This window comes from Rattus rattus, chromosome 3 (assembly GCF_011064425.1).
Source record: "Rattus rattus isolate New Zealand chromosome 3, Rrattus_CSIRO_v1, whole genome shotgun sequence".
Lineage (NCBI taxonomy): Eukaryota > Metazoa > Chordata > Mammalia > Rodentia > Muridae > Rattus > Rattus rattus.
The window spans coordinates 100,007,463-100,079,551 of record NC_046156.1 but is presented as its reverse complement, the minus strand read 5'-3'; the positions used below and the strand labels follow the sequence as shown (position 1 = coordinate 100,079,551).

At 40.5% G+C, this 72,089-nt stretch overlaps 1 protein-coding gene across 4 annotated transcripts; it reads left to right on the top strand.

The window, feature by feature from the left end:
• Nucleotides 1-23,331: 23,331 nt before the first annotated feature.
• On the top strand, nucleotides 23,332-54,414 carry Postn (periostin). Of its 4 annotated transcripts, XM_032898416.1 has the most exons (23): nucleotides 23,332-23,483; nucleotides 24,838-24,936; nucleotides 28,233-28,297; nucleotides 29,579-29,736; nucleotides 32,316-32,480; nucleotides 33,352-33,498; nucleotides 33,994-34,135; nucleotides 35,360-35,572; nucleotides 36,159-36,293; nucleotides 37,076-37,224; nucleotides 38,442-38,578; nucleotides 39,681-39,811; nucleotides 40,210-40,340; nucleotides 40,431-40,533; nucleotides 40,637-40,704; nucleotides 41,035-41,080; nucleotides 43,928-44,008; nucleotides 46,928-47,017; nucleotides 47,967-48,056; nucleotides 48,638-48,715; nucleotides 49,083-49,166; nucleotides 52,760-52,801; nucleotides 53,650-54,414. In XM_032898416.1, the coding sequence occupies exons 1-23, from the start codon at nucleotides 23,359-23,361 to the stop codon at nucleotides 53,685-53,687; spliced, it is 2,517 nt and encodes an 838-aa protein (XP_032754307.1). In that variant the 5' UTR covers nucleotides 23,332-23,358; the 3' UTR covers nucleotides 53,688-54,414. The 4 variants fall into 4 exon arrangements, with proteins under 4 accessions (XP_032754307.1, XP_032754308.1, XP_032754309.1 ...); XM_032898417.1 differs by lacking the exon at nucleotides 43,928-44,008; XM_032898418.1 differs by lacking the exon at nucleotides 49,083-49,166.
• The last annotated feature ends 17,675 nt before the right edge of the window (nucleotides 54,415-72,089 follow it).

The following is a 72,089-nucleotide window of genomic DNA, read 5'->3' as shown; positions in this document are numbered from 1 at the left end:
ATTATCTAAGTCTAGTTACTTCTCTCACAGTTTAACTCATCAAGCGCAGGGGTGTCCTCAGGGTGTTGAGTCTGACTGGTGCTTGTGTGACAGCCATGAGCGTGAAAAGAGGAAGGAAGCAGCTTGATGGAGGATTCAAAACTTTTAAACTGGGCTAAGAGATCTGTGCAAGGATAGGATCATGGAGACAAGGTTGCATCGCAGAATCTTCATTGCATTAAGACCTATTTATCCAAGCAAGGCCAGACTGAAGATACGAATGAGAGAAAGCCAAGAATTAAGACTGAGGGGTATGTGAGCGCCCTCTCTTGAGCTTGAATAAAATGAAACTGTAATTCACCTTAGGGCAGCAGAAGGAGCCTGTAAAGTCTTACACATCATCAAGTGTCTTTACTCTCCAAATGCCAGTTGTCGTTGCCAAACCACGTTTTTCAAAGATAATTTCTTTCTTGATCATGTGTATCAGTGTTTGCCTGAGTGAAGTTTATGTGCACCACATGATAGCGCCCCTGGTGGTCAGAAGAGAACAATGAATACCCTGGTACAGGAGTTTGAGCCAGTGTGGGTGCAGAGTGCCACATTTGTGTCCCCTGCTAGAATAGTAAGGCTGTTAATTCCAAAGGCAACTTTCCAGCCCCTACCAAATCTCACACCTGCTTAAACTCACAAAAAGTCACAAAATACCATTTGCTTTGTCTCAGGCTGTCCTGAAATCTACAGAATTAGAACAGCATATATGCTAGTGAAACTTACAGCTAATGTTAAAGACCAACTCAAGAAGGTGGGTGGGAATAACAAGAGACTTCAAGGATTCCTAGATCTCTATCCTGACTGGATACGTGCACTGGAGGTGGGGTGGAAAAGCTGTATTTCAAAACTTACAAGGAAAATTGAACACACTTGCCTCAGAAATCCCTGCTCTTTGGTAGCCTAAAAAATAGGAAAAGAGGATTTTTTTAAATCAAATACACATCTGATAGAGGGCTAATATCCAAAAATATATAAAGAACTAAAAAAATAAACCTGAATATCAAGAAAAAGACAAATAACTCAATTTCAAAATCAGTTACAGATCTAAACGAGAATTCAAAAAGAGAAAGAAAGAAAGAAAGAAAGAAAGAAAGAAAGAAAGAAGAAAGAAGAAACTCAAATGGCTGAAAAGCACTTAAAAACATCCTTCATCCTTGATCATTAAGGAAATGCAAGTCAAACCTACTTTAAGATTTTGTCTTCATGGTATGCACTCATTGATAAGTGAATATTAGCCCAAATGCTTGAATTACCCTAGATGCCTAGAACAAATGAAACTCAAGACGGATGACCAAAATGTGAATGCTTCACTCCTTCTTTAAAAGGGGAACAAGAATACCCTTGGCAGGGAAGAGAGAGGCAAAGATTAAAACAGAGACTGAAGGAACACCCATTCAGAGCCTGCCCCACTTGTGGCCCATACATATACAGCCACCCAATTAGACAAGATGGATGAAGCAAAGAAGTGCAGGCCGACAGGAACCGGATGTAGATCTCTCCTGAGAGACACAGCCAGAATACAGCAAATACAGAGGTGAATGTCAGCAGCAAACCACTGAACTGAGAATAGGACCCCCGTTGAAGGAATCAGAGAAAGAACTGGAAGAGCTTGAAGGGGCTCAAGACCCCATATGTACAACAATGCCAAGCAACAGAGCTTCCAGGACTAAGCCACTACCTAAAGACTATACATGGACTGACCCTGGGCTCCAACCTCATAGGTAGCAATGAATATCCTAGTAAGAGCACCAGTGGAAGGGGGAAGCCCTTGGTCCTGCTAAGACTGAACCTCCCAGTGAATTGTTGGGGGAGGCGGTAATGGGGGAGGATGGGGAGGGAACACCCATAAAGAAGGGGAGGGGAAGGGGTTAGGGGGATGTTGGCCCGGAAACCGGGAAAGGGAATAACATTCCAAATGTAAATAAGAAATTTTCAAGTTAATAAAGAAAAAAAGGAAAAAGAAAAAGAAAATAAGATTTTGTCTTACACCAATCAGAATGGCTAAGATCAATAAAATAAGTGGTAGCTCCCAGTGGCAAGGATGTGGAGTAAGGGGAGAATTCCTCCATTGCTGGTGGGGGTGTAACTCATACAGCCTCTATGGAAATCAGAGTGGTGGTTACTCAGGAAGAAGGGAATCAATCTACCTCAAGATCTGACTTGATTATTCTTGGGAGTGCATCACAAAGATACCTCATTTGAACCCTGTTCATTGGTGCTCTATTCATAATAGCCAGGAACTGGAAACAGCATAGATTTCCTCCAAAAGATGAACGAATAAAGAAATTGTGGTGCATCTACACAATGGAAGATTACTCAGCCATTTAAAAAATTAAAATTGTGATAGTTGTAGGTAAATAGATGGAACTAAAGAAAAATCATCTCAAGTGAGTTAGTCCAGGCCCAGAAAGACAAATAGTACATGCATTTGTTTATTTATGGATGTTAACTGTTAAGTCAATGCCCACACTACAATCCAAAGAACCACAGAGGATCAGTATGGAGTAAGGGATTAGGTGGAGACATCTAGATCTCCCTAGGAAAGGAAAATAGAATATAGATAATTATAAATGGATAGGAGGGCAACTGGAATGGAAGGGTTAAGTAGAGAGGGAGAGGGAAGACAAGGGGAAGGGAAGAATGTTGGGAGGGACAGCTAAAATTACGGTCCATTTGAAGGGTAATATGAAAACATAATACATTAAACATTTCTACACACACACACACACACACACACACACACACACATACATACACATACATACATACACACATACAGACAGACAGACAGACACACACCAAGTTCATCTAAATGAAATCACCAAATAATCAGAGAGGCATAACCCAAACTGGACAACTCTTGTCACCAAATGAAGCTTCCTGTATCAGTATTGGGCTACATCCAATCCAGTTGTTGGCCAAGGGGTCTCATAGAAACCCCTAACCATGCTAACCCCCTAACCCATGCTGTTCCCAAGATTATAGGTAGCTCTCTGCAAACTGATGGCAAGGCCCCACGGATGAAAACAACACATTCAGAACTCATTGAATATAGAGAAGTCGAGCTGGAGCCTACCTAGTACCCTCACCCTTCCTCACTAGTGTTTTTGGTACAGGGAGGTACTCTGCACACCACCAACGGAGAAACATAAACGACAACCCAGGGACAAATCCTTTGATCTACAATGCTGTCCCCCCTGCAAATTATGCTAGGGCATTGGGGGCACAAAGCTTGTGGGAGTGACCAATCAGCTTCTGATTTGACTGTCACCGTCTCCATGAGAGGAAACCCATATCTGACACTGCTTGAGTGACCAGGTACCTACTGTTCTAAAATACACAAACAAAAATGCTGTAGCAATAAAATAATTCCCAATGACTATACTCATAAACCAGGGGTTTGCTCAGCCATCATCAGAGAAGCTTCCTTCTGAAGCAGATGGGGACAAACACGGAGACCCACAGGCAGACATTATGTAAAAAGTGAGAGAGATGGATGAAGCAAAGAAATGCAGGCCGACAGGAGCCGGATGTAGATCGTTCCTGAGAGACACAGCCAGAATACAGCAAACACAGAGGCGAATGCCAGCAGCAAACCACTGAACTGAGAATAGGACCCCAGTTGAAGGAATCAGAGAGAGGACTGGAAGAGATTGAAGGGGCTCGAGACCCCATATGAACAACAATGCCAAGCAACCAGAGTTTCCAGGGACTAAGCCACTACCCCAAAGACTATACATGGACTGACCCTGGACTCTGACCTCATAGGTAGCAATGAATATCCTAGTAAGAGCACCAGTGGAAGGGGAAGCCCTGGGTCCCTAAGACTGAACCCTCAGTGAACTAGATTGTTGGGGGAGGTGCAATGGGGGAGGATGGGAGGGAACACCCATAAAGAAGGGAGGGAAGGGGTTAGGGGATGTTTGCCCGGAAACCAGGAAAGGGAATAACACTCGAAATGTATATAAGAAATACTCAAGTTAATAAAAAAAAAAAAAAGTGAGAGAGACCTTGGAACACTCTGCCCTAAAGAGGATGTCTCTTTCAAACCATTCTCCTTGAGGTTCAGGGAACCCTGAAGAAGAGGAGGCAGAGAAAAAGTGTAAGAACCAGAGAGGATAGAGGACACCAAGCAAGCAAGGCCCAACATAAACAAAGCTCATATAAACTCTCAGAGACTGGGCAGCATGCACAGGGCCTGCACAGGCCTACAGCAGGTCTTCCGCATAGGTATTATGGCTTCCAGCTTAGGGTTTCTATAGGACTCCCAAGTGTACAAATGATGGGTGTCTGCATCTGCATTTGTTACTTGTGCATTTTTCTGGGCATGTTTCGTTCTGTTCGGCAATTCCAATATGCTAGGTTTCTTTTTTATCTTATTCTCTTATTTTCTGTTCTGTTCTATCCTATTTGATTCCTACCCCTTAGAAGCCTGTTTGTTTTCTAGTGAGGGGCAGAAAGAGTGTGGATCTAAGTGGCTTGGGAGCTGGGAAGGAACTGGGAGGTATAGAGAGAGGAAATTGTAATCAGGATAAGTTATATGAGTAAAAAATGGCTGTTTTCAACAAAATGGGGGAAAAGTACAAAATAAAATGAGATATAAAAATACCATCTGTTCCATGTTTAATAATAATAATTTTAGAAATCCCTGCTTTTGAGTTCTGTGCCCGTGGAGAATAGACAACAAGGGACAGAGAAATGAAAATGGGGAATTGTCGGTGTTATTCTGGAAGTGGAGAGTGTTTTCCTTTTTAACCTTATCTGAATGAGCATTTTATCCACATGTATGTAAAGCACATGTATGCAGTACCTAGAGAAGCCAAGCCACCAGATTCCCTGGAGTTACAGATGGTTGTGAGCCATCATACAAGCTCTGGGACTTGAACCCAGGTCCTCTGAAAGAGTAGCCAATGCTCTTAAGGACTGAACCCAAGGTTAGTTTTTTTAAACAAAAAAAAGAATTGTTTACAAAAAAAGCAAGAAAGTAATTGTCTGAGATTTCAAAATGAGTGCATTTATGGAAGAAATCTGAGGGAAAAAAATCTCAGGACTGTGGTGTAGGGAGATGGTGCTGAGGGCTGTGCTTGCTATGCCAGCATGGCCACCTGAGTAGGAAATGGAGACAGGCAGATGTCAGGGTCTCACTAATCAGCTGCTTTAGCCAAATCTGAAAACCTCCAGGTTCACTGCAAACCTGGGTCAAAAAAATAAGATGATGATGTCATCAAGGAAGACATCGTTAAGCCATCCTTTGACTTCTCCATGTACCTGCTCAGGCATGCATTTCTATGAGTAAGCACGCATGCATGTGTACACACATACATACACACATACACACACACACATACACACACACCACATGCATATATACACACACATACACATACACACACACCACATGCATACATACACACACACATACACACACACACCACATGCATACATATACACACATACACACACACCACATGCATACATACACACACATACACACACACACACACACACACACACACACACACACACACACACTAGATGACTACAAAAATAACATTGGATGCAATTATATAGCAAAAATACAAAACAGATTAGATCTGGTACGGCACAAGACATCCTAAGATAATTACTTTCCCAAATTCCGTGTGGACCTTTCTGGGCACTGAAGCATTTGTTTTACTTTCCTGTCTGACAAAAAGAATCAGCCTCATTCTTAATTAACCATGTATCTGAGGGAATCCTTGCCCAGGTGGGAAGGCATGGTGTAGGTTAATTACAGAGTGTCATTCTAAGTCCGAGACACCCTAGACTGCAGCAGATTGGAGTTTTTCTTTTAAATTGGAAGTGAAATCTAAAATCAATGGTTTCTAGAGAACTATTGCTGAGTATAAGGAAAGAGAGAATAAATAACATTTATTACTAAAATACTTATAATTTTGTTTAATCGGGGGATAGAGAGGCTTGGGTTATCACATAGCAACAGACCCCTTGCCTGCCACAGCCAAAGCACTGGGCTCTGACACCATCACACAATATTTTTTAATTAAAAACCAAGAGGAATAAACACTGCCACCACAGCAATACAGGACGTGCAGTGAAAAACTGACCAGGCTGAATTTTTATAGCCATTTGGATGAGTTAATTTCATTTCTAGCTCACAATGTTTAGAATGGCTTCCACAGATCATAACTGTCCGAAAGCTTCCCCCATTGCTTTCACTCACGTTTCTGCAGTGTCTCCTCCTCACTGCTGTGGTATTTCCAGAAACCAGGAGGACTCTTGGGCTTGGGGTAATGTCTGATAAGCCCCGGAGATGCATGTTCATCCTACTTCTCACACGCCTTCATTAGAGCTCCTCAAACCAACCAAAACAACAGGACCAGTGGGATGAGTACAGCTCAGCTTCTAGAGCGCGTGTATTTCACTCAGTGCAATCCATGGTCAGTGGAGAGGGACAGAGCTGAGGAAAGTTTCAGTGTACTCAATGTCCATTGGCGTGTTTATGGGATAAGGCATGTTTTAAAACATGCACCATACTTCAAAGAACCCTAAGGAAGGACAGAATAGGACAAAGGGGTAAGGGAGGAAGATAACAGCAGGAAAAAGAAAGCAGGAGTTGCTGTTTTCATTTATATACTGCTATCATAATAAGATACAGTTGTAAGGAAGTTGTGAGCATGAAGCTATCATCATACAATATACGACTTCGGTTAACTATTTCCCCTCACATCTGGGAGCCTGTCAAAAGTTCACACTATAAACACAAGTTAAAAGGAACTCTCTGGCCTTTTGTTTTTTGATCTCCACAGAACACTTCAATGTAGAATCGCCATTAAGCCCTAAAGAAAATCGCCCTGCACAGCCCAAGAGTAATCTGTGCCATAAAAACAAGTACAGCATGACAGTGCATGCAGTTTTCATTAACGATTCATTTGAATTCTTGTATTTTAACTTAATTATAGAGAAATGATTTTAGCAGGCTGGGCCTACGGAAACTGTTCTCATCTGCGACCCCCTTGATTCCTGTCACTACCATCAGTAATCACTACAGACAAGGATAAAGATTTCAATCATCTGATTATTGGGTTAGTGGTGCATGTAATTGGAGCAAATGAAAAGCCAAAAGCTACAGCAACCCAAGTTAGTTTTCTGTGCAGAATGACAGAGAGAGCAGGAGAGAAGAGAGAGAGTTGGAGAGAGAAGGTGAGAAAGAGGGACACGACGTGGGGGTTGGGAGCGAGATTGCAGCAATGAAGAAAGCCAAGGCATTCTCTGTTGTCATAGCCTGAGATTTTTCAAAGGTTAATTGAATATATTTAATCTGAGAATAAATCTTTTTAGAGTATCACATTTTAGAGAATTTCTGTTGTGAATTTTTTCTCTGCAATTTTTCCCTGTCTGATATACACTGATGGTTTTGCTCTTGTCATATCAGTTATTGAACAGAATTGGTTAATCAGAGCAGAAACAGAAGAAGGACACACAAATTCTTTGACAATTTCCCTTTTGTTAATGTCCTCTTCCTACCTTTCCATTTAGGTCAGCAGTTCTATGAAGTGATGGCAGCATTTTCTTCTTGCCAGAAGGCTGTTTGATTACTTAACTCCAACAGAAATATAAAGGCAACTTGCATCAACACTCACAATTCCAGCAAAAACTATGTGCCTGGCCATGCCTTCCAATCTCTCACTTTCTGTGAAGTGGCGACTGGCATCTGTGTGGAAATTGTCCTAAGATGAGACCGGGAGCCTTGAGGAAATATGACAAGACTAACCTCTCAAGCCCTTTGCTTATGAGGAAGGGAGGGACGGTTATGAGCTTCAGTCAGAGACAGAAAGCCCTGGGGACATCTTCACACTGACTTTGACCTTTGAAAACATCTCTCCGCAGAGTCTGTGCACAGGTTCATGCATGTGCACGTCACAGCTGGGAGAAAACACAGCTGCTTTACAGACACCTGTCACATCCACGTTAATTCTCCCCAGGTAGTTCTTCCCACTGGAGAAAACTCATTAACGGTGATAAACTTAGTTGATTACATGAAGATACTATAGTGGAATTAAGAATTTTCTCTGATTCCTGTTTATCCCAACTAGAGAATTCCCTAGGGAACTCATACTAGTTATAATGAGAAAATGGACAGCATAGAAAATAAATAGACTATTGAATACCTGGAACATCACATCCTCATACATGAATAATGAACACTGCCACTTCTTTACCAGACTGCATGCTTTCTCATGTTTATTCTTGCCCTCTGCTCTCCATGTTTGCACATAGGAATCTTGAGTTTAAATGGGACAATAATCCCAGCACAATGAATTGCAATCCATAAAGGACTTTGCACATGATTCCCCTTCCTTTGCCGGTAAGAAGAGACCTTCCTGGGTCCTCAAACTTTCTCAAGAATATCACTCAACATTTGTCAGCAAAGTCAGTATTAATCATCCCCGACCCTCTCTATCCTGGAGACTTTTTTTATAAGGGAGTAGAGTTACTTATATTCTGTCTTTTATAATGCAAAATAGTCACTGCCCATGCAATTTTTATCAGTTCTTTGAGAACTTTGTATGTGTTTTGATCATGTCCATCTTTCCTGCAGCTCCTTCCATAGCCAACCCTCTTCCCTCTTCACCCAACTTTGTGTCCTTAAAACAAAAACCACAAAGTTTACTTGTGCTGCCCATATATTCTTAGAGATGTGGTCTCCAACTGGAGTATGGTTGGCTTACCAGGGTATATACTGTTAGAAGAAATTGACTCTCCCTCTCCCAGCATCTAGGGGTGTCCATAGCACCTCAGCTAGGGGTGGTCCTTCATGCTGGGATCGAAAGTGACCTGAGCATTTGACAGGCCTTTTCATGCTGTACCAAATGAGAGTATGTGTCTGAAAGACAGTTCCATCTACCACTCCTGGATCTTACAATCTTTCCAACCCCGCCTCCACAATGACCCCCAAACCTTGGGAGGAACAGATATGATGAAGAAGTCACACGAAAAGTTGAACATTTGATGTCACATACTCTCCTCATCTTAACTAGTTGTGTTTGCCATTCAGTGATCACTGGAAAATGTTTCAACTGATGAAGGGAATCTATTACCTCTGAAGTCTTACCTAGTACTGTACATATTGCTAATACGGATTGTACGATGATACTTTAATTGATATAAATCAATACAAAGGCATATTTATAAACATTATTTACCAAAGCATTAGGTACCAAATAGATAATAATCATTGCTACTTCTGACTTGTACCAATGTAAATGAAGATACAGACTATTTTAAATCTTAGTTATTTGAAAGTTATTATCCCATACAAATTACCAGCATGCTATAGTTAGAGAATTTCAGACTGGAAGGAATCTCAAAATCATCTATTCCAATGCTTTAAATTCAACTCTGAGTTAGTAAGATAAAGTTACATATGTAAAGTTATCCATCAAATTAAAAACAGAAGGAACACAGGAATAGAAGTTTCTTGATTTCTACATGGCATCACAAGTCCCATCTTAGATCAGTCTTAAGCAATTATCATAATGAATGCTGTATTTCTAAGATTTACTATCATTTTACAGGTGATCTACTTGTGATTGCTCAGACCTGATCCGTGCTGTACTGAAATGTGGAGACTTGTTGAGGACAGACAGCACCAGTATTTGCACCAAGTCAAATTCAGGTCTATGCTGCAACAATGGATGATTCTGTCTTCAACTGCCACTGGGTCTAGCTAATACTAAGCTCCACTAATTACACTTAAATCTGCCACAGTTCTTTGCTAATTTATAACAACTTTTGATGGAACTTTACTTTAATCCAGGTCAGTGTAAACATTCATAAAAACCAGTATTATTCTATAATCTACTAGTTGAGATTTATTCTAATTTACTTTTACCAAGATTTCAATCACTAAGCCAGATAAGGAAGGCAATCATATCTGGGCTCACTGAATTGGGAGATTAGACTGCAATTAGTATTCAGAAGGACTTTGAAAAGCAAATAATATGTTGACTAGACATGCCATAAGCTGTCTTTAACTTATAGTTGTACACATAGACATATAAGACCTTACCTTAACCCAAGGGTTTGGGAATACAATGGTAGCCCAGAACATCTATGATGGTCAAACTTGATTGCCAACTTGAATCTGAAATCAACAAACAGATAAGTCTCTCGTGTACCAGTAAGTGTTTTTTTTTTTAATATAGTTATTTATAGAGGGATATCCTGCCCTTGCTATGGACTGAATCTTCTAGAGGCAACCAAATCACAAGCCAAACTTAAGTGAGAGAACATCACTGTTCACTTCATTGCCTTTGTGTTGTCTTCCTCTAACACTGCCTAGCTCATCCAGGCAGTTGCCTACTTTCTGATGCCAGGATCACTGTCAATCTCCCTTTTCCCCAATAATTAATTAATTATACCTTATATCTGGATTGTAGACCCTCCATCCTCTCTTTCCACTAACACCTTCACAAACTCGTTGCCCCATTACCCCTCCTCTTCTCAGAACAGGGGAAGTCCCCTGTGGGTGCCAACCCACCTTGTCACATCAAGTCCCAGTAGTACATCCTCTCCCACTGAGACCCGACAAGGCCATCAATCCAGCTAGGGGAAGGGGATCCAAAGGGAGGCAACAGAGTCAGAGAAATCCCTCACTCCAATTGTTAAGGGACTCTCATGAAGATCAAACTGCACCTTTGCTACAAATGTGTAGGGGGCCTCGGTCCTGCCCCTGCCTGCTTTTTGGTCCATGGTTTAGTCTCTGTGAGCCCCTATGGGTCCAGGATAGTTAACTCTGTGGATCTTCTTGTGGTGTCCCTGACCCCTCCAGCTCCCTCAATCCTTCCCCTGACCCTTCCATAAGACTCCCCAAGCTACACTGAACGTTTGGATGTGGATCTCCAAATCTGTTTCCATCAGCTGCTGGATGAAACCTCTCAGGACACAGTTATGCTAGGCTTTTGTCGACGTGTACAGCAAAGTATCTATCATTAATAGTCCCCAAGGTTGGCTTTCTCCCATGGGATAGGTCTCAAGTTGGAACAGTCATTGGTTGGTCATTCCCTCAACTATTACCCCATCTTTATCCTTGATTAATTTTTATGCAGGATAACTTTTGGGTTGAAAGTTTTGTGAGTACATTGTCCCCCTCCCTCCACTGGAAGTCCCTCCTGGTTACAGGAAGTGGCCACTTTAGTCTCCATATTTCCAGCTGCTAGGAGTCTCAGCTAGGGTCACTCCCATAAACTTCTGGGAGCCTTCTCCGTCCTAGGCATCCTGCTGGTCCCAGAGATTCCCCATTGATGTGAGACTGCAGCTCCTCAGCCTCCCACTGTGAACTGAAGCCCAGTGTCTCTCCAGGAATCCTCCGGGTGTTCTGCTCAAGTAATCAGGCTTGGGGACTGAACAGGCACTGGGTTCTCAACTTCTCCATTATGACGGCAGTCATTGTTGAACTATCCAGATATTATGCTGTAAGCCAATCTAACCTCCCCAGTAAGATATATTCATCATAGATATTCTCCTCTATAAAACACTGACTGATATGTCTGATAAGAAAGTAGAGCCAAAAGAAATCCCTAGCCTCTTACATTCTGTGCACTTGTAATTGACTGATAATGAGTGCTTAGAAATAATTGATAGTGATTGATAGCTACTTGGATAATACTGATATTGACCATGTGTGTGCACTGATACTAAAATGCTACATGTGTAATCCCATAATGTGCTTACACTGAAGCAAGGAATGGTGTGCTTTCAGCTACGTACATTCCACTTACAGTCAAATGAGTTTTCATGGGAAGAAGAGGATGGCTATGTTAGGTGAGTGTTAAAAATAGAAATTAACAACAGCACAGGACAAGGAAGGACCTTTAACCTTCCCTTTGTTGCTTGTCCTGTAGGCTAGGGAGTGTCATTACCCCTAGTCCACAAGTCCACAAGTCCCATGGAGGAAAATATAAAATGGAAGGCAGAACAGGGAAACAAAAAAGGTAGAAAATGAGGAAATGCTTCTCAATCAGGTTTTCTATTCTTCAGTGGGCTTAAGAGTATTGTTCTGCCACTGCATGGTAACCATCCCAGTAATTCAGTCATCAGCAGCCAAAAAAAAAATGTCATTTTATTTGATTGATGGAGGTATGCATATATAGCATATTTATCACAAATAATAATAGACATAATTTTATTTCACATATTTATAGTCTCTGCTTACATGAGAAAAATATGATCAGAAAACACAACTAACACAGTTTGACCTGTCATTGACAATATCACTAACAGATGCAAGCCTCATTACATGACTCCTATTGCTTCACATCTGGACCTGCCAATCAGAAAGCTCATAGGCTTCAAACCAAGCCTACTCACGCCTCCTATGAGAGCATATGCTGTGACCCAGAACTCTCCAATAAAAGCCTAGTTAGTCCTTATCTTCCCACTCTCCTGAGCTCCTATTGACGCTCCCTGGAAGCCTCCTTGGCTTCGCAAAGAAGCCATGGTGTGTCTGTCATAGAGGTCTATCCTTCCTGAGGTGTATGTGTGGCTTCATATGATTTGACATCAAACATTGATGGGTGGAGTTTTTCAGCTCCCCCACACCCATATAACCACAGATGGGAAATAAAAACAGACACAAATACTTATTTGCTCCCTTGGCCATTCCAACAACACCGTGATCTCTACGAACCAGAGCACGGAAGTAATGCTAAAAGCCAACATGCATTGCTTACCTCAGCCTTTCTGCCTGACACGGTCATTACATCTGTAAACACTGTACTTTTATTCTCAGCTTCATTTTGAAATAAATAAAAATAGCACTTGAGCAAAAGAAGGCTTTTCTAAACCACAAGGGATGTATTACTATGGCAACATGCTCAGCCAAAATAGCAACACTGATTTTGACCCAGGATTTTTTCTTGATAAGCCAACATGGCATATGACAAGACCTGCAAAAACTTTAAGAGAAAAAAAAACCTCACTATAATTTAGCACAAATGCATCGTGAGGCTGCGTGAAGCTTGACCTGGACAGTCACCAAGCAAAGAGATGACTCTACTCTTTGACTCTGTTCAACTCATTGATAAGGAACAGCTACCCTTAGGGACACCCTGAAGAGCAGACTGTTGGGTCCTTTTTCTTTTCAGGTGAGAAGCATATGTCTAACTCCCTTGGCAGCCAAACCAAAATATCAAAACTAACTAGCTAAATAAAGACACACAAGCAATAAAACATCTATTTCTAATACCTTATGGAGAAAATACTAAAAAGGAACTTTAAAATTGTACAGTTTCGTGTGTGTGTGTGTGTGTGTGTGTGTGTGTGTGTGTGTGTGTGTGTGTGTGTGTGTGAATGCCACAGAAGCTAGAAAGGGGGATTAGATTCCCCATCTGCAGCTGTGAGACACCTCGTGTGTGTACTGGGATCCAGATTCAGATTCTCTGCAAGAAATAACCAGTGCTCTTAACCACTGAGCTATCTCTCTAGCCCCTAAATTTTAATTTCCATGTATTTATAAACCAACTGGGAAAATCCCTGCTCAGCATCTTGACGCACTTTCATAATAATCATATTGGCATCAAGGTCTTTTTCTCTTAAATCAGATACATTAAAATAGTGTGTCAATCTTTTTTTGAGCAAAATTACTCAGTGTGCATTTTGTCTCCTCTCCCATTCAACCTGCCTTTTCTCCCCCACAGCTCTGAGTTTTCAGAACTGCTCTAGAACTGCACTCTTGGAGAGCTTTAGCAGCACCTCTCTGCTTTCCTCTTCACATAGCTGTTCTACCCCAACAGCTAAATCGTTGTCCATCTGCGTTTACCTACCTGCTTCCCATTTTAAGACCAACATTTTATTCACGGTTCACTCCATCTTTAACAAGAAAGAATGAGAGACATTTTGACTATTATTTTTTATTTTATTTTATTTTGGTGCTTTTGAGCGATGGCTGCTTCAGGCCAACCATGATGCCTGAGTAAGCTGAAAAGCAGACATTGTCCAGTTGCCCCTGAGCGTTCACCTGCTGGGATTCATGGTTGACAGTTTGAGAACGATGACTTCTTCTGTCAGATTCAACAACACACAAGAATTATTCGTAAATTTACTCAAACCCTGCCTCCGACTTCAGAAACAACTCAAAGCATCTTTAAAGCGTTGAAAGAGCAGATATTGTTAGCTGATAATTTAGCTTAGGAAGTTGAGCCACAGAGACAAGTTATTGTCCTAATGAGCTTGCAGCTAATGGCTGGAAAATTGAGGGGTCAATCCAGGTCACCAATGTCCAGAATCACAGATTCTTTCAAGTAAACAGTGCTGTCTTTCTTGGCCCTAAGCTCTTAGTTTCAATTTGTTTGTTCTAAAGCATTTAGTTTCCATTTAGTATTCAGAAAGTTCCTTCAGTCTTAAAGTGATGCTTATGTAGGAAAGAAGGGAGATAGAAAGAATTGATCCTTGTTTGGGGAAAGAGGGAGTGCTAATCTTTTTGTGATGAGATTTTCTTAGGATTTACCCTTAGCTGTGCTAGCAGACTCTGATCTGGATAAAAAAAAAGATCACCTTGAAATTCTACAAAGCCCTGGATTTAATCTTCATCAGCATGGAAGAAAACAGAAAAAAAAAATCTATGGGAAAAGTTTCAAGTGTTACCCATGATAGTCCAGAAGGTCACGTGTGTTAAACCAGCTTCCCATAACTGTAACAAAGCCAGGAGATAAATAACAGTTTGCTTTTGCCTCAGTGCTTAAGAGGTGTCATCCCATGGGGAGGCAAGCTTGACCCTGAGAACCCTCCAGCAGGTATGCCAGAGGGCACCACTGGGAAACACGAGCTCGCAGACAACTCATCTGATGGCCAGGAACCAAAGACAAGAGAGGTCAAAGACATCCCATCAGATTCATTCTCACAGGTGTCTCATTAGTGCTACAACAGCCAGTGGGGGACAATCTATATTCTGGAAATGTCCACTGCTCTACATAATAGAATTCCAGTCATCAAAAAGTTGGTAACCAAAGGTTTGTCAGATAACCCTGATAAACAGAGACTGACAGTCCGTTTCCACAAAATAGAACAATTCCACATTTTCAGAAGGCTCAAATACTGAGGTGTTGTGAGTAAGATGGTTACTTTTCCTAGGTGGTTGTCAACTGTGCAGAAGGGGCTGTTGTAATCAAAAGCAACTTGGAGGAGGGCAGGGTTTCCTTGGCTTACAATCCCAGGTTACAGTGCATCAAAGTCAAGGCGGGACTCAGACAGCTTATTCACATAAGGCCTACAGACAGGGGCCGAGAGAAACACATGTACTCAAGTTTCAAGGCTGCATATACTCCGCTAGCTTTCCTTATTCATTCCAGGGCTACCTGCCCAGGGAATGGTGCCTCCCACGGTGGGTTTGCTATTCCCTCATCACCAACAATCAAGACCATCTCCCACAGACATACAGGCCAGGCTGATCTAGACAATTCCTCTATTAAGACCCTTCTTCCAGCTGATTTTAGGTCATGAGCAATTATCACTTAAGCTACAATTTGCTATTCTCCCTGTTTGGAGGAGAGATGTCTATGGTTAGAGACCTTCCTGATAAGAAGCCTATTATTGAAGACTGAGCCATTCTGGAAACCCAAAACACAGAATAATCATAAGCCAGAGAGTGTGGGTAATTTGTCATCGCTCCATTTCTGTTATGTCTCCCTTTTCATTTCTGATTTTGTTAATATGGATACTTCCTCTGGGACCTTCAATTAGTTTGGCTAGGGGTTTATCTATCTTGTTGATTCTCTCAAACAACCAGCCTTTGGTTTTGCTGATTCTCTGTGTTGTTCTCTTTGTTTCTATTTGGTTGATTTCAGTCCTGACTATTTCCTGCCTCCTACTCCTCTTGGGTGAGTTTGCTTCCTTTTTTCTAGAGCTCTCGGGTGTGGTGTTAAGTTGCTAGTGTATGATCTCTCCAGAGGTTTTTTTTTTTAAACCAGGGCACTTAGTGCAATGTAGTTTCCTCTTAGCACTGCTTTCATTGAGTCCCCTAAGTCTGGGTATGATGTGTCAACGTTTTCATTAAATTCCAGGAAGTCCTTAATTTCTTTCTTTATTTCATCCCTGACCAGATTATCATTGCGTAGAGAGTTGTTCAGTTTCCGCGTGTATGTGGGTTTTCTGTTGCTTTTGCTGTTATTAAAGACCAGCTTTAGGCCATGGCGGTCTGATAGGATGCATGGGATTATCTCAATCTTCTTGTATTGGTTGAGGGTTGTTTTGTGACCAATTATGTGGTCGATTTTGGAGAAGGTACCATGAGATGCTAAAAAAGTATTCTTTTGTTTTAGGTTAAAATGTTCTGTAGATATCTGTTAAATCCAAATAAGCCTCTATTAGTTCCACTGTGTCTGTTTAGTTTCTGTTTCAATGACCTGTCAATTGGTGAGAGTGGGGTGTTGAAGTCTCCCACTATACTTGTGTGGGGTTCAATGTGTATTTTGAGCTTTAGTAAAGTTTCATAAATAAATAAATAAATAAATAAATAAATAAATAAATAAATAAATAAATAAATAAAATATTTTTTTAAAAGGGAAAAAAGTTCTCAAACATGGGAAGTCTTGGGAAGCTGGAGGAAACCGTTCTAGCCCATAGACTGCAGAGCCGATTGTGGCCAGCAGATGGTGCTGGCATGAAAGGAAAGAAAGACCCAGAAATGATGGTTCTGTTTGACCTGATGGTACACTGCTCTATTTCAACAGTAGTTGAAAAGGCAAGAAAGAAAAGATACAGGATCCCACTGAACATCCCTCCCCATTCTGAAATTGGTCACCCAGCTTCACGAAAGAATTACTACAGTACATAAAAGGGCAAAAAGGTCGACGATAATAGTTTTGTGTGACTTTAGTATCCACTCTCATCTGCATATAAATCCCCCCAACAGAAACCAACAGTGAAATTTCAGAGTTAAACTGGACCAGAGATATCCAGAGTGTATCCCACCAAACACCAAAAACAGATGGGCTTCTTGGAAACTTATGGAACCATCTCTAAAATACTTTGTGCCATTAGTAACAAGCAAAACAAAACAAAAACCTTACGGTTTGTCGGATGAAAGTGGAATGGACATAAAGACAATAACTGAAGAAATATGAGATGCTCTATAAATCCATGGATCTGAACAATGTGCCCTTGACTGACCTGCGGGTCACTGAAGGAACAAAGGAGGAGAAAAAAATGGTTTTGGAGTCAAATGAGAATATAAATGGAACCTCCCCGAACCCTTGGGACCCAACAAAGTTAGTGTTGAGCTTGCGAGCTATATGTGTTGAATGCTTGTTAAAAAAAAAAATCAAAAAGGTGTGAAATGATTTAAATTCACATATCTCTTAAAATTCATAGGAAGAACAGAGCAAACCAACCGCAGAAACAGCCAACAGGATAAGATTCCAAGAGAAAAGATAGAAATGAGTGAACTACAGACTAACTAATGAGGAACACAAGGAGGAATGAAGCGAAGGTAAGTGTGTGAAAGACAGAACAGGGTCAGCAAATCCTTAGCTGAACTAATCAGAGAGATAGATGGAGACGGAGATGGAGATGGAGGGGAATATGGAGGGGGATATGGAGGGGGAGGGGGAGAGGGAGAGGGAGATGGAGGGGAATATGGAGGGGGAGAGGCATAGAATATGAACTATGGATCTGAGACCGCTGACAGATCTATAACAAGATGTACATTCATCACAGCATGCCTCAATATAATGCTCTGTCTTAGAACAATAATCTGTGAGGAAGAAATAAAAGAGGTAGAAAAAGAAGTTAAATTGTCCCTAGTACTAGGAGATATCGTATTTAAATAAGTATAAAGACGGATAAATAAATCATGGGACTTGGGAATATAAAAAGTGAAAGTTTAAGCATAAGAAAACCAAAATTACATAATTCATGGGAAAATGAATGGGAGTGGAGATTGTGGTGTTAAACACAAAAATCCAGATTCGGGCAGCTTAAAAATCACACATTTTTCTATCTTGGAACTATGTGTCACATATACACGTGTGGAAGGTGTCACAAATATATGATTGGCATTAATTTTGAACAGATAAACAGAGAAAAGGCATGTGTACAGAAGTGCGAGATGGGACCCTAGAACATAACTTTGTGAGAGAAAACGCTCCCAAGGGAAGAGGAATGATAACCACTGTGGGTTTGTCCTAATTCTGATCTAGATTTGAGCAGGCTAAGGGTGCCAGAGAGCACTGTTCTAGTCATTTCATTTTATTATAGCAACCCTTCTTTCTCTATCTTAGTACCTGGCCGGAGGAATACCAGAAGTCTCTGGAAGGGAGCAGATGGTCAGTCTCTCGTCTTTGAATACAGGAGGCTTGATGTAGACAATATCAAGAGTGCCAAAGAGGACAAGGAATGTGAAAGTGGGAAACAAGCAATGTCGGAATCGTCTGTTTAATAAAACACGAGGTGGGGCCTGGAAAGAAGTTCAGTTGGTAAAGTGTAAGTTGTCTTCTAAGTGTGAGAACCTGACTTTGAGCTCCAGTACAATGTAAATGGCCTGGCATGGTAGCACACATCTATAAGGTTAGTTAGCACACCATTCACCGAACCTGCTGGTGTCCAGAATAGCTAAGCAAAGTGCTCTGGGCTCAGGGAAAAATCCCCACCCCCTGGAAACTAAGATAGGTGAAACTAGAAATAGTTATACCGAACAAAGTAGCCCAGAGCCAGAAAGACAAACACCGAATTTCTCTCTCTTGTGTGCAAATATTAAAAGGGGGAAAGAGAATAATGAGCAAATAGGTTCAAAGGATGGGGAATAGAAAAGGGCTTGAAAAAGATAAACAATACAAAGGATGTCTGAAAAAACCATATAGACACCTACTATTGTATAAGTGTGTGCATGTGCATATATGTATATATACATGTATGTTAGACTATTGTCTATATATAGTATAGACTATTGTGTAAGTGTCATAATATTATACACACATATATGTATGTTTATATGCACACATACATACACAGAGAGAGGGTGGGGAGGAGTGCAGTTAACATACAGGCTTCTCTCAGAAGTCACAGCTCACCAAACAAAATGCCCAACAGCAGATGTGGGATACATCCCTTCAAGTTGGTGGTCAGGGGTTCCGCCCACCCCGAACAATATAGGCTTTTGGAACCTAATATGGGAACCTCATGTAGGCTGCTGGGGGAGAGAAGCCACCAAAAGGTTTACCCAGGGATGGACCCTATGAGCTACACTAATGACTGGCTTGGCAAGATGTGCTCATGGGGGCAATTGCTGACCATGCTCCAGGGGATGGTCACACACGTGTACACTTAGCACTAACTTGGGACTCGATGGTTTTTAGATAGATAAATGATAGATAGATAGATAGATAGATAGATAGATAGATAGATAGATAGATAGATGAATAAACAGTAGAACATGAAGTTGAGAGCAGGCATGGGGGAGTCTGGGAAGAGTTAGAAGACAGTAGGGTATATGACCAAAATGCACCATAGATATTTTGGGAAATTCTTAAAGAATAAAATAATGTGGAAAGAGAGGAAGACACACAGTGTCCGCCTTTGGCTTCCATGCATAGGCACACACATGTGTATCAGCATGTATGTGTGCACACGCATAGTCATGCTTCCTTTTCATGTGTCAGTCAGTGGAGAAAAAAAACCCACTCAGAAAGTGAGTCGATCTATTTCCAGCCATTTCCCACACCGTTACTCTTCATCCAGATTTGGCATCACTCATCAGTCCCTTCTGCATGAGCCTGGAGAGATTTCTTGCACGAGATTATTAATTCCTACTTGGTTGGCATTTTGAAATTGTTTTCTATGAATTTCAATTCACCAGTTTAATCAAAATGTAAGAGACATTACCAGTGTTTCTAAACACTGTATACCGTACTTTCTCCACTAGATGTCTCCAGAGAAATAAAAAGTAGATAGCACTAATGCAAAATTCATTCTGTTTTAAATGTGCAAATGCACTCAGTTCAGTGAGGGGGAAGCTTCGGTGACTGACTATTCAATAGAGGAATTGATCCGCTGCAAAGAAGGCTTTTGAAGGCAGAGTCCAAGGAGGGGCAGAAAATACCACCCTACCCTCCATTACCCCACAGGCTTCTGCCCTGCATCTGTCATGGTTAACAGCTAAGAGATCATGGTTCTTACTCTGGTGTGCAGTGAACCCCACCTTTCCCTGAGTATTGCTCCATTGTCTTTCCTATGTCACAACAGACTATGTTGGGGGCACTGGGAAAGCCAAGAAATACCATACTGAGCAGAAGGCTTCAGAAGCCCCACTTCCCATAAGTAGCCTTTACAATGTGTCAGTCTGAATTTCTAAGCCTATAGCTTGCCTCCTTGACCTCTTTAAGGCTGGCTGATGATACTCGGTTTTATTTCATTTATACACATCATTTTAAAGATGGAAAACCAATACATGATTCTTGGTTTAAATTCTTTCAATCTAATAATCTTTTTAAAAAGCAGCCTCAGTCAAAGAAACTAAAGATCTCCGAGTCTTGCCTAGAATTTCCATTTGCAGGACTAGAGAAGGCTTGTAGTCCCCATGGACCAGGTGTGGAGGTTTGGAGGAGTACTTTTCCTAAGAAGGTACAGGGTTACCCTCAAGGCTTGACTGGGCTGTAAGAGTGGGTTTGTGTTATGTGATCTATATGTAAACGACTTTTGAGCTCATGGGCCATGACAACTCATGAACCACATATTAACATAGAAGCATTTTAAGATTCATGACACAATCAAGACCAAGGGCATACTGCTCAAGGCTTATGTGCACAGGCTTACGGAGCACATAGTCCATGAGGAGTCCCGGGGACTGCGGGAGTTTGAGGTTGGTTTCACAGTGGTGAGTAAGTGTGGCAGTGCAGTGACCTCATGGTCTCTGGGGGCTCGATAACAGAGAACTGCCTATAAATCAGCATCCCATGCCTAGAGACAAGCAGCCCTGTCTCCCAGTCACACTCTCTCTCTTGAGTTACATAATGAACCATTTCTTTCTCCTTAATGACTTACATCTCTGGGTCAGACTTTGCAGCCCTGGAAAGTCGGACTTAATTTTCATGATTTCCGTCACCTTCCCAACTGGTAGGAAAAGTGCAGGGGTTAGTAGGGTCAGGATAGTTTCACAGAGCAGAAGAGAAAGGGCCCTGTGTGGAGAGTGACTTTTGATGAGAACCCCGGAAGAGAGTGTGCCCTTCTGTGGATTTTTTCCCACTCTCTTCTACAACTTGGGCTAAGATTCCCTTCTTAGCTTCATAATTGCCTTCCTTTTCTCAGCCGTTCCCAAACTGGCTCAGAGCCTCTCTCTAGCTTTGGACTTTCTCCCAACAATTACCGTGCAGTATCTCTCGTCTCACCTGGCCTCTGTCTCTTCAAGTATCCTGATTTATCCATCTTTACCTAAAATTTCTGCTCTTCTCTGGATTACGGGTGGTCTATGTGTCTCTGGCTCTTGTTCAGAAGACCCTCCCTGATGTCATTACTGACCCCAATAAGTTAATAATTTTGAAGGGTTGGCATGAGTTGACTTCCATGGGAGTTTGGTAAGTCTCAAACATGATGCTTGGAGTAGAAAGATTTCAGATTTCTATTATTGGAAACTATAAAAGGGGGCTTCAGAATGCCTTTCTGTCATATGACAATACGCTTTGCCTTGTGCAAAACGGTAAATACATGTTGCTTGTCAGAATAGCACAGTAACCTCGTCAATAAATGATGTTCCCCGAACATTCTAACAGCCAGTTGATTGATATCAGATAGGATATCTATGATATCCTATATGCATGATAGGACTGCCCTTTCATTGAGCAGTTACCGACAGCCCACCATTTGTACAACCTAAGAGTAGCAAAAGCTATTTATAAAGCAAACAAGAGAAAAGGCAGTTAAAGTAAGAATGGCTTCATTTAGATAAATATAAATAAGAGATTAGTGTCTCTGTCACACGAGTACCCTGGAAAGAACATAGTTTACTTTCCATGATATCTCCTCTCCCCGTTCCCCAGAGATAACTTGGTAATTCTCAATCCTTTAATACCAAAATTTCAGAAGTGACAGAGGCTTCTGACTCATCTTCAAACTGTGATGTTTGGCTGTGTACTTAATAAATTAGCTGTTGGCTGCACGATTATTTTAACACTGAAAGGCAGTTCCCACAGAAAGCTCACACATCTCTCCAGATAAGGAACTCTCTCTGGCCTCCCCCTTAAACTTTTCCAACTGTAAAACATAAAGCATCCAGCCATGGTGTCTTTGCCTGTCAGTGAGAAAACAATACTGATGCTCAAAACAGAGGGGGGACTTCACAGCACAGCACAGAAACACACTCCCCCCCTCTCTAGGGATGCTTTAAAATCTGTGCATCCAGAGACAGATGGCTGTTCCCATTCCCTCCTTCTGAACCTTCTAATCGTTGAAGCTTCTTCATCCAAAGGATTCTCCACATGTGTGAAGACCTAAAAAATCTGTGTCTTCCCTCAGCTGGGGATGCTGAAATTCAACACCGAGAGAGTGCAGTTGTTCTTTTAAAAATCAGAAGGATATTCTTGGCAGCAGCCCTGTTTCTTAATATGCATTTAATTGCCACATTACTTCTAGATTAGTAATACCTGTTTCCAGGTCTTATCAGAGTATGCAGTGTGTGTGGAATGAAAAGCAATAAAAAGTAAAATTGTGTGTGTGTGTGTGTGTGTGTGTGTGTGTGTGTGAGAGAGAGAGAAAAGTTAGAGAAATTCTCCCGAAGTAGGTCTTTGTAACTTAACTCTCTATACTCATTAAGAGTTGGAAAGTCAGGACCCAAGTTTCACAGGACTTCAAGGAACATGTGCCTCCACATTAGCTGTGGAAATCGTACTTTGTATGCATTGTAAATCTATCCAGGATTTGTGTTAAATTCCCTTTGTGATTTCTTTTCTGTCGAAAAATAACCTCAGTGTTCTGTTGTGGGACGATTTAAGTGTGATGAGATCAAACTAAGAAAGTCACGGAGCTCGGAGACACAGAGAGTGGCAGAGGCACATGGCAGAGAGGTCCCTGAACTCAGATCCAGCTGTTTTCACAGAGTAAACCTATAGAAGTGAAAAAAAAGGCCACACTATGATTAAAAACAAATAGAGGGAAGAGTTCAGACTGCTCAGAACCCAGGGGACAGCACAGGGCTGCTGGTGCTTCTGCAAGGCAGTTGCAAGTTTCAGGTTGGCCCAGCGCCCCCTCCCACAGCCGTGCTCCCTCCCACAGCCCAGAGCTCTATAAATTCAGCTCTCCAGAACACAGGCCAGATCTCTTCCTGGACGGAGCTCAGGGCTGAAGATGGTTCCTCTCCTGCCCTTATCTGCTCTGCTGCTGCTGTTCCTGTGTGATGTTGACCCCGCAAATGCCAACAGTTACTATGACAAGGTCCTAGCTCACAGCCGCATCAGGGGTCGGGATCAGGGGTAAGTCCCTGGCTTGTTTCCTTTTGGCTTGTTCCACTTAGCTTGTTCTAGAAATATGTAGAAGTTCCTTGTGAATGCACAGGGTAGCTGTAGTTCTACTTACTGCAAGGTAATAAATAGGAAAAGGAACAATTCTGAATATTCTGTAAATAGACATATATAGATAGAGATAGACAGTTACTATGGCATATATGTGCCTTAAACTCCTAAGTATTCCTATCAACATAGCAAGTATTATTACTTGATGTGGATTATTAATTTTAATGTAATTAACAAAATATAGTTGGGTAACCCTTAGTAATTCTGTTTACTTGGGTTTTTATTTCTCTCCATTACTGCAGAGTATGGTTTTCAAAATCAAAGTGTCTGGTCTCTGTTGGTATCATGTCAAAGGCTTTGAGATGTCTTTCGGGATATCGGTGCAAATTTCCTTTGTTCTGTATATGAAAATTAAACTCTGGGCTGAATAGCTGCTCCTCTGGATCCCTTGAAATGTTTTATCTTTTCAGATAAATGTAGGATTTTAAAAGGTTATTAGAAACATCTTAGTAGCCCAAGCGGACATCTGCACTGTTTGCATGGGACTCTTGGCATTTTCCCCTAAGCCTTGGGGGGTGGGGGGCTCATTTTCTGAGTTCTCAGAGCAGTCTTCTTAACAGTGGAGTAGAATTTCCATCCTTTTAAGAGAAAGCAAGCTTAAAATTGCAATAGAGAAGGATACTCTTATTTGTTCTCTTTAAAGAATCAAATTTCCTTTGTGTAAAGGCATTGTTCAAAAGTTCCTTTGAACACTAATCTACTTCTGCAGGTCCCTAGGGAACCACACAGCAGAGTGTGAAGTAAGACCTGTGTCCCTTGCCATTAATCTCCCGCGCTTCAGCAAAATCCTAAAGCTGCCCATCCTCCAAATAAATACATGCTTAGTTTTAAAACAGTGGCTTTTTTCCCACTTTAACAGTAGTTTGTCTGTTAAGTCTAACTCTGTTTAAATATTTCTGCCAGGCTAACTTTTTGAAATACTGATATTAGTCTCAAACATACAGTGGCTTTTCCTACATCCCCTTCTTCTCCCTTCCCTTCCCCTCCTCCTCACCCCTCCTCTCTCTACATCCTCTCCTCCCTCCTATACCCCCTCCCTTTTCCCCTCTTCTCCCTCCTCCCGCTATCTCCCTTAGACTTCTGCTTTTTCTAGTAACTCAGTAGAACTGGGGCAGGAGTTGGCTTTGTACAAAGTTAAAATCCCATCTTAGAATGTCAGGACTCCATCCAAACATCTCTCTCAGCCACCTGACCTGTAACTGGGAAGAGGCAAGAACCACAGCAATTAACTCTTTCCCCTCCCCTCTGTCTCCAGCCCAAACGTCTGTGCCCTCCAGCAGATTCTGGGCACCAAAAAGAAATACTTCAGCTCCTGTAAGAACTGGTATCAAGGTGCTATCTGCGGGAAGAAAACGTGAGTCTCACCCTTTTCTCTGTTGACGGTTTGAAGATCCTACAGGACGGTACTCGCCTTTTCTTGGACACATGCCCCAGTCTGAAGAGACTGTCCAAACTCCTGTGCTTTTAAAGAGAGGTTCATACACAGGCAGAGAGGCTCCCTCTCAACACCAGTTAGAAGAGTCGATTTCTCGCTAAGCCCATAAGCTGGAGAAGCCAAAGCAGGCCCCGTGTGGTGTGTCCTGAATCCATGTGAAAAATGTGGTCTCTATTCACTGCACCCTCTTCACACACACACACACACACACACAATCAAGGAGAACAAATTGATCAGAAATGGTCATTTGTAAAAGCCCAAATCAATGCTTCTCTGGTCATTTAGACATCGTGATAAAGACTCCACCTCACCCCTTATGGCTTTGCTGTATATTTCACTGATCAACTCAAAGCTGGAAAACATTATTGCCTATGCAGTAGACATTTTTATTAATTTATTACACTATAGCTATTGGTAGGAAAGTTAAAAACCCTGAATCTATAAAGGTTAAGAATCACTTATCCAATCCATCATTTTACGAGGGGGCTGTCTCAAAGACAGGGTAGCTCAGTAAATCAGAAAGGGCTCCCATGTCATCCCAGCAATGAAAATCATGGAAGGGCCCCTCGCTGCCCTCAACCTGAACTGTAGCCTCTATGAGGTAGCTTTGAGGACCGAAGAATCTGAATATCCACTTAATACACCATGGTGAGCTTCAGGTACCCTCCAAAGAGGCTGAAGTAAGGAGACTGCCCCAACTTCTCTAGGTTACCTTGAGCTCCAAAGTGAGACACCCTAACAAAATTAAACAAATGCATAGATATATTGATAGATGCACATAGATAGATAGATAGATAGATAGATAGATAGATAGATAGATAGACAGACAGACAGACAGACAGACAGACAGACAGACAGTTGGGTGGGCAGGCAGATGGACAGACAGACAGACAGACAGATAGTTTTTAATCCATGTGCTATTGGAACAAACACTCAACAAAGAACTATTTAACTTTGGGAAGTCAATGACCTTCCCATGTTGTGCATTTAAGGAAAGAATTTTCCTGTTCTTTCTGGAAGTTAAAGACATCTTGTTTTCACAATATAATTATATTAGAGGTGCCAAAGTTGTCACACAACCAGTCGAGTCTCTTGTTTTCCATTAAACAAAAGTTGTGCTTGTAGCCAGAACTACAAAGCTTTAACAAATGTCCCAAAACTTTTTTACCAAAACTTTAACAATGTCCCCTTAGCAAAATTTCCTTCAGTGGCTTCCATGTCAGATCACATTTACATCTCTTCTCTGAGACAAGTGTAAATGCTAATCTCAACTAAGCAGAGAAACCAATGGCACAGACAGGGAGGAAGCCTGGCTCGCTTTCCACTCCCTTCTGCCCAAGTTGCCAGCAACATCTTCTGTGTCATTCAGTTTTTCAAGTTGGCTTCTACCTTGAGAATTTACTAGAAACAGGCCAGGTCTCAAGAAAGCATTAGCATCCCTAGGCTTAAGCTTTAGGTACTGTCTACAATATGTAGAAAACCTCCCACAGAGCAGTGTGCAGGCTCCCTGTTGGTGCAAGTTACATCTTCAGTTGGTTTCCTATGACATTTTTTACTACTCAGATAGTGAGGACAAATTCCCCATTCTCCAAGCAGGCAGAGCAATTATTCTGCCTTCTTCTTGCTCTATTTGACTTCCTGGCCATATAGGAAAATGGATTTGTGTGTAGCATCCATGCTTTCTGGGAACAAAACCAAAACGGTTTTGTTGTATTTGAAACCTTTCCACGGATAAACACATTGTCCACTTAGCAGTTGAGATTTCAGGCCACTGTTCTACAAGCTCACCTCTTCTGCAGTGTGACTTTTCTGCTTCAGAGCTGTTATCAGATTGTATCAGTGTTTGGTTTAGACGTTTGCCTCATAATGCCAGTGTCCTGTTTTCATCCCATCGATCTGCCTCTCACTATAGACATATCTCAGTTTTGTTTATGATGTGCATAAATCAAATTCACAAGAACATTCAACTAATGTCTACATAGTCTACTTATTCCTGTGGAGATCTGTAGAAGTATAATTGTCACAAGGGGGCAAATGAAGATTTGCATCAGGGCCCATACAGTTCCCTTGTTTCAGGTTCAGACAACTCTTAAAACTACAAACAAGGGTGGGGGATTTAGCTCAGTGGTAGAGCACTTGCCTAGCAAGCGCAAGGCCCTGGGTTCGGTCCCCAGCCCCGAAAAGAAAAACAAAGTTAAAATAAAATAGGAAAATTCAAATTCGTATAGCACAATTAAATTGATAATCATAACTGATAAATCAATAATAAATACTGGTAATTTTTAAAAGTAACTCTGAATCTTGGTTATAAAAGCAGCTTACGGGGTTGGGGATTTAGCTCAGTGGTAGAGCGCTTGCCTAGGAAGCGCAAGGCCCTGGGTTCGGTCCCCAGCTCCGAAAAAAAGAACCAAAAAATAAATAAATAAATAAAAGCAGCTTACTTGGTTAACTTCTTTCCTCAACTGCCCAAAACCCTGGGTTCGATCCCCAACACCACACAAAATCACTATGATGGCTTTCAGCATAGAGAGTCAGAAGTTCAAGGTCATCCTCAACTTCATATGGCGCTCAGGGCCAGTCTGGTCTCATGAGACACTATCTCATGGGGAAAAATGAAATTAAGCAGAAGAGGGTAAAAATGAGTAAAAGTGATCAAAGTATACATGTATATACATGAAAACACTGAAGAAATCTTTTATCTTGTATAATTCATACTAACAATCTTACATGAGATAGGATTTCATACAGTAGGGTGGTTAATGTATTTCTATTGTTTCAAGGTAGCATATAACTTAACAAAATAATGAGCATTTTGCTGGTACTTAGAGCTAACATGGTTATCCTAAAAACATTCTTTTAGTATTCACTACTATTTGTATTTTGATATTGTCACTGCTCTTCCCTTGTTACCCTGTTTGGAAGACTGAATTCTGCCATATCAAGTACCTTCTTTAAGAGCATATGTCTAGTGCCCAGAGAAAATGTTCAACGAACTCCATCCTTCAGTATCGAGATCCAGGACTTTTGCAACACTGCCTGGAGGCTACAGAGACAAATCAAACTTGCATAAATACCTGGTATCCAAAGGGTAGAGACAAAAGCTGGCTTCCACAGTCTTAGCACATCGTAGGAATAATGAACACTGTTTGTTTTATGTAAGAGCACATTGTTTGCAGGTCTCTCTTTTAATACTGAGATTTCCCCTCTCTGTGCAGCACTGTGCTATACGAATGCTGCCCCGGCTATATGAGAATGGAAGGGATGAAAGGCTGCCCAGCAGGTAAAATCTACATTTCTGGATTATACGTGGGAGCTTCTCCTCTGTGAGGAACGAATGTGAGGCCAACAGTGTGTGCGTGTGCATGAATGTGACAGTGTGTGCATGTGCATGAGCGTACAGGTGTGTGTGTATGCACATGCTTGGAACAATCAACATCTAAGCAAATTCCCCATGTTTTTGTGTTAATCACATGGTGACATATTAGACCACTCTTCTCATACACTGGAAGCTGATGGTGCTAGACACTAACGTGAAGCCTAATTGGGATTAGCTCAGATTGTCTTCCTTGAAAGTCCCTTTTTGCACTCGTTTAGAAGCATGACATCTACAACATCTCTAGCTGACCAGCTATGAGTTTGTAATAGCCCTCACTTTGAAATGTGGTTGCCCATAATTGTGCCAATAAGAGAAGTTGCTTTTCATTCCTCTGGGATATAGAATGTCAATCGGCACCCTCCCCCAGGCTCCCGTTCCCCAACAGAAGGGTCCCCCGGGCCTTGAATTGCACATAAACTCCAAAGCACCGACCATCATGAACACCAAACCATAAACAGTCCCTGGCACAGTTCGCAGCTGAGAGACTATGGAGTTCCTCACTCCTGAGACCCAATGCTTGGTCAATGCTGTCAAGATGAGGTGATGTTTTGCAGGCTTTCTCCCACGGAAACTGTTGAGCTCTGTTTGCTCTAGGATGTGTTTTGTTCAATCTAGGCATGGACTTCGCCATGAAACCTTATTAAATTTTACCTTATTGGTCTGGGTTTTTTTTTGGGGGGGGGAGACTTTATGATTTAGTTTAATAGTTGTCTCAGGGAATTCACTAAGCTAGTCATTTACTTTATGACTATTTCCATATGACACTAATTTTCAAATCAACGGGGTCAGAAAAACAGGCTGCCTGCCGAGTGCTAGCTCTATCTTTTCGGTTTGGCATCAGAAGGTTCCAGAAGAATCTTCTAAAAGTAGTTGATACATTTTCCTTAAATATCCTTAAATAGTTATATTCTCAAAAAGTCCTGACTAAACCCTTAGTGATGTGGCAGGATTTAGTAAATGTTACTTCCGTTTGAAATTTTAAAACTCACTTTCTTAATATCAGAACACAAGAAATCCTGGTGTGAGTGGTACTTCGTGACGTAATGCTCAAAATGCACATTTGTGTAAAGCGGGTGATTCCTGGGATTTTATTGCTTAAATCGACCAGTTCAATACTTTGGGGAATAGGTAAGGTTTGAATGATGGTGCAGCCTCTAAGCACTTGCTTGTTTCCGGCTATTTCAGTGATGCCCATTGACCATGTTTATGGCACGCTGGGCATCGTGGGAGCCACGACCACTCAACACTATTCCGATGTCTCGAAGCTGAGGGAAGAGATTGAAGGAAAAGGGTCCTACACATACTTCGCGCCGAGTAACGAGGCTTGGGACAACCTGGATTCTGTAATTCAGCCTTTTCATTTCCTGATATATTGTCTGTGTGACACTGCCATTTTCATTTTAATTGACCAACTTATATATAACCTAAGAACATTTAATAATCCTCTATTGTACACTTCAAAGTAGTTAAAATGAGTCATTGGGACAGTGACATGTGTTCACCTTGTCATAGTGAAACTCCCCAGGAAACAATCTCCAATCTCCTTAATGGGAAGATGAATGAACTGAAAGAATATTTAGTAGTAGTAGCAGCAGCAGCAGCAGTAGTAGTAACAGTAGTGTATTTTATTCCTGTCCTCTTGTCTTCTTCTTTGTTGTAAGAAAACACAGGCAATTTCAGATAACCTATCTATTAGAAAGGTAAGTTAAAATGCCCATCTATATTTAAAAGTCTATTAGGAGCTATATTACACAGTTGTATTTTATTGTAGTTTATAAATAGCATAGCTACAGTTGCATTGGATGAGAAGCTGTAATAAATAGTTTATACTTATTTATGTAGCATTGACTGCATGCCACATAGATTGCTGTTCCAAGATTGTCAGAATAGTAAATGTGCATGGATATTTAAACCAGGTGTTTATAAACAATATTTGATTTTATGAACAGTCTAATTCATGACAGACTCACTCATAAAAGATTCCTTAATTTCCAGTTTTATATAACTAGTAGAGAAGTGGGTTTCTACATTCTGCTTATGTGGAGATGAGCTCACAATTTCTAGGGTGGTTCAACGCAGCCTCACAAGCAGTGTCCTGTAGCTCTGCTGTGTTAATGCTGATTCGTAGACCCCTGTCTTTTCTGCATCTCAGCCCCTCCGGGCTCCTTCAGATCACACCTGAGCATCCTTACCCTAGTGATAAAAGTTAGATGTCTCCTCCCCGAACTGCAGCCTGCCCTTTGCCTACTCCTTGACAACTTTGGCTCTTGCCTTAGTGTGTGCAGCTATGAAATCTGTGGGATTTGAAAACTGTGGGATTTCCCGAGGAAGCCCAGTGATTCTAATCTTCCCACTAATATTTCTTCCACATATGATATGGCTACATAAATGAGGGATACTGGAAATATAAAGCATTTCTTATATCTATAAATAATTGCTTTCCTTCAATCCATTCCCCCATAATAGGCAGAATCCATACCAACATTCAGACTTAAACACAGTGAGTGGCCCTGGCTCCCACATCTCAGTTCCTTAAAAATTAGCTAGTCAGTCTACTACCATGTTCATCTGTGGAAATCCTCCTTGTGCTATCATTTCTGAATAATTTTACCCCTGACTGACTTTCTAAAGCCATGCGCTATCACAGAGTCCCAGCCCCGCACACTCTTCAGTGTTATTGCTGGTTTAACTTCATTTTCACAGCATTGGACCTTTCAGAATACATTACTGAGAAACAGAAAAACACACGGTAATGGAATGGATATGAGTCGTTCACCCAACAGCCAGCCACTCTGTATTAGGATCCAGAACGACATCACACTAGTCCCACCCATTTTAGTCTTATCTGCTCCCTTACGTGTACCTCCAAACCACTCTAGTAAAAATAGCTGCATTCCTCATTGGACCCCTTAAAGCATGCTGTCCTTCCATCCTCCTCCTCTCTGGACTTTATCTACTGAGATATGCCAAGCACCGTGAAGTTCTCCTTGTTTGTCTTTATATTCTCCTCGTTTGTCTTTGTATACACTGTAGCACCGAGTACAGAAAGACGTGAAGCACAGCCCCCAGGAAGGTATAAGATGACCAACGCTTAGACTAGTTTAGGAATAAGTATAAAATCCTTGATAAATCTCAAGTGTTAGCCAAGGGTGTTGGTAATTAATTCTAGCATTCATGAAGCTGAGTCAGGAACATGGCTGTGAGTTTAAGACCAGGCTGGGCTACATGATCATACACTGCCTCCAGAAAAACGAGCATAGAAAACACAAAAACTCTCATGTGCTGTATGCAAATGTGATAGCATATTGAGTACCTGACATCACAACTTACTTGTCATAGTGTGTCTGATGATGTCACAAGCCTGGTTAGGGACCTACATAAAGATTGTCTCTTCATAAATATATTTAAAATGTATTTAGCCCCAAAAGTTTCTAAGCATTCTATCAGATTTGGAACCCTTCACTAACAACTTGGAATTCCAAAATTCCTCAATCAGGTGAAATAATATAATTCTCTTATTTCTGTCAGTTTTCTATGATCAATTGATAATGTTGATAAAGAAGGTCACAAAAGAGTAGAGATGGGTTTGCAAAGATGACTCCACAGTTAGGAATGTTTGCAAGAGTCAAGTTTGGTTCCCAGCACCCACATCGGCAGCTCACAACCACCTGTAACAGATACCAACATCTCCAGGCACTCTCATACACGTGGTGCACACGGACATGTACACGCTTGCATGTGCTCATGCACACGCGCACACACACACACACACACACACACACACACACACACGCGCGCGCGCGGGCGCACACACACAAATGAAAATAGATATTTTCAAAGGGTTGGAGAGAGAACGGACAGGGTGCATAAGAGAACTTCAATAGCAAACCACAGCAAATTGACTTTGTTTAATTCTTCCTAGGACATCCGCAGAGGACTAGAGAACAATGTCAATGTTGAGTTACTGAACGCTTTACACAGCCACATGGTTAATAAGAGAATGCTAACCAAGGACCTGAAACACGGCATGGTTATTCCTTCAATGTACAACAATCTGGGGCTTTTTATCAATCATTATCCCAATGGGGTAAGTTTAATTTAGTGAAGACTTATTTATTTATTCATTCATTCATTTATAACACTTGTATTTCTAAGTCATGTTTTTTTTTTTTAATTTTTATCTGTTCCCTTGATAGGATGTTCAGAGCAAGGATAAAATGTCAGTGTGATGTCAATGCTTGTATTATGATTAAGAAGAAAAAAAAACCTGGCCATGTAAAATTTCAATCCAACTGATTACTCTTAAAGGCACACTGATTGGCAGTTAGAGGCAATGTGTATCGAGCAGTTTCTTATCGACAATGAAGGGCACAATCAAGAGGGTGATGACTGCCCTCTAGTCACTCTTTTGAGTCATCATATCAGTTAGACAAGTTGCCAGCAGGGCCTTAGGGTTTTTTTTTTAACATTAAAATTTCCAGAGACGGAAAAAGTCTTCCAGAGAGGAGGCAGTACTATTTATTGTTCAATAGACCTCATGACTGTTTTGCAATGGTGACTTTTATTCCTCGCTCAGAATTCATTTCAAAGCTAATTTGAATTCTTTACACAATACTCTGATCTACATCCGAAATAGTTTGTATCTGTTTATATTGAAGAATAAAAGTAAAAATAAATAACTCAAATGAGGAGGGTTATTTGCCTTGGATCTCCAGACATGCTTTGGATTGACTGGGCTTCTAGACAGTTCTGCCTTCTCTTTGACAATATTCAAGCCTTAATCCACAGCATCAGCACTCAGCACATAGATTTCTTACATTATACCTAGTAGATCACCAGCATAGGCACTCGGCATGTAGTGCCTTACATCATACCTAATAGTACAAATGGGAAGGTGGAAATGACCTGACTGCCTTAGCAGTCAATGACTAGATGTGACTTCTTTCAAATGACTGCAGGTTGTCACTGTGAACTGTGCTCGAGTAATCCACGGGAACCAGATTGCCACAAATGGTGTTGTCCATGTCATCGACCGTGTCCTGACACAAATTGGCACCTCCATCCAAGACTTCATTGAAGCAGAAGATGAGCTTTCATCATTCAGAGTAAGAACCTAGGCAGAATCCTCTGAGTCACTGAAACCCTTCTCTCCCCTGATGAGATTTGTAGACTGTCAAAAAGTGCTAGTCAGTAAGTCTGGCAAACTACACAGATAGATTCAATTAAATGGTCATTTCTATTTCACAAAGGAGAGACCATCCCATATATAGTAACACACATTTGAACATGATTCGTAAAGAAAGACTTTTTGTGTGACTATACTATGATTGGGATCTTTAGAACATGTTGACTCACTGACTGTACATGTTGGATTTTGCTATACTCAGGTAAACACCGGCAGACTTTCCACTCTAACCAATGGTTTGAGGAAAATTTGGAAAGACTGAATTAGTTGTGCCAAAAAGTATTATTTTAACTATCTAACATGAGCAGATGTCTCTGGTGGAGCTGTGAACTCCCTCCCGACACACTGGGCCAAGTGTGTTACAAGTTTCCTCAGGATTTGTCATTGCATCCTATGAAAGTCCTTTGTGTTTCAGGCGGCTGCCATCACCTCTGACCTTTTGGAGTCCCTTGGAAGAGACGGTCACTTCACACTCTTTGCTCCCACCAATGAGGCTTTCGAGAAACTCCCACGAGGAGTCCTAGAAAGGATCATGGGAGACAAAGTGGCTTCTGAAGGTAAGAAAATGTCTTCCTCTCATGGAATTCTTCCGAGACCTAGACTGAAGGCAATGGAAAAAGATCAACCATTGCCAATGATGAGAGCTGTGGTAGGAAAGACCAAAATCATTTAATGTGAGACGCTCTAGAAAACTTCATGAAGGAATAGGCGAGTATCACTGTTAATTAAAACAGCTGTGAGGTTGCAGCCAGTTGTGTTGTTTCCAAGGAAATAAGTAACAGATGTTCGGAAAGACTGATAAGAAGCCAGAGGGATGGCTCAGCAGTTAAGAGTGTGGGCTGCTCCTGCAGAGGACCTGCGATCAATTCCCAGCACGCCACGGGATTCCAGGAAATAGGATTACCTCTTCTAGCGTCTGTAGGCACCAGGCATGCATGCGGTGCATGACCACAATTCAAGCAAATGCTCACACTTATAAAACAAAATAAATAAATGTTTTTTAAAAGAAAAAAGAAAAATCAATGTAGTGTGAGAGAGTAATTTTAGGAATGATTTCACTATGGAATGCATATTATACAATACTTCCAACTCTAAATTTATGCTGGACGGAGAAAGTCATATGGTTCTTTTAGCCACGACATCATTTTGATTCTCAAATGTACTTGGATCCTTTCCGGCCTCCCTTTCAACAGCCAAATAGTCTTTTCCTTGTGCTAACAAATTTTATACACCCAGTCTCTAATGAAGCTGACAAACGTTGAAGATGTAAGTCTCGATATAACATTAAGGGTCAGATAGATCCCCAGATGCTTCATGAAACTCTCTGCATGTTCTAAGAGTTGTCTGGGGAAAATGACTTGCCTTGCCCTCAGGTTCTAGAACTACATTACCAGTCATGAACAGTCTTTTGGAAGTGGTTAATGCGACATTCTGTTTGAATATTTTATAACAGTCATAGCTAACAGGTAATTTCATAAACTGCCTAAAGGCTTTTTTCTTTTTCTCTTTTCATTCTTTTTTTTTTCTCCTGGTGTTGCAAAAAGAGTAATTTGGAGAGTTAATATTCTCTTTCCTTTTTTTTTCTACGAACCTAAACTGTTTCTATTGAAGTATTGATTTAAAGCACCCACTTTCCTAGATCATGTATATTAAGGTTTTAATATCTCAATGCTTACATCCGTGTCATAGTTCCTTGTTGAGTTCAGTTCTACAGTGAAATGCATAATTTAGGTGATTTCCCTTGAACTGAAGTTTGATTTCCTGCCCATGTCTTTCCTCAGCTCTCATGAAGTACCACATCCTGAATACCCTCCAGTGCTCTGAGGCTATCACAGGAGGAGCCGTGTTTGAGACCATGGAAGGAAACACTATTGAAATAGGGTGTGAGGGAGACAGCATCTCCATTAACGGAATCAAGATGGTGAACAAGAAAGACATTGTGACGAAGAATGGTGTCATCCATCTGATTGATGAAGTCCTCATTCCTGATTCTGGTGAGCCCCACCACCATCTCCCTTACCAGTTAAGGTGCCTGGAGAGCAAGTCCATGAACAGCTAATGTGTGGCACAAAGAAGAACAAACAGCGAACTGCTCTGTGCTCACTGAGTGTTGACTCCAAAGCCTGTGCACAGCCCATGTAGGCCCTTGGTTCAGCATCTGGTACTTATGAAGGGTTTTCATGTGCTAGTGTGTTACTTGGCAACACAAAGATACATACTGATGGTCAATATGCAGTAAAAGAAAGGGCTTGTCACTCATAGTGTAGAACAGGCTGAAAGTTGAGTAATGTTCAAGAAAACTACGCTAGGACAACAAAGAGAGAGAGAGAGAGAGAGAGAGAGAGAGAGAGAGAGAGAGAGAGAGAGAGAGAGAGAGCTTCTGAAATGAGTTATACTAATCAAACCCCTCATGTGGAAACTAGAACTTTCATACTAAGGAAGGGTGGTGGGATGTTTTATCGGGTTGACTCAAGTAAAGAGCTTACAAGAGTAGATAGGAGACAGGCACTGATTTCGAACCCTGGGATAGGGATCATAACAATGAGGACATTGTTGAGATGGAAATGGTTTATTTTACAGCTAAACAAGTTATTGAGCTGGCTGGAAAACAGCAAACCACTTTCACGGACCTGGTAGCCCAGTTAGGGTTGGCTTCTTCTCTGAAGCCGGATGGAGAGTACACGCTGTTAGCACCTGTGAACAATGCGTTCTCTGGTACGTGCCGGGTCCTGTTTCCACTCCCTTCTCCCTTCTTCCCTGTGATCATTCTCAATAAGACATAATAGATATTTTAGAAAATATTGATTAGATTTGGCAATCCATAAGATATCGGTGTCAAGTCATAAGTGTATTAAATCAAGAGAGGATCAAATCGGATCATGACATGAAATGTATCTGTATCATCTCCTCACTGACAATAGTTAGGATATATATACTGAGATCTGGCTCTAAAAACCTATCTCAAGGAAGATATGTAAATGGTGAGGAAAACTCAAACTTTTTAATGTTTTTAAATACGAAGTGTTAATATATAAAGTTATTAATTAAAGAAATTAGAACTTCTAGAAATACAGTATCTCTTTTAGAACAATATTGAGCATATACTCTGGCACTATGCCACATCTTGGAGTTTGTGTGCTTTGATCCCTTAACCAGTAGTAAGCATGAACTTACAAATGACTCATCCATGTGACTAATGGACACCTAATTGTCAGAAAAAAAAAATTGCTCCATTATAAAGGTTTAGATTTTGCCAAGGACTATCATGAAAGTAAACGGTCCCTATGTGGATGAAGTTATTATTTGCCCAATAAGAACTTCATGGGCATAGCTTGGGGTGATAGGTCAGTTTGAATTGGCAGATGGCCTTGCTGGCCTTGGGCATTTAACTGACTCTTATATGATGTGAGTGAGGGGCGCACTTGAACGGCCTTAGAGACATCCAGGCTTTTGTGTTCGTAGGCGATAATGTTCCCCCCTAATGAACTTATTCACAGATGACACTCTGAGCATGGACCAGCGCCTCCTTAAGCTAATTCTGCAAAATCACATATTGAAAGTAAAAGTCGGCCTTAGTGATCTCTACAATGGACAGATCCTGGAGACCATTGGAGGCAAACAACTCCGTGTCTTCGTGTATCGGACGGTAGGTGAATCAGACTGGAATCTAGCACCTAGCTACCTGGCCTGAATGTCACACGGCATATGATGGTCAAAGAATTGTCACTGTGAATGTTCCTCACACATATGCAAATGCAATTGTAAAATTAACTGTCCATATAATCAGAGATAAAGACAGCTTAGCGAAAGAAACTTAGGAGAGGGTACCAACGTGCTGTGGATCACACATAACTGGCATTTGTTCCAGTTAACAAGTAACTATGTTTTGAAATACTCATTTACACTCCAGAAGATTCCCCATAATGTAAGCGTTTGCCTTGTAGAATACAATTGAATACAGGGTAGATTTTATGTTGAGTCAAACATGCAGGGATTTTTTTTTTTTTACTGTGGTATCCACATTCTGCAATGGAATTTCTTTTGAGTGATTTTCAAGATAAATTTGTAAAGGCCCATACAGATTTCTGGATCCTGTGAAATGAACCTAAAGTATTTCCTACAGGAAATTTCCTAGAAACATTGTCTTAATTCCCATGCAGCTATAAGGCTTCGTGTGGAGGAAGCATTTCCTACAAATGGAAGTGGCATATGGGGCTCTATACTAAGGCTCCATGATGGCATGGCACACATTTCAAATAACTCAGAAAGTTAGCTTCACGCTCAGTTACACATGTACATATATTAAATTATACATGTATACATATTAAACCACACATGTACACACATTGAATTATACATATGGATACAGTAATGTATACATGCAGTTTATTACACATTTTATTATACATCTGAATCCATTAAATTATTCATGTGCACATATTAAATAAAGCATATCATACATAAATTTTTAAAGTAGAATTAAATTAAGGATTTGACATGTAAAAGACTGGTCTTACCGTCATGAAAATTTAATCAATGTGAGTATTACATGATTCACTGAATTCTGGAATATTTATAGTTAATATTAACACGAAGAATAGCTAGGCATGAAAAAGGATGATGGGGGGAAACAGAACTAGAATTCTATGCAAAGCCTGCAGTCTGCTGACAGAATGCAGAAGCCTGATGCATGACATGGCCAGACCAGTGGCAGGACCGGATGAGAAATGCACGGTCAAATGTACAAGATTTTACAAAGAGAGAAGCTGCCTTCTCAGGCCCCATCACTCTAGTGACCTCCTGGAAGGGCTCCCACCCATCAAACATACAAGGGGCATCATGGGTCTTCCCTCCCACTGCTAGGCTATCTGCATAGAAAACTCATGCATGGTGAGAGGAAGCAAGCAGGGGAGGAACGGTGCCATTCACATATTCCGAGAGATCATCCAACCGGCGGAGAAGTCCCTGCACGAAAAACTGCGCCAAGATAAGCGCTTCAGGTAAGTCGGCCACCCGTGCCTGCACGAGAGAAGGAGCACCACCGGGAGATATCCTATCCCAGGAAAGCATCCAGGGCTTAGTACTGCTAACTCCAATGATATACCCACAACACAACCCTGACGCCTAAGACACAGAGTACATCATGGAAGGATGAAGGGAAGACTGTGAGAGGCAGACCAGGATGTTGGCTGTGAAACAATGTCTCCTATATATGATAGGGAAGCACATCCATCATATCAATGTGGTCCCCTAAATAAGGCCGTCACAGTGACAACAACGGGCCACAAGTCAGTGTGAATGAGAAAGAATTCCCAAGGCAGCATTCTCAGATTGGGAACTACAGGCAATTAATGGCCGTTGAGAGAGGAAGAATCAGATCCCTCCAGTGAGGAGCCTCTAAAAGGATACCTAAGTCAATGCCAGTCCTAAACACACGCACACATCAGCAACAGCAAATTGCACTCATCAAGCTGTGTGTGTGTGTGTGTGTGTGTGTGTGTGTGTGTGTGTGTGTTTCACAGTAATCAAAGAACAGGAGGTCATGAATTTTAAGAGTGGGGATGGCAACACAGGAAGAGTTAGAGGAGTAATGGAGGGTTGAAAATTATGTAAGTACAGTACTTATTAATGTAATTCTAAATAAATATTTAAAAAATTAAATTGAAAAAATCATACAAATATTTTTAAATTAACACATTTCCAGTATTATGTGATTTGTTCATGGGGTATTATAGTATGATTTGGTAGGTGGAAAAAGAACTTAATAGTCTGATTTACTCTTTGAGAATTTTCTTATAATTGTGTGAATGGTAATATAAAAAAGACTTGTCAGTAAAATATAAAATGAAACAAAGGGTTTGTGTCACATTAAAATATGACTTTGATGTTTTTATAAGAAAAACAAAGTTGGAGAAGTCTATAAATTATATATTTCAGTCCGTTCCCATTATAAATCTTTCTTAACAGGGAAATTGCACTTACATAAAAATGTGTCAGGTGATTTCTCACTATTTCAATAATACATGGATTCCACCCTGCTCTGTGCGTGGTTAAGTGAATCTAACTCTCATGTCCAACTCAATGCGTGTCCTCTGTGCTTAGCATCTTCCTCAGCCTCCTCGAAGCTGCAGATCTGAAAGATCTTCTGACACAGCCTGGAGATTGGACCTTGTTTGCACCAACCAATGATGCCTTCAAGGGAATGACTAACGAAGAAAGGGAGATTCTGATTGGTGAGTGACAGTGAATGGCAGATTCTGATTGGTGCATGACAGTGAATGACAAAGTGGTTTCCTTAACAGGCTTTGGTTTCCTTTATCTTACTTGAGATGTGAGGAGAGCCGTTCGTTAATATTTATTCACAAACTGCTCATGGTCATACTAACTTCTTGAAAACACACAATTGTATAGCATAAAAGGGGGACTGTCATAATTTCAAGACTAATTGGCATAGTTTGAACTGATTGAAATGACTATTGTTTGATAAAGCATTGGCATCGGTGAGAAATTGTTGACCTTGTGAAAAAGCAGAAGAGGAAAACGAGGTGGTGTAATGTTTTATTCCTTAGATCTTGTATCAAAATATTAGAGAAGCAACGTATTATTAAACCAATATCTGTCTTTCCTGCAGGGGATAAAAATGCTCTCCAAAACATCATTCTTTACCACCTGACCCCAGGGGTTTATATTGGAAAGGGATTTGAACCCGGAGTCACCAACATCCTGAAGACCACACAGGGAAGCAAAATCTATGTGAAAGGAGTAAGTTGATAGAAGGAATTTATAAAGTACTTACGGTTGATAAATGGCCTTCATACAGTCTCTCCTGACCATCACCCCTTATTTTGAAAGGTCAATGAGACGCTTCTGGTGAATGAGTTGAAGTCCAAAGAATCTGACATCATGACAACAAATGGCGTCATTCACGTTGTGGACAAACTCCTCTATCCAGCAGGTCTGTAACGATTAAACACATGATGTACTAAGACTGCTCAAAATGAGCTTGTTTTTTTAATCACCCTTTTCTTACCATATTCACTGAATATTTATCTCCATAGACATTCCGGTTGGAAATGATCAGCTCTTGGAATTACTGAACAAACTGATAAAATATATCCAAATTAAGGTATGAAATGCTATCAGATTTTACTACTAGTATGTCCAGAAGGTATTGTACAGTTAATATAAAAGACTAGAAATTAGTATAGTGTATTACTAGCATACCATTGGTATAATGTTGAAAACTGGAAAAATATAGGATATTATATATACGTAAAAGTGGGTTAATTATTTTATAATCTTAAAACTCTTAGCAATAGACCTGGTGGTTTTTAATGAACCCTGATCTGACTGCATTTCTATTGAGTCACCTTAACTATTATTATTTTAGTTAGAATTACAGTGTTCTTGGTGTATAATACCCTTTGCATTACTAAACATAAACATTTATTTTCAGTTCGTTCGTGGCAGCACCTTCAAAGAAATCCCCATGACTGTCTATAGTAAGTATATGAAGAGTTTTGGCTAGATATAAAGATGATATGCAAGTAACTTCTCTTTGCATTTAAGAAGTCTGCTGATAATCTGGTATTTAGAATTCCAAATTCTCTGAAGCTCATTGTCCTCCAAACAGGGACTGAGATCTGGAAGGCTTAGCCACACCTTCCAAGTCCACTGAACCACTTCTCTTCTCATTGGAAACAAGAGTGACACATTATCAGAGAGTAATGCACCAGAGTGAGTGGAAATCACATAGCAGGGCATACAAAAGGGCAGGATACTAGAAGACACCCCAGAGCTTTCTAGAAATGTTAATGAGTGGGCACAAGACAGCAGCACAGCAGAGGGCTGTCACTCATCCTGCCCTGGATCTGAGCTGTGCATGTAAGATGGGCAGAAGAGTTCTAATTCTTTTCTCCATTAATTACTTTATTTACTCTACATCCCCATTGCAGCCCACCAACTCCTCCCAGTCCCTGCCTCACGTGGCCCCTCTCCCCTTCACCTCTGAGACCTGGGAGATCCCTCCTGGGGAACCAACCCACCCTGACACCTCAATCTACTGCAGGACTAGGCACATCCCCTCCTAACTCTTATGAGATGCTGGTTCAAAAATTACCACATCCAAAACTGGGCAAAAGAACCCCAAATCTGCTAAGTGATTCTTTTAAGCCCCCACGTTACCAGATTATCAAGATCAAAGTTTGACTACTTAACCATGGCAAACAACATTTCTCTCTCATCGTAAATGCTGTCAATCATCAAATAGCTTCCTCCTTATGTTTTTTCATTCCTACCTCTCCCCCCACCTCGCTTCTTTTCCTGTAGCTTTTAAAACTGAAGTTCTTCTCATTTTGTTTTGTCTCTACCACAAAAGTCCAATATGCTAAAACATTCCATTACTCCCCTTTATTCTGACTAGAAAATTGTTCCTTTCAATATCAGGAACATCCAGTTATCTAATTATGAGCATTTTCCCTCAAGTTAATTCTGGACATGAAAAAGAGAAAAGTCAATGTATGGAGCAAAACAAAATGTCTGCTTCTCTACTTGACATAACCTGTGCAATCCGGGGGCCAGGCCTTCAGAGCTGACTTAGGGATTCCACTGGAATCATGATGATTTAGCATTTTCTAAATTCCAGCCATGGAAAAACATCGTACAATAAATAAAGGAGTCCTCATGACCTCCATTCATCAGATAACGTATAACACCATCCTTCTCCCCTGTGCCATAATCTTTATGAAAATATTATTTATCTTTCTCATTTTATTTACATCAGTTCGACTATTGGCTGTACATGGCAACACTGCTTATAAAGAACCAAAATACTATTATAGTATTTTGCATAAATTATGTTTGCAAAATTATGCAAATCTAATAACTTGCCAGCCCACTCAGGGGCCTTAGTGTGCTCTGGCGTTTATATCCTTGTGCTGGCTTTTTCAAATAGAGCTGCAGGCCGAATAGAGCAGAGTTCCATTTTCAGAATCATTTGTTAAAATTGTCTCTAACATTTCTTCTGTTTTGTTGGTGCTTATTTTTCTTGTCCCCCCCCCCACACACACACAAAATACCATACATCTTAAATTTTTATTGGGAGCACACTTTGTTATAAATTATCAAATACAAAGTATTTTACATAGAGGACAAGGGATCAGGAAATCTTTAGAGCTGTCCCAATGACTTAAGCCTTCACAAAATCAAAACTGCCAATCAAGACCCCCCGGAAGTTCAAATCCCCCAGCATGGAAAACCTTAAAAGGGATTAATCATTCCACTTGAACATTAGCAACAGGCCTTTGTGTTGCTCCGGGGGCACAGTCGTCTGTGGTAGAAGCACTTGTGAGATCAAGCATTGAAAGTGCAGAGTTGACACGTTTTAGACCTTTATAGTCTGAGTTTTCAAGAGATGACCGGTGGTTGAAAAGCAGTCCCCACAGAGGTGTAGTCCACACCCATTCAAAAGGTTGATGTAGCTTAGCTTGTAAGAGCAGGGGCTGAGACAGGCAGAAAGCTAGTGTGCTACTGACTCTCTGTCACAGGTGTGACCAAAGTTGACACCTCTTCTACTGGAATCATCTTTTAATGCTTCTACTTAGGAGTAAGGAGGCCTAAGTAGAGCTGGAGACCTGGCTCTTTCAATCAATCAGTCAATCAATAAATACAACAAAATCACAACAAAACAACAACAATAAAATCTGCCCAACCTAAACCCACGATAACCTCACTTGGGAAGTGATATACATTCACCGGAAAACCTTTACATGGAAAACTACCTTAAAGTTATTATAAAGCTGAAAATTAAATGTTGACCACCTCACATCTATTGCCAAAAGCTCATGACTTCCTGGCTGAAATTTATCCTCCTCTCCAACTGTGAATTTGTTTCCATATATTCTTTTCTGTACCAAATGCATGGGAGTATTCCAGAGGTCTTTTTCTTCCCATATCCTGCTTTTCATTGAGAAAGAAGCTGACAGAGCAATTTAAGATATTACGAACTGCATGAAATTAATCATGTTTATTTGTCTCCTGTTGCTACGCAGCCAGTGTTCTCAAGAAGCACAAAGGGAAGTCAGAGCCTTAGTGATTTGGTAGAGAGTGGTAGATTTCTAGATGGGATGTGGCATTTGGTTAGCATCTCTTCCCCTCTGGAACATAGCCAAGTCACTGGCCTGCAGGATTCAGCATCTGGACACAAGAAGACATTAATTTGCCGTGACTATTTCCTGTGACTGCCTGACCCTAGCACCGTAAACTCAGACCCTATAGAGCCCAAAAGGGACAACTTCGTCTGAGTTGTTTCTAGTTAAACTTCGTTCATGCTCCACTTTCTCTACTTTCAGCGACTAAAATTATAACCAAACTCGTGGAACCAAAAATTAAAGTCATTCAAGGCAGTCTTCAGCCTATTATCAAAACAGAAGGTAAAACCAACGTTTCCCATGGTTCCTTACATTCTGGAAAAACATATCATGTAATCAACTCATCTCTCCAAGTACACCTACCTTCTTTTTGAAACTAACATGCTAAATGTTTCTTTACAAATGGCATGCTTGTGTAACTGCAGATTGTGGAGTGAAATATATTTTTGGCAAAGTAGATGGTGTACCCCTAATATTTTCAGTACATTTGCTTGTATTTATTTGAATCTAATTGAGGTTGTATCAACACTGGTACCCAGATGATCACTTAACAAATCAATCATGAGCATTTTTGCTGCAGATTCCTTCAGAAAATATACTCTTTCTGTAGTTTTATCTTCACACATACCCCCATCATCATCACATACTCTCTTGATGCCACTGTGTATTGTTTAAAAATACACAGCCATCTTTTCCAGTGAGCATTCTAAAAGGATATAGAAAGTATATACATTAATAAAAGCTTTAAAAATTACAATTAATGAATACTTTAAAACTTAGATAAAAAAAAACAGAAGATAGTGGTGTTTAGCAGGTCAAACTCTGAGTCCTACATTTCTTCTCTGAACATACTGTGTAGACTTCTCATCTTGCGAATGCCACTTTTCTTTCTATATTTACTATGTTAACTGATGTCAACCTCTTGGATATTACCTTGACTTCATGCATTTTTATTATCTCGAAGATCAAACTTTAGCAACAATGCCCACATTCATGCTTGTGGCAGGGATAATTTGTCACAGAGAACACATCTGTTGTCATCTTCCATGAGATAGATGCAAGCAGTCTTTCCTTTTTCTGTCTCTATTTTCTTAAATTCACACTGTGTCCCAGTTATAGCACAGCCTTTAAGAGAGGGACAGCTTGTGCTCTATTGAATCTTAGGAGCACTGCTGTTCTAGTTGTCCTTGTATTTGAGTTGCGTTTGCTTTTCATTCTGTGACTTGAGATGCCAACTCAAAATACATGTGTCTCTTCCTTTTAGAGCACCACAGCGCAAACTCACTGAGAATATAAGGTGGATTCTCTGCCTGGCTAGCTGTGGATATCGTTCATTCTTGAGTCTACAGTTGAGTTAGCCTTTAAAATCCATGCTTAGCTTAAAAAAAGAATTTCAATCATTTATTGTTTTTTATTTATTGATGAATAAAAATTGGGGATTTCAAGTAGAAATTAAGTTTAAAAAGCTGACAATATATATTTGATTATGTTAGTAAAAAAATGACCAACCAATTTTAGGCAAAAAAAAATTGGATGTTTTTAAATTATAGTCAATAAAATTTGCTATATCTGATGCACAGCTTCCAAAACTGAAGTCATCCACAGGTGCCCTGTTCCCATTTTCAGTCTTTTCTCCTTCCACGTTTCTTCATTCAACGTGTGTGTCCTCCCAGTCTGTCAACAGGGGTCTGCGTGTCACTCTTCAGTTGGGAGCACCCTTGAGCATCAGGCTACCTGGGGCTCTTCCTCATAATGGTTCGGAGGGAGGGTGTTGGGGTCATCTCATCTGTAAATATTCTTCAGTGTAGGGCAGAAAGCATCACCTCCGTGCTGTTGCATATCAAAGGAGGGAGGTACCCGCTCACAGAGTCCACTTACGACTCTCATTCCCCTTTCAGTGTTTGAACTTTGTGAATCCACTGATGCTCTTTGGGTTCTTACTAAATGTGTCAGAGTCCAAGACATAAGTTTACAATTATTTTTTGTCAAAAAGATACAAATTTTTTATCAAAAAGACACTAAATCAAAATTCAGAATTAAGAACAAGTCAGAAAATGAATATATATTTCATGTATATGTATATGAAATGTTTAGTAAAATTTATTTTGTAATATTTGACAATGAAAGGTGCTTCCAGAATTTCAACTTGACTTTTCTAAAGAGATAACACCTAGTCACAGCACTAACTCATTTCCTTGTCTTGAGTCATTGGGCATACTTCCATTTGAGGGCTATCACATGTTAAAACCTATTCAGACCTTTATGTGAACAATCACTGTTGGGCCACATAGAAAACATTATGGCCTGAAATACTTACCGGTTGAAGAACAGATCTCTGCCTTATATAATTTATCATTTATTTCCTAGCTCTGGGTAATGGTGTACTTTGATGATTTCTCAATAAACAAATCAATCCTCTCAAAATAATCCATTATAACTCCAGCTTATTGAAAAGTGCAAGTTAAATGTACTGAACTGAATGATTCTTACTCCTCCATAAAATATTCCTGATCAACTAATGTAGTAGTAAGCTTTCTAACATTCAAACTGATTTTCTCTGGGAACAAAATCACTTTGCAAGTCAAGTGCAACCCACTGTGCATTTGAAGGGTTGTGTAACTGTTAGTGAGTTGATGCTGATATCTATCTATATCCTCCCACTAGTCCAGGTAAGTCAATCTTCCTCTAAGGCCTAAGACATAGCATCTTCAAGGTAAGTAGATTAGATTTCTTTATGTCCAATGCTATACTCATCAAAGAGAATGTAAGATCATGAATGATAAAAAGCATTAAATAAAATATGTGAGCAAAGATTGGCAGGTTATGTCCTCTGGCAAAGTGTGACTGAACCATTTGCCAACTGAGCATCTCCAATCTGTAAATGTTGATTCCCAGAGAAACCCACATAAGACACTGTTTGTAATCATACCTTACAGCCACTAACGAGGGGTGACGGTGAACACAGCTTGCTTGTGTGTCACTATAAATGCTAAAGCAGGGGTTGGGGAAGCGGCAGCATAACTGAGTCCTTTGTGTTCCCAAATTCTGTCTAACCTAAAAACAGCAGGAAATGTTTAAAACTGGTTTCACAAAACCTGAAACACTGAAGTCTGAATAACAAGAAACGTGGAAATAAACTTGTTTGGGAAAATTAAAGGTTTGCCTCAATGCACTAATCTGTCTCCTAATATGATGTCTCAGGACCTGCAATGACGAAGATCCACATTGAAGGCGAGCCCGACTTCAGGCTGATTAAAGAAGGTGAAACGGTGACAGAAGTGATCCACGGAGGTACTTTACGCCTTAGGCCTTTGCGTATGCTGGGGTAGCAGCATCCCTGTCACGTTTTAAAATGGTGTTGATTTAGGATTATTAAACAGCAAATTTTATCTTGATTTTAATTTTATACAAGTTGAGAGATTTTTGATTACTAGGTATGAGTTTTGCTATAATCAGGAAGATAGTGTAGCTTGTCTTTAAGCGTGTTCAATAATAAAGGATTAAGCTCCTGGATCAGTTCTTAGGAATATGCAAAGTGACAGTCTTGATGTACAATGATCACAACGATGTCAACCCACACAGCCATACTGTTCTCAGAAGAGAAGGGGTTGGTGGTTTTTGTTTAAGACTCTAGTAATACGGGCTAGTGAGATAGAAAAAACACTTTCTTCCAAGCCTGTGTTAGATCCCTGGGTCACAAATGCTGAAAGGATTAAGTTGTCTTCTGACCTTCACAGGTACACCATAGCTCAGACAGACAGACACACACACACACATACGTGGACACAATTTACGTACGTATACACATACAGACACACATATACACATATGAACACACATGCACACACTCATATATACACATACACAAACATGCATACACTCACACATGCACAAGCACACATATTCACATACACACACACACACACACACACACACACACCTTAGTAAAATAAAATTGCAATCAACCTTCTAGAGACTGTATTAACAAACCAGTTGGGTTTCTTAGGAAGGTTTCCTTTCCAATCACAGCTCAGCTTGCCAGTTAACCCTCCTGCTCACCTGAGACACAGAGTTCCTCAGACTGGCTGGAATTTACTCACAGTCTGTTCCAGCAATGGCTAGGACTGTCTCTTAAACAAAGGTGCTATGAGAAACACATCCTTGAGTAAAATCTCCAGCTCTGGAGATATAGACACTGTAAGAGGATGAATCACGTGTGGTATTCTTTCTCTTCTTTCAGAACCAGTCATTAAAAAGTACACCAAAATCATAGACGGGGTTCCTGTTGAAATAACTGAAAAAGAGACCCGGGAAGAACGCATCATCACAGGTGATTTTTGATTCCTTTTCTGAGCGGTACTCAGATTATGCACACGTTGTAAGTTATAACAACCCTAAGACATGTGCACTACACCAACCCAGCCTCTGTCACGGCGAGTACTAAAGTTGTACTGTCACCCCGTCTTACTCTAAGACTTTTCCATAGACACGTCTGTAATCATGTCCATGAAACTCTGTGTGCACACACAAGCCTTCTGATATTCTGCTTCTAGTTTAAAGCCTGTTGAGTTTCTGAATACTAAGAGAAACTTCCTTTGGGGTTTAATGTTAAAGTCTGTACATACAAAGCAAAGTATACATGAGTCTGTCTAAAACAGTTGACAAATTTAGTAAACTTTAGATGAGGCTTACATCTATGAATTACCCTAAAATTCTAAATTCAATATTCTGTATATTTTATTTAAAGAAATCCGCAAATACAGCCTGTGCCTCATATTTTGCAGTCAGCTTTTCTGGGGCACAGCCGTACCCATCGTTGCTATAGTGCCTATGGCTACACTCACTCTGAGGAGCTGAATGGTCACAGCACAGACCTGTGGCCCACATAGTCTAAAACCCTCTTTCCTTTAGGTCCTGAGATAAAATACACCAGGATTTCCACAGGAGGTGGGGAAACAGAAGAGACCCTGCAGAAATTCTTGCAAAAAGGTCAGTATGCCTAGAGAAACAAGAGTGACACTGAGCCCCCTGTCCTGTATCTAAGGTCAGCTTGAAGGCTGAGTACATGTCTTATGCCACCGTGCTCCAGTATTCCCATTCCACACCAGCATAAGGGCTCGCCCAAAAGAAAGGGTACCTGTAAAGAGTGTTTGCTGGTATAGCGGTGGCAGCCGCCTTACGTTGCCTGTATACTGATTGACAGCTGATGAAAACAGGATACCAGACACCAACACTAGAACTTAGGAGGAGCTGCGAAGTGTCTGGAATTCTTTACTGAGCAGGTGGCAGTATGCACTGTGTCAACTTCCTTTTTATTGTGTGACCCAATTTCTGCTGTGAACGTGTGTCCTCTCAGAGGTCTCCAAGGTCACAAAGTTCATTGAAGGTGGCGATGGTCACTTATTTGAAGATGAGGCGATTAAAAGACTGCTTCAGGGAGGTTAGTACACATCGAACACTAACCCCCTTAACAGGTGTGGTGGAGCTTTTTAAAGACTGGACGTGTAGGCTGTTCCTTTATTTAGATTAAAAAGACGGCACCGTCTGCTGTCTCCGGCAAATTGACTGGTATGTGAGTGGTCAGTCCAGAAAGCCATTACTGCTTAAACAGTCTTTAAAAAGTTTTATGATGTAAAACTGGGAACCAGTGAATACTTTTTTGCCTTGACACAGAAAACGGAGCAGATATTTTGACTATGTGAAAGAGAAATGATTTTGCTACCTGGCACATACGTTTAAATTTGAAAAAGCTTTCCTTATTTCCAAAAAACGTATTCACTGTCCCCATAACAAAGGCAGGCATGTTTTGGAGTTTGTAGGTGCATAGTTAAGCGTTAAAAAAAGGGCTTTTAGCAACTTGCATTTCCAAAACTACATTCTGACAAGTGAATATGTATTCCTGCTTACTGTTTGAGTGACAATCTATACTCGGGATTGCAAAATCCCTAGCATATAAAATTAACCTGTGAAGTATGGAATGTTCTCTGTGGCATTAAATTGACTTACTTTCAAAAGAAAAAAAGGATTCAAACTATACAAACTCGCAGTGATAGCTATTCAAAAAATGGGAATTTTTTTAAAAAATAATTTGGATCATTGACAGCTAACTAAATACATATTTCGTTCAATTTACTAACAACGAAACATCAGACTAGAAATTATTCAAAGCAAATAGATATATACAGCAAATATGTTCTTCACAACCACAGCCATAGTGAGACTGAAGAACCCAGTATGCGCCTCCCTGTCATAAAAACATAGCAGACCTTAAAGGGAGAGCGAACGCATTGCGGAATTTAATTTGAATCCTTGCTTTCCCTTTTTAACCCTCGCCATAGTCAGCAGCTTTGTGGAATGGCGGTGCTTTTTAGAGAATTAATTAGAGCTTGTCCCTGTTCACACTGTTTCATCCCTATAGGCTTAAACTATGGGTAAGTATGTCTCTTCCCTTTAATTAATAAGACTCCGAAAGTCTTCCTTGAAATGACACTTAAATATTAAAGAACTGATCCCCCCTCCCAGAATATATGTACATTTTTTTAAAAATGGTGTTTTCGGTGGGAGGGAGTGGGTGGGTGGGTGAGGGAGCACCCTCATAGAAGCAGGGGGAGGGGGAGGGGATAGCAGGTTCCTGGAGGGGATACTAGGAAAGGGGGATAACATTTAAAATGTAAAGAAAAAATAGCCAATAAAAGAAAAAAAAAGAAAAGGAAAAAAATGAAATTTAAAAAATAATAATAATAATAATAATAATAATAATAATAATAATAATAATAATAATCACACAAAAGGTGTTTTCTCTCTACTTAATGGGGTTCTTTTTATTTCCGTTGTTCTCTGTTTCCTTTACTTCTCTGGATGTGACTTGTCCACAGATCTATGAGGAATGGGTTCCAAGAGCCACTTTAGAAGGTTTAGCAAACTATTTCTAAGGATTTTTCTTTTCTTAAAAAGGAGGATGTGGTCCTGGAGAGATGGCTCTGAGGTTAAGAACACTGTTCGCTCAGAGTAATGGGCTTTGTTTCTCAGCTCCCACAGAGCAGCCTTGACTGCCTGTGACTCCAGCTGTAGGGTCTCTGACAACCTTTCCTAGTCTCTGTAGGCACTGCACACATGTGATGCATATAAACTCTCTCTCTCTCTCTCTCTCTCTCTCTCTCTCTCTCTCTCTCTCACACACACACACACACACACACACACACACACACACATACACACACACACACACACACACACACACACACACACACACACACACACACACACACACACACACACACAAATAATAAATAAGAAGTCTTTTAAAAGATGCACTATAGGTACCAGTGTGTGCAATGTAGTTACTAGCATCTGGGCATGAGCTAGACAAGTTAGCTTTCTCTAGTTTTCTGAATGTTTCTTCACCCACATCCACCAGAGAGTCACTTCCTAATACTCTCTCGTTGAGAGATATCTGAGAGCCAGGAGAGTAAACTCGGGCTCCGAGTTTTATTAGAATTTCATTCCAAGATGCTTCTGGGCTTCACTGAACATTTCTAATTTGAATCCTTTCATAGCAGAGTAATAATCAGCAAAACCTCATTGTCAGACTCGACCAAATTTATATTAGGAAATCTGAAAGCAGTTGTCCATTTGAAAGGGGAATCTAGAAGATTCTTTTTGAAACTGATATCAATTTTTTCAATCAAATAGAATTTAATAAGCTCACTATAAACCACACCCTTACTCAACATTTAAGGTTACATCATCTATCTCATTGTGATGAACTTTATAACCCATTATTTTATTATCAAATAAACTTGTAGTTAAAGAAAATGTTTGTTTGATATGTTTTAACCTAGATTCTCTAATTCAAGGACATTTTCCTCTTATTAGCCAATTTCAAGGGCGCTGCTATGGTTCTGTGTCCAACTATAGTCCTAACATGATTTGGCAAATGGTTAGCTGCCTTGGGGAGAATTGACACGTTGGACACATAAATTCCTTAAAATGGAGTGGGTTTTTTCACTTGCTTTCTTTTGTTCATCTTGCACTATGCTTAGTGCGAGCATTTTTCAAATGTACAAAATCGAAAAAAGTACTAGTGAACAAAATTGGTTTTATTGTTGAGTATTGATGCTACACAAAAACCAAGTAAAGTTTTAAAGGAAAATAAAGTAAAGGAAATTCAAAAAAATGAAACCAGCATAGGAACCAACCAGTCTTTAATCCCAAACACCCTCAAAATGAAGATAAAACACGATCTTAGGCTTATTAGGTGGTCACATCAGGAGTTAGATTAAAGGGATGAGAGCATTATTTTCTAACTATAAAAACACAAATCATATGAACCCTTGTAAAACTATGGAGAACATTAGAGCTGGAGAGATGGCTCAATGGTTAAGAGCACAGAATGCTGTTCCAAAGGATCCAAGTTTGAGTCTAAGCCCCCACATGGCAGCTCACATCTGTCTGTAACTTCAGATCTACACTGCTGTGCTCTGCAGACATTAGGCATACATGTGGTGCACAGACATACATGCATATAAAAATCCCTAAACATAAAAGTGTAAAGAAAAGTGAAAGGTTTTATTATTTATATATCTGGTTAATTTCTCTGATTTTATAAGCTAAACAGTGGAATCAAGGGGACTGGACATAGGCACACTTCTAAATTGCTTGTGGTCTATAATTTTACAGAGGCACACATAACACATACAATGACTGAAATATGGGTAGCTGTCTTGGAAAGTAGTGTCACATTTTACCAAAATGTCAGCAACAGGAAAACCATTTATTCCATGCAAAAATAGCACAAATTAAGGGACTCCAAAAGACACAATAAAACACAGTATTTTGTTGAGCATTCACTATGATGTGTGGGGAGCAGATGGCTTGTCAGTAAGTGAAATTCTAAGGACCAGTAAGTTTACTACTCACACAGCTACACATTGAATCAATGCTTACATATACTTAGACTTTTGTGCTTGGAAATGGCCTCTGGATTTTACCTAGAATCAGAAAGCATTTCTAACTACACATCTTTAATTTTAGACACACCTGCAAAGAAGATACAAGCCAACAAAAGGGTTCAAGGTAGGTGAATCGACTACATTGATGTGTGTTTGACATATTCTCTATGGTGTAAGTGGCAGAGAGGGTGTTTAATGCAGTTTGTTGAGTTTTGGGTTTGGACAGACAGAATATTTAGTGACTTTGATGCAAAGTTTGCTTTGATAAGTGTCAAGTAAACTGTATATGTTCTCCTTTATTACTTGATTTAAGTTGAACAAGCCTTAAAAGGATGGCAGATAGACTTGTATAAATGGTTAAATCTATTCACCCACTGAGTTAAGTCAGAAACAAATGCTGGGGTTACAATTGAGACAGAAATCAATTAGTATTCAAATAAGTACTTATCTAATTTAATTCTCTATTGCATATTTGACATTTACAATATAATTTCTTAAATTTATGCCAATTTTCTAATATCTTAAGTAAGTAAACATATCAACATATTGAAAGAGCAAAGAGTTTCTTTGTAGGACTTACAAACTTTGAATCGAAAGTTTCTAATTCTTGAGTTAATTGCAGACTAATAATGAAAAGAACTCCAAAGACTCTTAAATACCATATATGAAGATCTAGCCTTAAGCTAACCTGGTATATAGAATGTTGACATTAAGTGACCAGCTGCATATGTTTTTAATTAAAAGATTTATCAGCAATTTTTATGGGCACACAAAACTTCTTCAAATTTCTAGAGACTCAAAATCATCTAAATGTACATTTTACTACACCTTTAATTACCGCAATCAGTCTTTCTCACCCTAAAGTGAAGACAGTATTCGCTTTTGACAGATATGTTGTGCACCGGCGCCCTGTTCTTACCTGTGATATTTTGTCCTATTCACTTCTAACTGCACTCACTTCCTTCTTTTCAGGGTCTAGAAGGCGATCAAGAGAAGGCCGTTCTCAGTGAAAATTCAAAGGCCAGACAACAGAGTTTATATAATCCTAAATCAACAGTCTGATTTTTAAGGGAAATTATAAGAGCCCCATTGACTTCGGAATCTGAAATGGCAACAAACAGAAGCTAATCTTCAAGCAAATCTGAACGCAGAGTTAATTTGTTTCTGAATGAGAAACATAGGAAAATGATAATTAGTCTCCTGTGGGGTAGGAACTGAAGGAAATATAGGACCATGCAGGGATTTTATCTCAATGAGAGAAGTTCTGATTATATTAGGAATCCACCAAAGACCATCATTGTGACCGGATCCACACAGCTAAGTCTTTGCTCAGTGAACATGGTCAAGAAGAGGCTGGAAAAACCCAAAGCACACAGTTACCTTTCCATGGGAGGTGAAGCTATCAAAAGCGGTGTTCAGTTATACAACAAGCAAGCCAAGCCACCAAATTACAAACAGTGGTGTTACATATTTCTCGTGCAATGTGGGTTTCCTGCTAAATTTTGTTGTTTTTACACTTGATTTATATCCTCGAGATGATTGTCATATGCTTTTTGCAGTACAAATGTTTCTCTCAAACATTTCAATAAAAACATTCTTCAGGTATAAAGAGAATTACTTCAGACTTGGTAATTCAGAAAACTCAAGGTTTAAGTTAAAAGTGAGTTTAGACTTTGGAATAGGACTTCATACCTTTTTTATTGTTAACAAGTACTCAATAAAGGAAACTGAATAACATAAGTGTTGCTCAAGTTTTTCAAACTATTATATAATATGAACGATCATTTCAAAATGGGATAATCAGAATTATCAATAATGTGTCTAATTTAACCATGGAACTGTGTTAAGGCATTCATATAGAAAGTTACTCTGCTCGGAAGACTAAGGCCAGACAGTTATTCATAATGTACCATACTTCATGAAATAAACAGGTCATAGTACACAAGACATCAATTCATTAACTATTCTTGGGCTCAGGATAATGAGAGTCACAGATGCCCTTCAGTAAGACTTAAAGTAGCCAGAGTCCTTACTGTGTGTCAAAGAGAAGAAATCGACTGGTTTATCCAGACTGTGAGATTGGCCTTTACCCTCAGACACTAACAAGTATCATCTGCAGGCTGGACTGGCTGAAAAAAACAAGTTCAATTAGCAACGTAATATAAACAAAGTGGGCAATAGCGCTGGCATCAAACACTGATACACCGGTCACGAGAGACGAGAAAACTGAGGGAGTATAGAGTGAAGACCCATACTTCATTCTAAATGACCAGTGTGGCTCAGGAAACTGAACTTAGCCCTAAGGTACCACTGTGGGGGCTAGGACGTATCTTGTGCAATAGTTCTTCACATGAGAAATGACAGGGATGAGGAAGCCTGGCTAGAAAAATCAAGGTTTCTGTCTACTGAAGAAGTCCTCAGTGGATTTGGGTTTCTAAGGTGCCATGGAGCATGGGAGAGTGGCAAGGTTACCTCTACCATTCATTTAGACTCCCAGATAGGAGTGGAAGTGCCCAGTAGCCCAGAATCTTCAGAGAGAGTCACAGCAGGTAGGGAGGCTCTGCACAGTATCAGAGCCTAACCCTTTCCAGTGGCAGATCCTGGCGGTCTTTGTGAGTGCTCTCTCCTCTGTGGTGCTCTGATCTACAAACTTGAGCCTTCTTGGTCACCTTTGACGCTCAGCTCCAACTCATTTCTGCTAGATCTCACCTGGATTCTTCTAGCATTCCAATCTGAGACTCACACAGGACAGGACATGAAGTCTCACGTTCATGCCACTTTTGTGTCCCCAGATTTGGGGCGCCATTGCCATCTATTACCTTTTACCAGTATTGAAAAAAAATGCTGAATTTTTTAACCATGTGTGTGTATGTGTGTGTGTGTGTGTGTGTGTGTGTGTGTGTGTGTGTGTGTGGTATACACACACGCACACACACTACTCAGCACCCTTCCTACAGTCAGTGCTACAGAGTGTGTATACCCAAGACCCCTCCCCCGTGTGAGAAAGTGGTGAAGAAGAAGGAGGGATTTACTACCATCCTTTATCCTCTCTAGACCCTTGTATGACCATTGGAAGACTTAGCACATCTCCTTCATAAATACTGGAATAAAGCTCCTGAAATCGGTATTTCTCCTTAACCGGTTATTCTTTTTCTTAGAAATAGGACCATTGCTGTTGGGCATCTATAAGGTCTGAGCCAATGCACAATGCACAATGACCTTCATTGATGGGGTGGCCTCCAATTGGTAAGAAAAGTCTGGTGATTTTTTTTGCCAACCTAAATTCCAAAAACAACACTTGGAAAACTAGACCATATGTGAGGCAGGCTGCTAGGTGGCTTTTACATTTAACAATGAAGCAATTAACTACCTCATAGCCTATGCTTTTATGAAGTTTCACAGAGTTGTGAAAACAGAAATTTCTGAAAGAGCCAAGAAACTTCATGAAAAGGGGACAATTCCACATCACAACATTCAGGTGCTGAGAGTCTGGGCATCAACAGAAGACTTGAGAGTATAAAAAATAGCCCAAAAGGAAAACCCAAAACAAACCAGTACTGGAGAGGACAAAGAATCTATTACCAGTATATATTTTGATGATCAGCTCACAGGAAAGTGCTTTCTGATTTAATTATTCCTGAAAATAGTGTCATTTTAAATTGTTTTAACTTTTAGAGCTGATATTTGTTTTGTTTTGTTTTGTTTTGTTTTACTTAAAAAAAAAAAACTGGAGAGATGGTTCAATGGTTAAGAGCCCTCAAAGAGGGCCTGGGTTCAGTTCCTAGCACCACATGTTGGCCCACAACCAATGACTCTAGTTCAAGATTTCACATCCTCTTCTGGCCTCCATTACAAGGGCTTGCACACTGTACATAGCCATACACACAACAACCATTCATGTCCCCAACTCTGAGGACTTGGATCCACACACCAGGACTCACATGGTGGAAGGGAAAAGCCAAATCTCACAAGTTGTCCTCTGATTTCAACATGCGCGCGCGCGAGAGAGAGACAGAGAGACAGACAGACAGACAGAGACAGACAGAGACAGAGAGACAGAGAGAGGGAGGGAGAGAACACTAATAAATAAGCAAATGAAATACAGACAGCTAAAGGAAATCAAGGGGTATAGCTTAAAAGGGAAGAAGTCAAAGTATCATCATTTGCAGATTTTATACTATACATAAATGACCCTAAACATTCTCCTAGAGAACTCCTACAGCTGAGAAACACTTTCAGCAAAGTGGATGAACACAAGATTAACAAAAATAAAATGAAAAACCACAGTAGCCCTCCTATATATAATTGACAAATGGATTGAGAAAGAAATCAGGTAAACGACACCTTTCACCACAGCCTCAAATAGTATAGAATATCTTCGGCTGACTCTAACCAGTCACGTGAAAGGCTGGTATGATAAAAGCCTCAAGTCTTTGAAAAGAGAAGTTGGAGAAAATATCAGAAGATAAAGCTATCTCCCATGCTCACGGATCGGCAGGACTAACAGTAAAAATGGCCATTCTACCCGATGAACTCCTCAGATTTGATGAAATTCCCATCAGAATTTCAAAATAATTCTTCACAGACCTTGAAATGACAATTTTCAGCTTCTCGTGGAAAACAAAAATCAGGATAGATAAAGCAATACTGAACAATAAATCAACTGTTGAAGTTATTACCGTCCCTGATTTCGTTCGTTGTACTGCAGAGCCTACAGGATGGGAAAATATTTTTGCTAGCTCTATATCTAATAAGTGTCTAATATCCAAAATAGCAGAACTTCAAGAAATTCCTTTCCTCCTGTTGGGTTGCCTTGTCCAGCCTTGACCTGAGAGCTTTGCCTTGTGTTGTTGTATCTTGTTTCGTCCGGTCTAGCTGTCATTTTTTGGAGGCCTGCTCTTTTCTGAAGAGGAAGTGTAGGAGGAGTGATTTTGAGGGAGAGGAGAGGCAGGGGTGGAACTGGGAGGAGAAGCTGACCAGGATGCCTTGTATGAGAGGAGACTCTATTTTCAATAAAAATAAAAAAGAAGGCTACCATGCCTTTGCTCACTGGAAGTTGAGAAAGGGGACTAGTTCAATTCTGCCTATAACTCCTGGATTTCTTGTCCCAAAGGCCCTACACATTATTTGTCACAGGAAAAAAAGATCAGTTTCATTCTTCTGATTTCTCTGGTCATTTACTCACTGTGGTCTTCCTATTTTGTCACCTAGGACCTGCAGCCTCCTGGCACATTGCTGGAAGGTTTGACTGTGACTCGAGTGAAACTAGACTCTGTGTGACTCCTTGTCCCACACCAACCTCGTCACTCAATCCATCTCACACTTGCGGTGCAACCCAGACAGACATCCCAACACTGACAGACGTCCCAACACTGAAGAAACACAACTATTGGACAGAGGCCATGTTGTTTGGCTTGGCTTGGTTTGTCTTTTTGAGAAAGGGCTTCTCTGTGCAGCACTGTCCAGAAATTTGCTGTGTAGACCAGGCTGCCATGAACTCACAGGGATTTGCCTGCCCCTGCTTCTTGTGTGCAGAGTTTAAAGGTGTGTGCACAATTTCAATCTGCATTTGTGAAAAGAGAAAATTATAGGAGGCATTTTTTTTTCTAGATTTGAAAGAGAAAGAATCAGACTTTGAATACCCGTAGTATGGCTTTGAAGTTCGAGCTCTTTATTGACATGCTAGCACCGAAAACTGATGCTTTGAGCAACGGGGACCAGATTATGACAACCAAAGTTATCCGGTGGGTGGAAGAGGTATCCTCACAGGCGAGGATAGGTCACTTCTTAGGAAAGAACAGAATCTGAACAGGAAAGACACTCTACTGGATTATGTATTTCTTCAGGTGCTACTTTGAAAATGAAAGCACATTACAAAGATTTCCATATTTATGTGACTTTGTCTCAGATACATTGGAGACTTTGCTCCAGCATTGATGTGCCCCGTGGAGCATCACCAACTTATATCAAATGCAAATATTGTCCTGTGAGTCAGGGCAGACTGGCTAATGGGAAGCAGTCTTGGGGTATCGGGAAGCAGGACGCAGTTCTGTAAAACTCAAACTCATCTCTGTTTTGTGTAAATGAGATCAGCTGCTGAAGATGTGGAAATAAATCAACTGCAGTGGAGAAGAAAAGTAAACCCAAGAGTTTCACTCAGTTACGCTCTTGAAGCATTTCATCACACCAATTACAGCTGTTTAGTTTGACCTTACGAAAAAATAACATTTTAAAGTGCGAGTCTTGATTGGTGACTTTTATGACACCCTATACATCTATTTTCATGGATCTTTATGGTCCATGTGACACACGCAGACATTTGATGAGACAACAATAGGAAAGAAAGAAATATATTTTTAATTCATCTCATTCTGGTATATGAATGTTGGCTTACACATTCACTATTAATGTGTTTTACCTAATTTTACTTCTTTCTGGGAGAAACACGGCTGACAAGTCTGGCATGGTGATGAACTTGTGGGTGCATTAACATCAAAGGCTTCTTACACTCCAGGACTTGGGCAAGCAGGCCATTCTTTAAGGACAGGTCTTGAGAGAGAATACTGGGTAGGAAGGTAAGGAGGTAGAAAAGTTTGGGATCAGGAGGTCCTGTGTGAGCTGTCTTCTGCCAAGCAAACTTTGTAAGAAGTACAGCATCCCGTGTACTGTGTCCAGGGGAGAAGTGGGACAGAGAAGGCCAGTTAAGCAATCTTGCACTAAGGGAACACAGGGTATCTCCAGAGCATTACCAACCAAGCACACAGCAGCCTTGGGACTGATAACCTCAGCCTCTCCACAGAGGAAAAGCTAAGTTCCGAGGAACTCAATTCCTTTGAAGTCTTGGCCTCAGCCCCAGACTGGCCTTGCTAAATCTGCTCCTAGGGGAGGACACAGAACTAACTAGGCTCCTTTGTACTTTCAGTGGGGCCTCTGAAATGGGTTTGGCTCTGTCTTCCCAACACCTGCAGCCTGCTTAATCTCCTTCCTCAGAAGCTGCCCTTCGCTCTCATTAATTGCAGTGTTTTGGATATTTGTGATTTTTAAACTAACCTCACTTTAAGTCTCCAGAGATCCATTCGACACAAACCTAAATCACTCAGGATCTCCTGGATGTACCCCAAGGCGACGGTTACCATGTTTCTTTCCTACTGTTATCCTCCCGCTGTTATCTTATGGTTCACATTTACAGTTTCTATCTCACACTCATCTTACTTGACAAAGTATTTTGGAGGCAGCCATCTCACAACACGCTGTAGCCATACAAAATATATCTCAGCTAAATTGTACTTAACAAAAGATGGTTAAAATAAGTTTATTTGTTTCTCCAAAAAGCTTGTTAAAAGCCTTGAAATATTTTCCCCAGAATCAAAATAGCCACTTCCTGTTGTTTGGCGGTAATGTTTCTCGACATCTTCAGTAGTCATTCCCCAACAATAAAGCTGTAAACAACACAGTTTGGGAGAAAGATGGCTTGAGAAACCTCCCAGGCTGCCGTTCATCTGTACACATCTGTTGGTGGTTTTTAGTCACAGGAAAATGCCTGAGAGTTAACAGGTTTTGCTTAAGTTCTTCCTCAGAGTTTCTCCATGTTGGCCAAACATTTTTAGATCCTGGTTACAGTAGCACGGCCGTGGCCTCAACAACAAGTGTCTTCCATAGACTCAAGTTTAAAAATCCTTTCCCTGGGTTTGCTGCTACTTTAAAGGCTGTGAAACCTTTAGGAGGTGACCTGGCTGGTGTAGATTACTGAAGTCGGGGACTTTTGAGGCTACGCCTGGCTCTGAGTCTACCAGGATGCAACAGCCATGCCCACATGCGCCAACATTGGAATGGAGCTACGTTGTCCCACCCTCCCACTATGACCAACCATGGCACTGGGTAAGAACTAGCCACACTGAATCCTTGCTCCCCGAAGGAAGTTGCATTTGCCAGCATTTTGGTAAAAAACCAAAACAAAACAAAAAGATAATAAAGGTAAACAATACAGACTCTGCTTCCTCCCATAATGACATCCACCAGGGTGGTTCTGAGTATTCCACTTGACCTTCTCTCCCACAAGAATGTTGAGTAGAAATCACTACAGGTTTTTCCTCCACTCTGTCATTCCAATGGGGTCTTTGGCTCTTTGTGGCGTGTTCCCAAGGAACGAGCGTGCTTGGCAAAAGGATTGCCCTATTGTGTAGCTGACTTCGCTAAACCAATTTCACTTACAAAGACAGGCCACTGGTAACTCATAAACGTGCTGAGTTTTATTATCCCAAAATGGCAACTGTCATTTCTCCTTAATCAGAGGAATAAATGTTTGCAAGATCCATGCAGGGTACAGACACAGAATGTAGAATGCTACTCAGGATGCCATTTCTCCCAACTTAATGAGTAACTGGGAATAGGATAGAGAAAGCACTCATTTAATATACCCCATGCTCACATCAAATGAGTGACTGTGACTCATTATTTTTAGCCACGTTTTCCCATTCACCTGTTTACTAGCCAGACTCCATTAGCCTGCAAACAACACAAAACTAAATCTTATTAAGCTGAGGAAAAGAATAATTTAATCATTTTGTTTATGTACTAGCATATATATCAAGTAACTTGTACATTTCAAGAATTAACCACAACCAGAAATTTGGGGGTGTGTGGCTCAGGACTAAGTAAATAGCTCTTTTCAACTGAATTGGTTGTGCAATTGTTGCTTTGGGATTTCAGGGGAAGGTTGTTATTCAGGTTTCTGGGTGTTTACATAGTATGGATGATGACTCTTGATAATCTATAAACCCAAGCAGAAGGAAACCAGAAACAGAACGCTGAGAGAAATTTGCTGTCTGTGAGTCACGTGTATGTTCTTTGAACCAATCACTGTGGGCAGAACCATGTGGAGGGGAGATGACTCGGAGTCAGACCTTCTGAAGCAGCGTTTCTGCTACACGGTAGCTCTGAAACTTTTGAGGACTCTTAGAGAGTAAGCCAGGCAATATGGACGCTTAGCCAAGACAGTCCACACTTCATGGAGACAGGGAGTCGGGAGGTTTGGAGGAACCACAAGCAGGCTTAACACTAGAATGATACTATGTCAATATAGATAGTAATGTAAAGTCACTAGCTCTCCACTTGGTTAAAAATTCAGACATTTTCTCAAATCAGGAGAAGAAACCAGCTGGAACTTCTGTAGTCCCACAGTTCTGCAAAGCGGCTACTGACTCACTAGGTAACCATCCCTCTTTCATCCTCCCATTTCTTTAATTTGTAAGCAGATATCCCTGACCGAGGTAGGGTCTCATCTTTATCTGAGTCATGACACTGTTTATTCTAACAACTTAATCTCCTAGAACGCAAGTCTCAATGATATTGAACTATATAAAGATACATACAAAATATGAAAAAGTAACCAAAATCTTACGGATTGATTTTCACTTCTGGGAGTCTTTACCTATTCCTAGGTGAAGTAAAACCACCCTTATCATCTTAATTTATTTTTCAAATATAAAGCACTAATGGAGTGTGTGTGTGTGTGTGTGTGTGTGTGTATTTCATTTTGAAAAGTACATTTGATTGAGAATTAAAATTCCCTGTTGTTGGTGATGTTTCCTTTTTTGTTTTATAGATATACACATACGTATTTCACTAGTGATATGTATCTATAACACAAAGAAGAAAACATCCCCAACACTAGGAAGTTTTAATTCTCAACCAAATGTACCTTTCCAAACTGTTAAACCTATATCATCATAAGTTGGAATGTACACAAGCATATACCTACCTAGGACACTATTGTTTCTTTGAATGTTTTTGTCCCAAATTCATATATAATCCCAATCTTCAGTGGGATAACATTAAGGACCCTGAGAAGGCAGTTAGCTTGTAAGAACTGTGTCATCATCAGGAGAACTCAAGCTATTACCAACTCTTGAATATTTATCATTGTGTGAATAGACCTGTCAGATTTATCTTTGGACCCAGGAGGATATAAGAAGGTATTTCAATTAGAGTATAAAATGTCCTTCACATGCATATTGACACAAGAATACTTTATAAAATGATAAGATGAACCAACTTAGGTAGATTAGACAAATGAAGGGTGAACTTAGGAGGCTAGAGAGTGGCTAAAAATCGATGAAATGGGACAGAGGTGGAGAGACCATAGCTAGAGATGATGGCTGTGAGGTGTGCGTGTGCTTGAGGGCAGCAGAGAGGTTGGTTGCTGAGGTAGGAATAGCAGTGGTGGCAGAGGGACATTCACTGAGGGCTCCAGCATGGAGGTCGAGGGGAGTGGGAACACAAATATCAGACACTAAGAACAGATGCTGGGTTAAATGAAGAGTGTGAGGACTGAGTTTGTTTGCTGGGATGCTTGGGTGAACCTAGTACATGAAACAATGTATTTCATGTCACCAGCTGTCAGTGAAAGTGTTCTGGGAGGCAAGTGGCATAAACATACATGCAAAATGTCATACTAAAATCTTCCGGGTAACTAGTTAGGATCAACACATATTTAATATTTTGTTCTATCAGTGGTTCATTACCTCATATTTTTTTTCCACTCCAATTTCTTACATGAATTACTACATGTATCCCATATCTCTGGCTTTTGTTCCATGTCACCAATATCTTTTAAAAGTTTCCTATGTTATTAAAGTCACCCCACAATTTCCAAGCCAACCTCTTATTTTACCTCTTCCTCATCAGCCCTACCTCTTTAACTTTTTTTTTTTCCATTCCAATAATTGGGTTGGTGTGTCCCAAACTACAATGACATGCTCAACCTACTGTTTTGCCCCATGCTTCTCTATATTATGCTTAGAATAAACACTCACTTAGGCAGTGCTGTTAAAGTTTCCAACCTCACACCCAGCCTATTTACACGCCTTACGGAGAACTGCCCCCTGTACGCCCGACTGGCTTCTCTTTTCTGTGTCAGCCTCTTTCTCCAGTAGGTTTTCATCAGCTAGCAATGTATTTCGTTTTCTCAATCTAATCGTACATTTTCCCCATCTTCTCACCTATTTTAATATCATTGCTGGGAGATCTTTTTTAGGAAAAGGTTAATGACCACTATTGATCTGAATAGAGGGTCACGCCTTCCTAGAGTGCTTAGCATAAAATATCTGGAGGGGGTGAGGCAGAATACAAGGGGAGGAGAAAGAGATTTAGAAATTATAGGAGGTACCCAGGAGATTCCAGCCATCACAGACTACCTCATGGACGACTGGCTCAAGTGAGCATCCATCCATTCCTGGGAAGCATGGGAAAACTGACTTCACTGCTGTGTTTATAGGTCTGAAGTCACCCTTAATTAAAAGAACACTTTGTTTTTCTTAGCTTAGCATATACTTAGAACTGCAGATGTCAGGTTTTGGCACAGCTGAAATAAACTTACCAAACAAAAAAAATTTATATTCACTACTTGAACCAGATAGAACATTGGAGGGAGACAAAAACTAGCATTAATGCTAACCATGTTTTCTTCAAAACAAGTTGCAGTTGTTTTTTGTTTTTTGTTTTTTTAAGAGAACAGCTACCTCCATATGGCTCCCTCATGATTGATTTCCTTACTAAAACTAAAAGGAACAAGGGACAAAAGACTTTCCATTAAATAAGAATAAAAATCAGAACTCCTTTGGCATGGTTTTACATGTCTACTTTTGGATCGATTAAGCCCTGGTAGAACCCACAACCTGTCAACCCCGGTGTAACACCGTGCTTTGCTATTTTCATCTCTAGACCTTCTGTGCTTTTCTTCAGACAAACAAGTCACATCTGCCTGTGCAGATTCACCCAAATGCCACATAAGCAGAGGAGAAGCAGAGGTACTAGCTATCTCTTGTTCTACTATTTCTGGTTGTTCATGAGTTTGTAAATCTCATCATTGCTAGAATCATGCACCACGGCCATATAGTCATGAAGTGGCTAGTTCCCAACAGGCATCTAGGACACTTGGCCTTTAATCCCAGCATTCTAGAGGCAGAAATGAGCAGATCTCTGTGAGTTTGAACCCAGCCTGGTCTCTACACAGCCAGGTCCCAGCCAGCCCTGGCTACATAGTAAGATCCTGTCTTAAAAATCTAACAATATAATCCTGAAGCTACTATTTCTAAGTGAAGTCAGTGGATTTTGATTTTTTTCCAGACTTCTCATTTTGAAAATGTCTTGATAAATTTGAAACTGGACCCCCTTGAGACCACCAAACTCAGACCTCTCTTCTTTGCTCCCTCTCTGAATGATAGAGAGGCCTTCTTATGTCTTCCCCAATCTCGGGTCACAAACTCAGCCCTGCCACTTATGGTTAAGCCAGACTCAGCTCACTGAGAAGGACCTCACAACAGATGACACTGAAAGCATTGGATACCATTTGTCAAATCCAAGATATAGACCCAGCTGGCACCACGGTGAGATGCGTATGTTATAAACATCAGTGAAGAATGCAATTTGTTTTTATAGAGATAAAATAGATGTGTGGAAAGTGGTTCTCTTATTATCAGAGTAGAATTAAAAATAAGAACCTTAAGTCATTAAGATGATTTTCCTAATAGCATTTCCTCTGTTCATATAGGAATTATTTTTGTAATTCTTGTTTTAGCGATATTGTTTATAAAATTAAAATCATTTTTATTTATGTTCAGAATCATCTGAGACAAACAAGATCCTCATTTGACAATCCAAACAAATATCTTTTTTCCTTTATTTGCTTGAGACGGAATCTCACTCTATATCCCAAACAGAATCAGAACTCTAAATCCCCTGGGATTACAGGCATGAGTGGCTATGCCTGGCTCAAACATAAAATTTTTAAACTGTGCTATCCAAACATCCTGATTTCTTATAAATACTGTTTTTCTCATCAAAATTAAAGCCCATCACTAGATAATGAAGTGAAGCAAACTTGATTCCTGGAGTGATTATATTACAAACTCAAACTGGACCTATCCCTGTCTCAGTGCTGTAGAATGTACTAGAACTTCCCTGTCTTGCATTGAAGATGAGATTTTGGCCTGGTCCTCTGAAACAGTATGGCCTGCTCAACATGACCTGAGCTATAACAACACCAGTCAATGTGCCAAAGTAGGGTGGGGAAATCCCATGAGGGCCCCATCTCATACATGAAGGTTTACAGACAACCAATGGCTGCTGAGAGAAAATCAGTCTTCTCCAGAGATGAGTCCTCTGACATATACATGATGATTGTTATTGACATATATATTAATGATATATATATATATATAGAGAGAGAGAGGATAGATAGATAGATAGATAGATAGATAGATAGATAGATAGCATACACACACACACACACACACACACACACACACACACGGTCAATAATTTGAGAGGGAGTGGAGGGACATGGGATAAGTTAAGTTAGAAGGTGAGAGGAAGGAATCAAAATATAGTGGTCATGTATGAAATTCTCAAAAAAATTTTTAATTTTTAATAATTAAGATTAAGAGTACAAGAGGAGGGCCTGAGGCTCACCGGGTTGCCACCAAGCCAGATGACCTGAATTAGAAAGAGAAACTGACTCCTGCCCATTGTGTTCTGACCACCACCTATGTCCATGGCATGTGTATGCAGACTCATACATCCTCACACATAAACACATACATGCACACATACTCCTACACAACAAAATAAGAGTAAACATAAAAGAAAAGTCCAAGAGAGACGATAGAAGGGAAATCAAGAGCTCATGAGGTAATTGTGAGTGGCCTTGTATGACTAATTACTGTGTAGGACAGACTCTGTAAAATGTCTGCACACTGAGATTTGTCTTTCAGTATCCAAGGGCAATATCTAGACCCTGGGTTTTCTGTTAGCTGGAAAAAGCAAAACATCTTCTTTTTGAACTCCCACTAAGTTGCACGAACCATCACCAGAAAATTTGACGTATTCCCTTTGGGATGGAAACAACCTAAACATTTGAGGCCATGTGTGCAGGGTCACATATTAATTACTCCCAGGCTGAAGCATCCTACTCGAGCCAGACCCTGAGAACGTATGACAGTTGACATCAACAACCATTGCTGTTGTGGTAACATGCAGATAAGTAAAACAAACAAGAAGTAAAGAGTCTGGAGGCTGCCCTGAGAGTGCCAGCATCAATCATGCACAGGTCTGACTATAACACTGGGAGTTTTTCTGAGGAGACACCTCGTAAATGCCTTTAGCATAGAGAGCAATTCCCCCTCCTTCTTCTACTTCTGAGGAATAACAGACACCCTGTCTGTTGTTTGGCAGAGTAACCGAGAGGTGAAAAACCTACAGCACTTTTAACACCAACCAAGTTCATCTCTTACAATGGGCTAAGTGATGGAAATTAACTGTACAGACTTGGAAGGACCATAGAAATAATTACAAAAAAAGCCACCCACGTCTCAATGAGAATGAATCTTTTAACCTTTAACCTCTATTCTCCATATTTCATTTCTACATTGTAATTGAGTTTTAATTCTCTATGTAATTTAGATTTAATACTTTAATTCTAAATAAGAGTGACTATTCATATCATTATTTATTTATACTTTGCAGCACATTAATTCTCATTTTATTCTCTACCCTCTCATGCTTGCCCTTTTTTTTAAACCTTCTTCTCTACAGCCCACATGAAATAAACAAAAGCTTTCAGTTATTTTATTTAGTTCAGCCTTGATCATGAAATGTTCTCATTTGTTGGATTGCTTCAATGTGTCTTTATCCAAAAAAAAAAAAAAGATTTATTTCGCCTTAAGCTTTCGATGATATCTTGACATCATATGAAATACTTGGAATGTCTCTCGGAAACTAAAGGATTTGTTATATTCTCTTCTAACTCCCAGCTGTCCTGATGAGGCTAGCCTTTTTCACTCCTTTGATTTTACTGTGTGTTTAGCTTTGCTCTGATAGCTTCAAGGATTTCTCAGTCCAGTGTTCAGTAATTAAGTTCCCTGATGTGCAACTATCATTACATTCTGCCTACTTGAGAGCTTTGAGAGTTTGGGCATTTAATTCATCAGCATTATTTGCATCCTATCCTTTCTCATCTTTGTGTGGAAGTTTATTAAATGTATCATTAATTTTTTTTCAGTTCCATTCTTATCAGTTGAGCCTGAAGAAAAGCCGATTCTGAACTCCTTTAGATATAGTTTGGATAGACCATTCCAGCTGTTCTCGACACACTATTTTGCTTCCAGGGACTAAGCCACTAGCCAAAGACTATACATGGACTGACCCTGGGCTCCAACCTCATAGGTAGCAATGAATAGTCTAGTAAGAGCACCAGTGGAAGGGAAGCCCTTGGTCCTGCTAAGACTGAACCCCCAGTGAACGTGATTGTTGGGGGCGGGCAGTAATGGGGGAGGATGGGAGGGAACACCAATATAGAGGGGGGGAGGAGGAGGATGTTGGCCTGGAAACCGGGAAAGGGAATGACAATCGAAATGTAAATAAGAAATACTCAAGTTAATAAAGATTAAAAAAAAGAAAATGCAAAGGTTTCTAGCTCACGAATATTCAAAACCACAGTGTATAGAGCTTGGAACATTAATAGTTCTCAGCTTAGCTTCCCAACTGAATGACTCTCTTGCTATAAATTCTGACGAATGACTTGATGTGAAGATTATCAGTAAAATTCAGATAGTGTCCTACCACTAGTAGGGTTGGCCTCTCAAAGTACATGAAATTTTCAGAGTTTTCACTCTGCCTTTCTAGAGGGGAAATTCCAACTCTCTGGTCTTCTACAGAAGCCCAGAGTCAGCAAATACTCCTGAATAACAGATTAAAGGTTCCAATCTGCTGCTCTAGGCCAACACAACCACTAAAATTGCTACTTTAGCTTCCTCTACCCCCAGAAACTTTGTCCGTCCTTAGCCCAGTCATTAGTTTGCCTGCACAGTCAGCAAAAGTCTCTGAGAGCTGGGGCAGAGAGTGCCAGGAGAGAAGGCATTGGAACGGGTACAGCTCTTATTCTGTACTATTAGTTCATGCTAACTCACCCCTTGTAAAACCATTTGCGCACAATGAGGGCTGCCATGGAGTACAGCATGTTGGGCCCTCCTTCCCTTCTTGAGGGTCCCCCAAAGCCCTGCAGGTTTTTGACACTTTGCAAATGACCATCTATTTACACTGGCAGCAAGCTGGTGCCTGTACTTTTTATCAGCTCATTGACAGCCAAGAGGAAGGACAAGATTCAATGTTTCCATGTAAGTGACTAAGATATCAGGAAGAAGAGATAATGTGGAAACCTGAAAATTGATCACCCTAGAAAAGCGAAATTGCAGGCTCTGTAGAGCTGCAAGAAGTCAGATAAAAGAGGCCATAAGGAGAGAAAACTGAGACCCATATCACGCATGTGAGAGGATGGGGCTGTGAACTACAATGTCATCATTTTCGATTAGTGAATTATCTTTCGTAAGGCTTATTTATTTTTATTTTATATGTATGAGTGCTTTGCTGTCATGCATGTCTGTGTCACCACTTGTATCTCTAGTGACCAAGAAGACCAGGAAAAGGCATAAGATCTGGAACTGTGAGCTACACCATGGGCACTGGGAACTGAACCGGGTCTTGTGGAGAGCAGCCAGTGTTCTTAACCAGTGAGGCAACTCTACAGGTAAAACAGCCTTCATGGAAATACTTCATCATATATAAATAAGTCAGACCTGTTAAACAACGTGTTTGCTAAAAGAAGGTTTGTTTCTTATTTAAAAAAAAAAAAGAATTTCAACCATCCAAAATAATAATGAAGATTCACTCCAGAGTAATCTAGAACAGAGCCCCTGGAACATAAAAATACTACCCATTTCATTGTGCTATAGAATATCTATAGAGAAAGATAAACCATGTGATTGATACACTGACTATGGTGCGTGGTTTCTGACACCATTTGCGACAAGACAAAGACCAGAGTTCAAACACTGGCCTCTCCACTGCATTTCTTTTATTTTTGGTTGTGAGCCTGGCCTTTAACGGCTGAGCCATCTCTCCAGCCCTCCACTGCATTTCTAACATCGTGATTCTATCAGCCCTACAGCAGGAAAGGCATCATGAGAGACATTAACTTGCATTCGGGAACGATGACTAACAGTGAGTGACAAGGGGTAGCCAACTGGGTGAAGAGGAAAGGAGAGAAGCTGAGCAGGAAGCAGGAAGCGTCGAAACGCTTCACTGGAGGGCATTTAGGATTGTCCTCAGAGCTCCAAGTCACACAGAACAGGGTGTTCTGTCTTCTTCATGCAAAACATGCTTTAATGGTGGCAATGAATATACCCGCCACAAAGAAAGAGAACAAGGGGGCTGCTTCCCATCCAGACAAATTCCTGCGTTATCTTATAGAGCACAGCACAGTCGGAGTCACCACGGTCTAAAGTAGTTTGTGACCTCTTTCAAAGAGCAGAGTCTGAAGGGTCTCCAACGTGGAGCAGTGAAACACGGCTAAGGCTATGCGGATGCTCACAGTTCTGCTCTGATCATCCCATGCCGTTCACACGTAGCAAGCTCGTATGCCATACACAGTAAATGTAAACAATGTATATTCATAGAAATGGAGGGTGTGTGCATTGTGTACACATAAGCTATCGATCCATCTTTTCCATCAAAAGTAACATATGCAAGGGGCTACAGAGATGGCACAGGGGTTAAAAGGACTTGCAGAAGACTAAGACTTAGTTCTCAGCACCCAGCTGGTGCCTCGCAACTGACTGCAACTGCAGTTACAGAGGAGGTAGCGCCCCCTTCTGGACTGGAGGGCACTGCACACATATACTACATATATGCACACAGGCAGGCAAACGCTCATACACATAAACTAGTATATACAATCAAAACCAGCACATTAAATGTATTTCCCATGGTGGTCTTCTAAAACCTGTGGTATTTGAAGGTCTTCCCTTTCAGTATGTGCAAGGTGACTATGTTCTTTTTAAACCTCCTTAGTTATGCATATGTAGGCCGTCTTCCTCCACACAGCTCCATAGACCAGGACTTGCCAAGTAAAACAAGCCTCTCTTTTAAAGGAGAAATCTAGCTGTTAGTAATCAGTATCATATCTTTCTTTCAACTCACAAAAGTATAATAATTAACTACATTTTCAAAGTTAGAACAATTACACCAATTGTCCTTTACGAAGTGGAAGTTAGAGAATCATGATTTCAAAATGTGTATGGCTGTTTTCCAGTTCTGAAAATGTTTGGCTTTCAGAGGAATGGAGAGAAATGCAGAGAAGCAATCAGTGGATTGAAATTGACATCCCTGGTGGAGGGCAGCTCCCAAGCTGAGAATCTGTTGTGGTTTTCACATCCATTAGCCGTGAGAGCCTTTGCAAATAGCATCCACATGTGCACTGTCTCAGGAGGGTTTGCTCTCTGACTTGACCAGCTTGGGAAGCAGACAAGCATAGATTCTGTAATGGAAGAGCATCCAAACCAAACTGTCAACCTCCCAGGCTGGGCATCCACTTGGGACAAAAAGCCTGATGAAATCCAGTCACTGTGCTGGACAGGGACGGTCGCCATACAATGGACTCTGAGTTACAGTGTGTTAGAGTCCTGAGCTGCAAGAACACGACTATGAGAGAGTGTGCACAGAATGTGCTGGTTAGTTTTGCATTCAGAAAGTGGACTAAAGGGGGAGGGTAGGGGGAAACCAGGCTTACTCACCAAGTCAGAGATTTCAAAATAATTGCTAACACTTGCATTCCACAACGTATGTTTTTAATTTACAAAGGACATTTATAAACACTTATTCAATTAGACTTCCGGAACTTCAAGCACTTCATCTACAGGAGAACACTCTCAAAGATAACTCAATGATTGGTAACTTAGTATAACACCATATTGTTCATATATGACCTCTACATGTGACTGGCGTTAAAACCTTGAAGAAATTACCATCAAGTAGTGATCAGCAGAGAGCTGGGGTCGCTTTTGGGGTGTTAGAAACACCTGTGTGTGTGTGTGTTTTTTTAATTTGGGGATAATGTTCATTGCTGTGTTGAGTTTACAAATGGCTACTAACTTATGGCCAAGTGGTTTCCTTACATAGTCACTGTTCTTCAATTAAAAGGTTTAGTACAAAACAATTATAATGGTAACGCATGTCCTGAAAATTAGAAGAAAATTTTTAATCTCTTAATTTAAAAAAATATGCATTATTTCCCTATTCCCTTGTTAACTCCAAATCCTTCTGTCATTCTTTCTCAAATTCATAAGCCACACACACTATACTGGGTCCATTTAACGGTGCTTCTCTGTCTGTACACATGTTTAGGGTTGAGCCCTTGGGTTTGGATAACCTATAACAGGGCTTACCTCTGGAAAAGACTGACTCTCTCTCTCTCTTTGAACAGTCACTAATTCCCCATAGTTTTTCATCTAGGAAAATGGAACATATTTCATCTGTTGTAAAATATATTGGGGGAAGAGGGGAGTACCTGGCAGGCCCAT

Bases quoted from the DNA above. Each gene is read 5' to 3' on its own strand.
- Postn (XM_032898416.1), top strand. From the start codon at position 23,359: ATGGTTCCTCTCCTGCCCTTATCTGCTCTGCTGCTGCTGTTCCTGTGT. The intron at 37,225-38,441 runs GTAGGTGAATCA...TCCCACTGCTAG, and splicing joins GTGTCTTCGTGTATCGGACG to GCTATCTGCATAGAAAACTC. The intron at 47,018-47,966 runs GTACTTTACGCC...CTCTTCTTTCAG, and splicing joins GACAGAAGTGATCCACGGAG to AACCAGTCATTAAAAAGTAC.